Source organism: Coffea arabica, chromosome 7c, assembly GCF_036785885.1.
Source record: "Coffea arabica cultivar ET-39 chromosome 7c, Coffea Arabica ET-39 HiFi, whole genome shotgun sequence".
NCBI lineage: Eukaryota > Viridiplantae > Streptophyta > Magnoliopsida > Gentianales > Rubiaceae > Coffea > Coffea arabica.
The window spans coordinates 25,144,318-25,216,406 of record NC_092322.1 but is presented as its reverse complement, the minus strand read 5'-3'; the positions used below and the strand labels follow the sequence as shown (position 1 = coordinate 25,216,406).

Genomic DNA, 72,089 nt, shown 5'->3' with positions numbered 1-72,089 from the left:
AAGGGCGCTAGAAATCTCTGATATAGGGCTATAAGTTTGGTGTTTTGGTCGCAAGCCCAAAAAGCTTGTAACCCAGTCAAATGTGAAGCCAAAGTTCCAGTCATAAACTTTCCAAAAAACGTACCAGAATTTGACGGTCAAAACAGGTCTGAGTATTTCGTTTATAGCTCAGGATGTACTAATCCGTTTAACCTGAAAATTTACAGGAATATCCAGGACTTAAGGGGCTACAATGTTGAAGAAGGAAACTTTGTCCAATTTTGAATGTAACAAGGTCAAAAAGGCAAGACACTATACCAGAATCGTAAAACAGGATCACAAACCGTATTTGACCTCAATATGCGGTAATGGCACCAAATTCACTACGGTTATCGGATGGGGGTGTAAGACCCACCGTTTCGAAGCTAAGAAACATGGCTACAACAATGTACACGGTCACTCAGTCCCAATCCTAGCACAACTAGGTCAAATATGCAAAATACGAAACCAGAATTACCAAAACAGGTCTGCAAATCACATAATACTGTAATGAGTCCAACTCAGTCTATACAAGTCCAAATGCATTGATTCCAAAGGAATATGGTAGCTAAGACTGTAAGAGCCCGGTGCAACCCAATGAGTACAAACAAATTCACAATGATGCACAAACATATATCAAATTTAAGCACAATAAAGAAAACTTAATTAAAGAGAAAAGATAAGAAATGCAAACCAAATATCAAACCAATAGCCTCTTCAATTGATGGCGATGCTAACCAAGATGTACAAGTGAAGGCTCACTCCTTCCTCACCCCAAATACTCTTTGGTTGAGCCAAGGAGTTTTACAACTATTCTAGTTAACCCTCAACAACCTACACTTGAAAGATCACTCACCCAATTAAGAACTATTTTATACAAATGAGGCAACCTTCACCAAGGTTTTACCACTCCAAGTGATTGGTTCACCTTCACCAAGGTTTTACTACACCAAGAGAGTAACCTTCACTTGAGCAACCTCACAACCCAACTTCCCCAACCCCTTATACAACCAACAAAGAATCTTTCTACTCAAAAATCTCACTTGTAAGCTTATATTTTGTGTTGGCAAAAGTCTCTAGTCTTCTTGTGCTTTGGGGTTTTTATAGAAGGTGAGAAATGGCTCCAAAAGACTCTCCAACGGTCAAATATTAATTGCTGTCAAAACTAGCCGTTGGCCTGTCGGACGTCCGACAGGTGCCTGTCAGACGTCCGAACCACCTGTCGGACGTCCGAACCCTGCGTCCGAACGTAGGCAGAGAGTCATCAAATCTTTGCGAAATTTCTCGGACGTCCGATGCGATCGATGTGCGTCCGATCCTTCCGGACGTCCGATGCTTCCTCACGAGCGTCCGACAGAGTTTCCTTCTTGATGTTCTTCATCCTTTCGGACGTTCGATAGTTTCCTTTTGGCCGTCCGACATGAGTGACCTGATTTTGCTTCTTCATTTGGTTGGTTTTCTTTCCTTGACACCATTGAACCTGATTCTAACAAATTTCTCACATAAAAACATTAGACCAAATCTACATTTTGGTTTGTTAATCATCAAAACCAAGGATTGATCGACCAAGGTCAACAATCTCCCCCTTTTTGATGATGACAAACAAAATGAAGATTTCTTTTATCAAATAAGTTCAAATAAAGCTCCCCCTTAGAAAGTGCCAACATGCAAAGAAATTTCAATAAATCCTACTCCCCCTTTTGGCATCAATCAAAAAGCAAACTCCCCCTTTATTTTTCAAGTCAAGACCATAATAGGGTCCTTGGGAGTTATTACAACATGATCTAGCAATCCACATGGATTTCATACATTTTCTCATATTTTTCTTTACATAACAATCATTTTGCATGTGTCCAAATTGGCAACAAAAGTGACACATGATAGAAGTATTTTGCACATAAGTGGATTTAATGCAACTAATTTTCTTAGCAAACTTATTTGTGCCTTGAAAAGATTTGCTTTCTTTTGTTTGAGAAAACTTTTGTTTTTCATTTTGGAGAACCTCGTTCAAGTCATTAATTCTTTTCTTTAACAAATTTTGTTCCTCCAACATTTTTTCATAAAACTTTGTTTTCTCTTCCAACTTCCTTTTCAAATTATTTTTGCAATCAAAAACACCTTTTTGATTTTTTAAATCATCATTTTCCATTCTCAAACATTTGTTTTCTTGAAAAAGTTTGGAGTTTTCTTCCAACAAATCATTTATTTTTGTTTTCAAATCTTTATTTTTAGCATAAGATTTTTTCAAACTTTTATGCATTTTAATCATAAGAGTTTTCACATCATCATCTTCGTTATCTTCATCACAAGAAGAGTGATAAGAACTTACCTCATCTTCTCCAACGGCCATTAGTGTCATTTGGGCCAACTCTTCTTTTTCTCTTTTTGAATTGCATTCATCCCATGTAATTTTGCAATCTCCTCTTGAACATCTCTTGTTGAAGATCTTCTTGAAACTTTTGATGTGAGGAGTTATATCATTGTCCACTTCCATGATTTCATTACCCATGAAGGATGGGTTATCCCCCACTTGAGATGCTTTAAAAGCTATGCCTCTCTTATACATTCTTGCATTTTCTTCCTCTTGCACTTTGAATTCCAGCTTTAATTCATAAGAGGTTAGGGTATCCACAAGAGATTCAATGGACATAGAATTTAAATCCTTTGCCTCTTCTATAGCATTTATTTTGTTTTCCCATTCTTTTGGCAAGGCATTCAAAATCTTTCTATTTTTCTCACCCAAAGAATATTCTTTTCCAAGCAATTTAAGATCTTCAATAATGTCACAAAATCTACTACACATCTTATCAACATTTTCAAGAGGATGCATTTTGAAAAATTCATATTGAGAAACAAGTAAAGATTTCTTTTGTTCTTTAATATCTTGATTACCTTCATGAAATACACACAATTTATCCCAAATATCTTTAGCTGATTTACAACCTTTAATCCTACTAGATTCATTTACATCTAATGCATTGTACAATATACACATGGCCTTGGCATTCAAAGAAAGGTATCTCTTGTCTTTTTCATTCAATTCTTGTCTAGTCTTTAATCTACTCAAATTGGTGATAGAGTCAACTATTCTAGCTTCATAAGGACCATCTTCTACCACATACCATAATTCAATGTAAACAGATTGTAAGAAAATCATCATTCTTTGTTTCCACATGCTAAAATGAGAACCATTAAACATAGGTGGTCTATCAATAGATTGCCCTTCTAAAAAAGAAACTTTTATGGTTGCCATGATCTTTACTCTAAGCGGTTAAGCTTGATCAAAAGAGACCAAGCTCTGATACCAATTGTAAGAGCCCGGTGCAACCCAATGAGTACAAACAAATTCACAATGATGCACAAAGATATATCAAATTTAAGCACAATAAAGAAAACTTAATTAAAGAGAAAAGATAAGAAATGCAAACCAAATATCAAACCAATAGCCTCTTCAATTGATGGCGATGCTAACCAAGATGTACAAGTGAAGGCTCACTCCTTCCTCACCCCAAATACTCTTTGGTTGAGCCAAGAAGTTTTACAACTATTCTAGTTAACCCTCAACAACCTACACTTGAAAGATCACTCACCCAATTAAGAACTATTTTATACAAATGAGGCAACCTTCACCAAGGTTTTACCACTCCAAGTGATTGGTTCACCTTCACCAAGGTTTTACTACTCCAAGAGAGTAACCTTCACTTGAGCAACCTCACAACCCAACTTCCCCAACCCCTTATACAACCAACAAAGAATCTTTCTACTCAAAAATCTCACTTGTAAGCTTGTATTTTGTGTTGGCAAAAGTCTCTAGTCTTCTTGTGCTTTGGGGTTTTTATAGAAGGTGAGAAATGGCTCCAAAAGACTCTCCAACGGTCAAATATTAATTGCTGTCAAAACTAGCCGTTGGCCTGTCGGACGTCCGACAGGTGCCTGTCAGACGTCCGAACCACCTGTCGGACGTCCGAACCCTGCGTCCGAACGTAGGCAGAGAGTCATCAAATCTTTGCGAAATTTCTCGGACGTCCGATGCGATCGATGTGCGTCCGATCCTTCCGGACGTCCGATGCTTCCTCACGAGCGTCCGACAGAGTTTCCTTCTTGATGTTCTTCATCCTTTCGGACGTCCGATAGTTTCCTTTTGGCCGTCCGACATGAGTGACCTGATTTTGCTTCTTCATTTGGTTGGTTTTCTTTCCTTGACACCATTGAACCTGATTCTAACAAATTTCTCACATAAAAACATTAGACCAAATCTACATTTTGGTTTGTTAATCATCAAAACCAAGGATTGATCGACCAAGGTCAACAATCTCCCCCTTTTTGATGATGACAAACAAAATGAAGATTTCTTTTATCAAATAAGTTCAAATAAACCTCCCCCTTAAAAAGTGCCAACATGCAAAGAAATTTCAATAAATCCTACTCCCCCTTTTGGCATCAATCAAAAAGCAAACTCCCCCTTTATTTTTCAAGTCAAGACCATAATAGGGTCCTTGGGAGTTATTACAACATGATCTAGCAATTCACATGGATTTCATACCTTTTCTCATATTTTTCTTCACATAGCAATCATTTTGCATGTGTCCAAATTGGCAACAAAAGTGACACATGATAGAAGTATTTTGCACATAAGTGGATTTAATGCAACTAATTTTCTTAGCAAACTTATTTGTGCCTTGAAAAGATTTGCTTTCTTTTGTTTGAGAAAACTTTTGTTTTTCATTTTGGAGAACCTCGTTCAAGTCATTAATTCTTTTCTTTAACAAATTTTGTTCCTCCAACATTTTTTCATAAAACTTTGTTTTCTCTTCCAACTTCCTTTTCAAATTATTTTTGCAATCAAAAACACCTTTTTGATTTTTTAAATCATCATTTTCCATTCTCAAACATTTGTTTTCTTGAAAAAGTTTAGAGTTTTCTTCCAACAAATCATTTATTTTTGTTTTCAAATCTTTATTTTTAGCATAAGATTTTTTCAAACTTTTATGCATTTTAATCATAAGAGTTTTCACATCATCATTTTCATTATCTTCATCACAAGAAGAGTGATAAGAACTTACCTCATCTTCTCCAACGGCCATTAGTGCCATTTGGGCCAACTCTTCTTTTTCTCTTTTTGAATTGCATTCATCCCATGTAATTTTGCAATCTCCTCTTGAACATCTCTTGTTGAAGATCTTCTTGAAACTTTTAATGTGAGGAGTTATATCATTGTCCACTTCCATGATTTCATTACCCATGAAGGATGGGTTATCCCCCACTTGAGATGCTTTAAAAGCTATGCCTCTCTTATACATTCTTGCATTTTCTTCCTCTTGCACTTTGAATTCCAGCTTTAATTCATAAGAGGTTAGGGTATCCACAAGAGATTCAATGGACATAGAATTTAAATCCTTTGCCTCTTCTATAGCATTTATTTTGTTTTCCCATTCTTTTGGCAAGGCATTCAAAATCTTTCTATTTTTCTCACCCAAAGAATATTCTTTTCCAAGCAATTTAAGATCTTCAATAATGTCACAAAATCTACTACACATCTTATCAACATTTTCAAGAGGATGCATTTTGAAAAATTCATATTGAGAAACAAGTAAAGATTTCTTTTGTTCTTTAATATCTTGATTACCTTCATGAAATACACACAATTTATCCCAAATATCTTTAGCTGATTTACAACCTTTAATCCTACTAGATTCATTTACAGATATCTAATGCATTGTACAATATACACATGGCCTTGGCATTCAAAGAAAGGTATCTCTTGTCTTTTTCATTCAATTCTTGTCTAGTCTTTAATCTACTCAAATTGGTGATAGAGTCAACTATTCTAGCTTCATAAGGACCATCTTCTACCACATACCATAATTCAATGTAAACAGATTGTAAGAAAATCATCATTCTTTGTTTTCACATGCTAAAATGAGAACCATTAAACATAGGTGGTCTATCAATATATTGTCCTTCTAAAAAAAAAACTTTTATGGTTGCCATGATCTTTACTCTAAGCGGTTAAGCTTGATCAAAAGAGACCAAGCTCTGATACCAATTGTAAGAGCCCGGTGCAACCCAATGAGTACAAACAAATTCACAATGATGCACAAAGATATATCAAATTTAAGCACAATAAAGAAAACTTAATTAAAGAGAAAAGATAAGAAATGCAAACCAAATATCAAACCAATAGTCTCTTCAATTGATGGCGATGCTAACCAAGATGTACAAGTGAAGGCTCACTCCTTCCTCACCCCAAATACTCTTTGGTTGAGCCAAGGAGTTTTACAACTATTCTAGTTAACCCTCAACAACCTACACTTGAAAGATCACTCACCCAATTAAGAACTATTTTATACAAATGAGGCAACCTTCACCAAGGTTTTACCACTCCAAGTGATTGGTTCACCTTCACCAAGGTTTTACCACTCCAAGAGAGTAACCTTCACTTGAGCAACCTCACTACCCAACTTTCCCAACCCCTTATACAACCAACAAAAAATCTTTCTACTCAAAAATCTCACTTGTAAGCTTGTATTTTGTGTTGGCAAAAGTCTCTAGTCTTCTTGTGCTTTGGGATTTTTATAGAAGGTGAGAAATGGCTCCAAAAGACTCTCCAACGGTCAAATATTAATTGCTGTCAAAACTAGCCGTTGGCCTGTCGGACGTCCGACAGGTGCCTGTCAGACGTCCGAACCACCTGTCGGACGTCCGAACCCTGCGTCCGAACGTAGGCAGAGAGTCATCAAATCTTTGCGAAATTTCTCGGACGTCCGATGCGATCGATGTGCGTCCGATCCTTCCGGACGTCCGATGCTTCCTCACGAGCGTCCGACAGAGTTTCCTTCTTGATGTTCTTCATCCTTTCGGACGTTCGATAGTTTCCTTTTGGCCGTCCGACATGAGTGACCTGATTTTGCTTCTTCATTTGGTTGGTTTTCTTTCCTTGACACCATTGAACCTGATTCTAACAAATTTCTCACATAAAAACATTAGACCAAATCTACATTTTGGTTTGTTAATCATCAAAACCAAGGATTGATCGACCAAGGTCAACAATCTCCCCCTTTTTGATGATGACAAACAAAATGAAGATTTCTTTTATCAAATAAGTTCAAATAAAGCTCCCCTTTAGAAAGTGCCAACATGCAAAGAAATTTCAATAAATCCTACTCCCCCTTTTGGCATCAATCAAAAAGCAAACTCCCCCTTTATTTTTCAAGTCAAGACCATAATAGGGTCCTTGGGAGTTATTACAACATGATCTAGCAATCCACATGAATTTCATACATTTTCTCATATTTTTCTTTACATAGCAATCATTTTGCATGTGTCCAAATTGGCAACAAAAGTGACACATGATAGAAGTATTTTGCACATAAGTGGATTTAATGCAACTAATTTTCTTAGCAAACTTATTTGTGCCTTGAAAAGATTTGCTTTCTTTTGTTTGAGAAAACTTTTGTTTTTCATTTTGGAGAACCTCGTTCAAGTCATTAATTCTTTTCTTTAACAAATTTTGTTCCTCCAACATTTTTTCATAAAACTTTGTTTTCTCTTCCAACTTCCTTTTCAAATTATTTTTGCAATCAAAAACACCTTTTTGATTTTTTAAATCATCATTTTCCATTCTCAAACATTTGTTTTCTTGAAAAAGTTTGGAGTTTTCTTCCAACAAATCATTTATTTTTGTTTTCAAATCTTTATTTTTAGCATAAGATTTTTTCAAACTTTTATGCATTTTAATCATAAGAGTTTTCACATCATCATCTTCATTATCTTCATCACAAGAAGAGTGATAAGAACTTACCTCATCTTCTCCAACGGCCATTAGTGTCATTTGGGCCAACTCTTCTTTTTCTCTTTTTGAATTGCATTCATCCCATGTAATTTTGCAATCTCCTCTTGAACATCTCTTGTTGAAGATCTTCTTGAAACTTTTGATGTGAGGAGTTATATCATTGTCCACTTCCATGATTTCATTACCCATGAAGGATGGGTTATCCCCCACTTGAGATGCTTTAAAAGCTATGCCTCTCTTATACATTCTTGCATTTTCTTCCTCTTGCACTTTGAATTCCAGCTTTAATTCATAAGAGGTTAGGGTATCCACAAGAGATTCAATGGACATAGAATTTAAATCCTTTGCCTCTTCTATAGCATTTATTTTGTTTTCCCATTCTTTTGGCAAGACATTCAAAATCTTTCTATTTTTCTCACCCAAAGAATATTCTTTTCCAAGCAATTTAAGATCTTCAATAATGTCACAAAATCTACTACACATCTTATCAACATTTTCAAGAGGATGCATTTTGAAAAATTCATATTGAGAAACAAGTAAAGATTTCTTTTGTTCTTTAATATCTTGATTACCTTCATGAAATACACACAATTTATCCCAAATATCTTTAGCTGATTTACAACCTTTAATCCTACTAGATTCATTTACATCTAATGCATTGTACAATATACACATGGCCTTGGCATTCAAAGAAAGGTATCTCTTGTCTTTTTCATTCAATTCTTGTCTAGTCTTTAATCTACTCAAATTGGTGATAGAGTCAACTATTCTAGCTTCATAAGGACCATCTTCTACCACATACCATAATTCAATGTAAACAGATTGTAAGAAAATCATCATTCTTTGTTTCCACATGCTAAAATGAGAACCATTAAACATAGGTGGTCTATCAATAGATTGCCCTTCTAAAAAAGAAACTTTTATGGTTGCCATGATCTTTACTCTAAGCGGTTAAACTTGATCAAAAGAGACCAAGCTCTGATACCAATTGTAAGAGCCCGGTGCAACCCAATGAGTACAAACAAATTCACAATGATGCACAAAGATATATCAAATTTAAACACAATAAAGAAAACTTAATTAAAGAGAAAAGATAAGAAATGCAAACCAAATATCAAACCAATAGCCTCTTCAATTGATGGCGATGCTAACCAAGATGTACAAGTGAAGGCAGACTCCTTCCTCACCCCAAATACTCTTTGGTTGAGCCAAGGAGTTTTACAACTATTCTAGTTAACCCTCAACAACCTACACTTGAAAGATCACTCACCCAATTAAGAACTATTTTATACAAATGAGGCAACCTTCACCAAGGTTTTACCACTCCAAGTGATTGGTTCACCTTCACCAAGGTTTTACCACTCCAAGAGAGTAACCTTCACTTGAGCAACCTCACAACCCAACTTTCCCAACCCCTTATACAACCAACAAAGAATCTTTCTACTCAAAAATCTCACTTGTAAGCTTGTATTTTGTGTTGGCAAAAGTCTCTAGTCTTCTTGTGCTTTGGGATTTTTATAGAAGGTGAGAAATGGCTCCAAAAGACTCTCCAACGGTCAAATATTAATTGCTGTCAAAACTAGCCGTTGGCCTGTCGGACGTCCGACAGGTGCCTGTCAGACGTCCGAACCACCTGTCGGACGTCCGAACCCTGCGTCCGAACGTAGGCAGAGAGTCATCAAATCTTTGCGAAATTTCTCGGACGTCCGATGCGATCGATGTGCGTCCGATCCTTCCGGACGTCCGATGCTTCCTCACGAGCGTCCGACAGAGTTTCCTTCTTGATGTTCTTCATCCTTTCGGACGTCCGATAGTTTCCTTTTGGCCGTCCGATATGAGTGACCTGATTTTGCTTCTTCATTTGGTTGGTTTTCTTTCCTTGACACCATTCAACCTGATTCTAACAAATTTCTCACATAAAAACATTAGACCAAATCTACATTTTGGTTTGTTAATCATCAAAACCAAGGATTGATCGACCAAGGTCAACAATCTCCCCCTTTTTGATGATGACAAACAAAATGAAGATTTCTTTTATCAAATAAGTTCAAATAAAGCTCCCCCTTAAAAAGTGCCAACATGCAAAGAAATTTCAATAAATCCTACTCCCCCTTTTGGCATCAATCAAAAAGCAAACTCCCCCTTTATTTTTCAAGTCAAGACCATAATAGGGTCCTTGGGAGTTTTACAACATGATCTAGCAATTCACATGGATTTTATACCTTTTCTCATATTTTTCTTTACATAGCAATCATTTTGCATGTGTCCAAATTGGCAACAAAAGTGACACATGATAGAAGTATTTTGCACATAAGTGGATTTAATGCAACTAATTTTCTTAGCAAACTTATTTGTGCCTTGAAAAGATTTGCTTTCTTTTGTTTGAGAAAACTTTTGTTTTTCATTTTGGAGAACCTCGTTCAAGTCATTAATTCTTTTCTTTAACAAATTTTGTTCCTCCAACATTTTTTCATAAAACTTTGTTTTCTCTTCCAACTTCCTTTTCAAATTATTTTTGCAATCAAAAACACCTTTTTGATTTTTTAAATCATCATTTTCCATTCTCAACATTTGTTTTCTTGAAAAAGTTTGGAGTTTTCTTCCAACAAATCATTTATTTTTGTTTTCAAATCTTTATTTTTAGCATAAGATTTTTTCAAACTTTTATGCATTTTAATCATAAGAGTTTTCACATCATCATCTTCGTTATCTTCATCACAAGAAGAGTGATAAGAACTTACCTCATCTTCTCCAACGGCCATTAGTGCCATTTGGGCCAACTCTTCTTTTTCTCTTTTTGAATTGCATTCATCCCATGTAATTTTGCAATCTCCTCTTGAACATCTCTTGTTGAAGATCTTCTTGAAACTTTTGATGTGAGGAGTTATATCATTGTCCACTTCCATGATTTCATTACCCATGAAGGATGGGTTATCCCCCACTTGAGATGCTTTAAAAGCTATGCCTCTCTTATACATTCTTGCATTTTCTTTCTCTTGCACTTTGAATTCCAGCTTTAATTCATAAGAGGTTAGGGTATCCACAAGAGATTCAATGGACATAGAATTTAAATCCTTTGCCTCTTCTATAGCATTTATTTTGTTTTCCCATTCTTTTGGCAAGGCATTCAAAATCTTTCTATTTTTCTCACCCAAAGAATATTCTTTTCCAAGCAATTTAAGATCTTCAATAATGTCACAAAATCTACTACACATCTTATCAACATTTTCAAGAGGATGCATTTTGAAAAATTCATATTGAGAAACAAGTAAAGATTTCTTTTGTTCTTTAATATCTTGATTACCTTCATGAAATACACACAATTTATCCCAAATATCTTTAGCTGATTTACAACCTTTAATCCTACTAGATTCATTTACATCTAATGCATTGTACAATATACACATGGCCTTGGCATTCAAAGAAAGGTATCTCTTGTCTTTTTCATTCAATTCTTGTCTAGTCTTTAATCTACTCAAATTGGTGATAGAGTCAACTATTCTAGCTTCATAAGGACCATCTTCTACCACATACCATAATTCAATGTAAACAGATTGTAAGAAAATCATCATTCTTTGTTTCCACATGCTAAAATGAGAACCATTAAACATAGGTGGTCTATCAATAGATTGTCCTTCTAAAAAAAAAAATTTTATGGTTGCCATGATCTTTACTCTAAGCGGTTAAGCTTGATCAAAAGAGACCAAGCTCTGATACCAATTGTAAGAGCCCGGTGCAACCCAATGAGTACAAACAAATTCACAATGATGCACAAAGATATATCAAATTTAAGCACAATAAAGAAAACTTAATTAAAGAGAAAAGATGAGAAATGCAAACCAAATATCAAACCAATAGTCTCTTCAATTGATGGCGATGCTAACCAAGATGTACAAGTGAAGGCTCACTCCTTCCTCACCCCAAATACTCTTTGGTTGAGCCAAGGAGTTTTACAACTATTCTAGTTAACCCTCAACAACCTACACTTGAAAGATCACTCACCCAATTAAGAACTATTTTATACAAATGAGGCAACCTTCACCAAGGTTTTACCACTCCAAGTGATTGGTTCACCTTCACCAAGGTTTTACTACTCCAAGAGAGTAACCTTCACTTGAGCAACCTCACAACCCAACTTCCCCAACCCCTTATACAACCAACAAAGAATCTTTCTACTCAAAAATCTCACTTGTAAGCTTGTAGTTTGTGTTGGCAAAAGTCTCTAGTCTTCTTGTGCTTTGGGGTTTTTATAGAAGGTGAGAAATGGCTCCAAAAGACTCTCCAACGGTCAAATATTAATTGCTGTCAAAACTAGCCGTTGGCCTGTCGGACGTCCGACAGGTGCCTGTCAGACGTCCGAACCACCTGTCGGACGTCCGAACCCTGCGACCGAACGTAGGCAGAGAGTCATCAAATCTTTGCGAAATTTCTCGGACGTCCGATGCGATCGATGTGCGTCCGATCCTTCCGGACGTCCGATGCTTCCTCACGAGCGTCCGACAGAGTTTCCTTCTTGATGTTCTTCATTCTTTCGGACGTCCGATAGTTTCCTTTTGGCCGTCCGACATGAGCGACCTGATTTTGCTTCTTCATTTGGTTGGTTTTCTTTCCTTGACACCATTGAACCTGATTCTAACAAATTTCTCACATAAAAACATTAGACCAAATCTACATTTTGGTTTGTTAATCATCAAAACCAAGGATTGATCGACCAAGGTCAACAAAGACATTCCTCTATATTTCATCAGAAGACACCAACATCCAAATCCAAAGTAATTCCTGTCAAAATAGCCAAATACAAACGCAGTTCTGCCATCCTGATCAACCCAGAACAGCCACAGTAAAATCGACATATCTCACTCTACACTAATCCAAATGACCTGAAATTTTACAGGCACCTCTAACACATCAATACCTACAACTTTCATGTTTTAAGCCAAGGCCAATTCGGCCTCTAACTAGGACCTAAAATTTCGGACAGAATGTTCTTATCAAAAACCCTAATTTTCTGAAATGCTTCCAAACCAGAAATTGATTGCAATTAATCACTTTTTCCACCTCCTAGAGTCATTATATACCATTTCTGATCATCATAGATAGTCACACAATCATGCTTATATTAAAACAGAAAAATCCCCAAAATAATAAAAGTTCATCACTTCAATCATAAATCAAGAAATAATCCATAAACTTGCATCTTATACTACCACTAAGCATGATTTAAGCATCAATTAAAGGAGGAGGGTGATTCTTCACAACTTACCTTAAACACAAGAGGGAGAGAGCTATAAGTCTTCTTGGCTTCCCAAATACTTCCACACAACACCTCACAAGCACTAAACTAAGAGGTTTTATGGAAGGAAATCAAGATTAAATGGTTAGTTTGTGAGATTGGACAAGTTTGGAGCAAGAAACTTGGAAGCTTTTCTTTCTTTTCTTGGAGGAAGTGGTTCGGCCAAGCTTAGAGGAAAAATGGGGAATTTTTGGTGATTTTTATGATTTATTTAGTCAATGGTAAGACAATGAATAGTGGCCTTAAGGTTGGACCACTCAAATGGTGACACTTGTCCCTCATTTAATGACTTGCCTACCTTTCTTTTCTCTCTCCTCCACCTATCCACTTAATACCTATAAATATCTCTTCACACCCATAAATATCTCTTCACACCCGATAATTTAAATCCAATATCCAAAACTTAACCTAGTTGGCCGAATTTTTCCGAACTTTTCGCACTAGTGGGTCCCACGTCCGATATACGTTCTTAATTTCTCAAAAACTAACCGATACTAGAAAAATCATCTAAAACCTATATTTATTCATAAAATTTATCTGGGGAATTTTTCTAATAAAGAAAATGTGGGAAAAAAAAACGGCCGATAAATAAAACTCCACTTAAGCTTTCTAACATAGTAACACTAGAGGTTTGCTAATCCAGAGTTTACTAACCATTTTCAAACTTGTTAAACCTCTGTAAACTATAACGAATCCTATTTTTTTCTTGTGCCAAAACACACACGAGAATACCGCATAAACTAGGGTTTTATCGTAAGCAAAGTTAGGGTTTTCAATCTTAGCCGAGATTAGGGTTTCGATTAAAATTTAGGGTTTCCAGTCTTTTGGAACAAAATAAGGTTTTAGAACAAACCCAAAGAAATGCACTTTAGCATTTTCTGTACAAATAAACTCCTAATATTCGGGATGTCACATCAATCCCACTGGCCGACCAATCATCAAGGCAGGCTCGGGTGCTATCCCACCGACCGACCAATCATCAAGGCAGGCTCGGATTCAATCCCACTGATCGACCGATCATCAAGGCAGGCTCGGGTGCTATCCCACTGACCGATCGATTATCATGGCAGGCTCGGGTTTAATCCCACTGACCAATTTATCATATTGGGGCAAATCTTTGGATAACTTTTTAAGTGAGTTTTATACAGTTTCTTCATACATACCAGCATTTCATTTGCACTAGTGACTAACGGTGGGTCAATCCCACTAGTGAGCATTTCATTTATACCACCACTAGCCGTGGGTCAGTCCCATTAGTGAGCATTTCATTTTGTACTGCTACTAGCCGTGGGTCAGTCCCACTAGTACGCATTTCATTTACATTGCCACTAGCCATGGGTCAGTCCCACCAATGAGCATTTCATTTCCACTGCCACTGAACATGGATTAGTCCCACCAGTGAGCGTTTTATTTTCTTTGCTACTAGACATGGGTTAGTCCTACTAACACTTCATTTCACTTCACTTCATGCATGATTTAAATTCTTGTTCGGGTCAGTTCCATAATTTTATTTCCTGTTCGGGTCAGTCCTGTTTAAATTTTTTATTCGAGTCAGTCCCGTTTAAATTTCCTGTCTGGGATAGTCTCATTTTAAAATTTTTGTTAAAAGAGTCAGCCCTCGTTTCAAAAGCGTCGGTTGTTCGAGTAACGACAGTCGAATGACGCAGGTAAGTATTTGGTGTCTACGTCTTTGTCTCGAGTTTCTTCGAAACTCAGATAAAGAGGAGCAAACTGTAGACACCAAATTTTTGATTTTTTAACTTTATTTGGTTAATTAATTTTAGTTTTTTTTGTTTCAATTTTAGGGTTTTTATTTTTATTTTTATTTTATTTTGTTCTATTTTATTTTATTATTTATTTTGTCTTCATACTAAATGTCAGAAAAAAAAAGAAGAAAAAAAAAGTAAGTAAAAAATGACAAGTGAGGAGGCATGTATTAGGACAAGTGTCCCTTTGTATTTTGGACAACACAACACCTAAGGGATTAGGTGTCTGGATACTTGGGGGCTTAAGGAATTTTGAAAAGAAAATCAAGGAAAAAAGAAAAAGAAGGGCCGGCTGGAAGAGTAAAAGGGCAACAGAAAGAGCGAGCAAAAAGGAGGGAGAGGTGGAAGAAGAGGTAAGAATCTGGGGCGGCTAAAAAAGAAAAAACAGAGGAAGAAAAGGGCGGCTAGGGTTTCTGGGGGCAAGAGGAGCACCGAAAAAAAAAGGAAGAAAGGGAAGGGAGCGACGGAAAAGAAAATGGGAGAGGCTTCGGCAGTAAAAAAGATCAGAGGACAAGAAAGGGGGTAAGCTGGAAAAATCGAGAGGGTTTCATCTGGGTTTTTGGCTTGGGCTAGAGGGTTGAGGCCCATCTGTTTGTTTGGCTATTTTTGGGCCAAAATAATATACTAGCCCGCTCTTTTTGCCTGGGGCTTTCAGTCGGATTAGGAAGCCTTCGGCCCAAAGAATAAAAATGGCCCAATGGCCTGATCCATTAAGAAACTAGAAAATGAGTTTGTAAATCGGTCCCTGTACTTTTAATTAATTATGCTACGGCCCTAAAACTTTAGGCATCTTCCAATTGGGTCCCTAAATTAATTGCAAATAGGTCCTTAAACTTTATTTTTTTTAATTTTTGACCTCAAAACTTTGTTAATTTTTGCAATCAAGTCTTTTCTTCTTTTGATTTCTTAAATGTGGTTGTTTTATATGATTTAATTGATTCAATTTCATGATTCATTTTTGGGTTAATTACATTTACCTCCCAAGAGCTTTGACCATATTACCAATCTATCCCTGTAATTTGTCCAAATAACGGTTTCACCCTTTGAATGATCAAATATTTAACAAAAACCCCCTAAATGCCGAAAATGCCCTTATTGAGGCCATGTTGCATTAAAAAAAGAACATATTTTTATTTTATTAACCTTGAAGCAATCCAAAAAAATAGAAAAAAGTTTTTACTTATTATTTTATAAAAACCATATCTTTGCTTCCATAAATAGTTTCGAATCAATAATTATTTTAAATCTTAAAAAAGAATATTAAAAATTAGATAAATTGATAGAAAAATTAAAAAAAAGAAATTATTTTAATTCCTGAAGTATGGTTCAAATTGAAGAAAACATGCCTTGTGCTCTCCGCAACATGCCTTGAACCACAAATTCGAACCATACTTGAGGATTTAAAATAATTGCTTCTTTTTTATTTTTCTTTCAATTTATCTAATTTTTAATATTTATTTTTAAGATTTAAAATAATTATTGATTCAAAACTATTTATGGAAGTAAAGATATGATTTTTACAAAATAATAAGCAAAACTGTTTTCTATTTTTTTTGGATTGTTTCAGGGTTAATAAAATAAAAATATGTTCTTTTTTTAATGCAACATGGCCTCAATAAGGGCATTTTCGGCATTAAGGGGATTTTTGTTAAATGTTTGATCATTCAAAAGATGAAACCATTATTTGGATAATTTACAGGGATTGATTGGTAATATGGTCAAACCTCAGGGGAGGTAAATGTAATTAACCCTTCATTTTTTATCTTTTATGATTATTTGTTAATTAAAGTGGTGCCTTGACCCTTTCTTTGTTTTTTGGAGGGTAAATAAGAGAATAATTCCATTTCCTTAGGGCTCCAAATCGAAGGGAGGTATACTCTATCCTTTATCTTTTTTCATTTTTATTTGACCTTATGTGCATTATGTGTCTTATGTGTGCAATTGCATGATTTTGGATGCTTTATTTCATTTTTATTCGTTTATCTCTTTTAATTATTTAACTTTATTTCGTGCGTTCATTCTAATATTTGAAAGGCATTTAAATGCCAAAGTCTGTAATAGTTAGGGATTTAATTATTTTATTCCTTTTCCCCTTAGATTGTAGTAGGGCCTCCCAAGTGTAATAGTTAGGGTTTTATTCGCTTTATTTGTTTTGTATGTGCTTTGCATGCCTATGTGCTATGTGTTTAATTGCTTTCCCTAGGTTTTTGCATCTAGATAAGCATGCTTATGTGCTACGTGCTACGTGAACTATATGCTTTGCATGTCTATTTGCTTTAGCATTATGTCTGATCATGTGGATGAATGCACGTCACCGTGGCTAGTCCAATGCTAGTCATGGTCTTCCCCTCGAGCTCTTGCAAGTCCAATGCTTGTGAGAGAGCATTAGTAAAGGGCTAGGCCAATGCTAGACCCTTAGGGACCATTCACACATTAGAACATGATTGTGTGATAAAATCACTTCATCTCATGCATGTTTTTTTTCTTTTAGGGCTTTACCATGTTGTATGACACTTTCCTTATATACGTATATCCCCTACTCCGTATTTTTCCCTTATATATATTCCTTACCCCTTTGTTTGAAAATATAACATTAGACTTGCATTTCATTTAAGAAATAGAAACTATGTTAGATCATTTGCGTGCTAGATTAGGAAAACCCCTTGGATATGGGATATGGACGAGTTTGGCTTTCTAGTCTTAGCACGCTCGTATTCCCTCTATTAAAGGGAAAATTGAGTCACGAACATTAGTCCCCCGTACCTGACATGATGCATTCTTTTAGGTCACGTATATTTGTATAATTATTATTTTTTCTTTTCTTAGAGTCTCATATTATTGCATTATTCGTGACCTCTCCAAAGAGTCCGTATTGGGCATCACAATGAATGTGATTGGCACCAATTGAGTTTTGAAGAGAGATTTTGCCCCCCCGATACCCTCTTAGGTCTAGGGTTTGCATTCATATTGTACATCCAAATGTGATAAATCTTTAGGTTAAAATAAGAAAATCTTTGACTAAATCACGCAACTAGCCTTGGCTAGGTCGAAAGGGTGCCTTGGATTCTTATCCTTGCATTCCCTTTCTTCAAATGTGACTCCCGAATCTTTTTCTCTGATTTTCGTAGACTTGGAGTCGTTTAAAAAGGGTTTTCTACTTTTTCCTTTAAAATTCATTTTTAGGTGACTTGGTACACCTCAACTCAGTACCAAGTGGCGACTCCATTTTTCATTAAAAAAACCCTTTTTAAACTATATTTTGGGTCAAATTGTCGCATTTTCAAGTCCCATTTAGACCCATGTTTTTCATTTTCTTTTTAAATCAAAAATTCATTTTCCAATAAAAAAAATTGAATCAAAAGCCATTTTTCTAAACTCGTCTTTTATTTTTCTTATTAAAAATGGGGCACGACACCCAGTGAGGTTCCAAATAGCAAGTTGACCATTATTTAAAAGTACAAGTATTAACGTAGCAAAATAGCGAGTCTAACAAGTTCATAAAAGTGAGCAATAACACTTCAAGTAGCAAATCTCAAAATGAGCGAGTTTAAAAGCATGTTCAGGTGTAACTCCTTGGTCGGAATCCAAATCTGCGATACAATATCATTTAAAAGCTTGAAATCAACTAGGGTTTGAAACATAGGAGTTTCGCTTCAAGAAGATCAAGTAAATGAAACTCATTTAGATAGGGTTCATGTCATGTATCAAATTCTAGAAAATTCATGCTCGCTCGTTTAGTGTTGCTAAAGAAGTAACTAAAATTTTGGAACTCACATTTGAGTCTAAAAGGCGAGAAAAGCATATTTCGAGTGGTCACTACTTTCATTTTTTCAAGGGTACGAGTTTTGGCCAAATTTCAGCTTATATACCTCTACGAAAGAAGACTCGAATACCCTAGACAATTCAATTTCAATTCATCCTTAAACCTTCGCTCAAGTCGCAAGTACACCCGCCTAGCCTTCAATTGAAATTTTGGGCAGCATGCCCTTTGTTTATGACTATTTTCCAGCCATTTATGGCTTCAATATTTTCCTCAACTCAGCCCAAATTCACACATAAACAATCTTAACACAATAGCCCTTCAATAGGCTCAATGTCATCCCAATACAAGGCAATTCTAGCAATGCAACCGGAAACTAGTTTTCAAGACAAATAACGAAACAACAGGTTTGACGTCTCCTGGCATTTCGGCCACAACCGAAGCTATGCTTATCGGATTGGGGTACACCTTATACCGTTTCAAAGCTAAGCAGAGAAGTACAAGTCTTATGAAGACATTGATTGCCAAATTGTTCATTTTCAAGGTCAAAATGTGAAATCTCAGAGAAAACAGAAAACTATCCGTGAAACAGTGCATTTGGCATTCAGGGGTAATTTTGTCATTTCACATGCTACAGTACTCCGATTGAGCTGAAATTTTACAGAGAGCTATATAACTCCATTTCCTAAAACTTTTATGTTTTGATCTAGACCTAATTTGGCCTCTAACATGGACAAATCATACAGGTCAAAAACAGGGCAGATTCCACTATCAATGTTGGAAATTTTTCTACTAAAGCTGGAATTTTAGAACTAAAGCTGGAAATTTCAACCAAAGCTGGAAAACCAGTTACCGCTTGCATGATACTCTTCCTTTTCCATGTTGATCTGGCTGTCAATGTTTGGATTGGGGTTGAAAATTTGGAGCCCATTTGAGTGTTGTAAACCCAAAATTTCTGAACCCGTATGATTACCAGTAGGGAAAGGGAAAGTGAATTCCGTATTTGGTGTTCATTTTGTTTGTTGTTCGCTTTATGGTTTGGGTCTGATGTTTGATGGTTTGAGTGAGGCTGTTAAAAATTTTCTTTGGGACCTGATGATACCACCGCTAGTTTCATCAGAAGCCAGCTGCATTTTTTCGTGTGTCTTTCATGTTTTTTTTCTGTTGCTTGGGTTCTCAATGGCTGCTTCATGTTCGGATCTTCCTTGCTTGTTGATGAGCTGGTTACTAATGGATCTTAATTGATGAGCTTGTTGTTTTGGTTTGAGGATTAATATAAAAATCTGGCCGCCAAAGGATTGTTGAATGCTCAAAGCAACGGAAGTTGCAGAAACTAAAATGTATGACGGGTTTTGCATGAAAGTTTCCATGATTTTGCATCATTTCTTTCTGTGTTTTATTGGTTTGAATGTCAAAGTTGTATGTTGTGTTGTCTAATTCAAAGTTTGGACATTGGTTTGAGAGAGTTTGATCAAAGTTTGTGTTAGTTTCTGAAATCTATGGTCGAAGATGAAAATGCAACATACGATTTTGTTGTAAAAAGCTTCAGTTGCAGAAATTGTTCTTCTACGTAAGTTTGCATGCAAATAAAAATGAAAAATTGCCCTTTAACCCCTCAAGTCCCCCTTTGTTTTACTATGACCCAACCAATTGAATAATGTCCTCAATTTGGTCCTTGGTAGCTTCAATTTTTCAACTCAATTGCTTGTTTGCTTCAATTAACCACCATGTTTGGTTTAAATGGCACTTAATTCATAATTTTAAGGGCTTTATAACCAAGTGAGCTTGTGTCTTGCATATTTTCTCTAATTTTTCCAAATAAATTGGTACCTTGATCTTTTCTTTTATTTTTGAGGGTTAAATAAGTGGTTTCACTCCATTAGGGCATCCACTCAAGGGAGGTAACCTCTATTTTCTTGAATTTATTTCTCCTACGTGCTCCTACGTGTTATGTACGAATATGCATGCTTTAATTTGCTTTTCATTTTTATGTTTAATTGCCTATTTTTCCTTCTTTTCATTTCGCCTTTTAATTGGCAAGTCATTTGAAAGGCACTTGAATGCCAAATTTGTAATAGTTAGGTATTTATTTTAATTATTATTTATTTCCCCTTTTTAGATTGTAGTAGGGCTCCCTTAATGTAATAGATAGGGCTTTCTTTGCTTTATTTGCCCTATGTGATTTGCATGCTTACATGCTACGTGTTACTTGCTTTCTTAGGGCCTTGCATCTAGATACCATGCTTATGTGTTATGTGCTACATGTGATATATGGGTTTATTTGCTTTATTAGCCTTTACATGATTTATTTGATTTGTAATGAAGATGTAACGTCACCACACTAGTCCAAACGCTAGTTGTGGTTCTTTTCCCGTCACCACACTAGTCCAATGCTAGTTGTGGTTCTTTTCCCGTCACCACACTAGTCCAATGCTAGTTGTGGCCCTTTTGTTCCGATTTCCCACTAGTCCAATGCTAGTGAGGATCCATAGTGAAGGGCTAGTCCAATGCTAGACCCATTCGGCCCGTCCTTTTCGCTAGTGCATTTTTTGTATGTTTCACTACATTCCATGCATTTTTCTTAGTTTTCTAGCATTTGGCATGCTCCTCCAACCCTTTTCCCTTCATTTTAGGTTTTTGCATTTTCATGCTAGTTGCAGGGTACATTTGCTTGAGAGTCCCCTTTCGGTAAGGAAAACGAGCGAGTGTTGCTACAAAATAGCCTTAGCACGCTAGTCTTTCCTTCTAATCAAAGGGAAAATTAAAGTCGTGAAGTTAGGAGTCATTCCCGTACCCGACTTGATGTATTCCTCTAGGTTCATACATTTTCATTTCTATCATATCATCTCCTCACTTTTTATCCACATTTTCTCACTACTTACATTTTTCGCAATCCACATGCCATGTTTGCACATTCTTTTTCTGTGACGCCCCACATCTCCCTAAGGCGGACCAAAGGGTATCCGCGGACGCCTGCCCACCTCTCGCCAGGACTCAAGCAATTCCATTCAATTTAAAACCGAACTAAACACTTCGATGAGAGCAACATGAATACAATAATGCGGAAGCGTTCAAGCTTAACAAGTCACTTAATGTATAACCAGTACATCGGGTAATCATAAAACGACTTAAATTCAAAGTACACGTCAGGGGCCAAACTTTTCAAGTTTACAATTTCCAAAAGTACAATCCAAACCAGGGCCTAGTCAAAATATATAACAGGAGTCTTAACAAAAGTACAACGGATGGTTTCTCCATATTTCTCCACGATTCGGTCCTGTTAAGGAAAACAAAACTATAGGGTGAGCTAAACGCTCGTGAGGCCAATAACACACATGCAAGCACTTTGTCAAATATCAATCCCAAATTCAATAAATAAAATCACGTCTTTTCAACAATCAATCATTCAAATAGGAAAAGTAATCAGAAACAATTCAAGGATATAGTAGCTCTCAGGAGCTAAATTCCACTCGCTCTGCCGATGACATTCGTATACCTTCCCGCGTTGACCCTCCTGTCAACCAGGTCGATATTTCCATTTCCGTAGATCACCACTTACTTCCCGCCGACCACCGTACACCCCAAGGGCCCACAAGTCTATTATAAGGTGATACTCCACGAGTATGCCAAGCAAGACCTCTCATTAGGTCGAGCTTATATATATCTCATGGCTCGCCCAAGTCCCCGACCAAGCCCATTGCTGGCTCGAGTCTAAGGACGGCCTATGAGTTTGGGCGTCCCCCATTCATTTGAAAGTCGAGGAGGTTTACTCCAACGACACAAGCATTCATGACATAACATTGCATTTTATTCATTCATTACATTTCATTCGTTCATTTGAAATTAGAACGAGTGCGATAAAGTACGCACCGCCCTTATTTTTAAAACTTCCAACAAATACCACAAATAAGCAAGTATCAAAATTCACACACTTGACACTCACCGAGCAATTCGATAAGAATTATTTTCTGGAGCTCAAGTGTCCACTGTGAGATCCTCTTGAAGGTCTCCTTGTGCGCCTGGCAATTAACAGTGGATAATCACACAATTAACCCACTTATCAAGAAGGTTGTACACTAGTACAATCTAAGGATTATTTCGCAAAAAGGAACCTCAATTACACGTAAATCGAGGTTCAACTTGTCTTGTATTATGTACAATATTATTTGAGTTTTTATCATGAAAATCGTGAGCAAAACGTTTAAGAATATTAAAAGAATAAAGAGTTCTTGAAAAACTCTATTTCTTTGAAATTGGAAAATTTTCAGTTTTATTATGAATCTTTGAAAAATCGTAACTCGCTCGGTATAAGTCGAGAATTGGAAAACTTTATACCGTTGGAAACCTCTTAGAAAGTACTATAAGTTCCTAGAAGACGCTTTTCTATGAATCGAAGTGAAAAGTGTTCAAAAATGAGCTTGAAGGTGCAGGATTGGTTTACATGGTAGAATTAAGTTGGATTTCGGCCAACTTTGGAAATTCGGCACGATTCACACGTTGCAAACCGGCCTCTGAAATTTGCAGCTCAATTAGTGTTACAAGTGAGGTTTGTAACAAAACAAGTGGATCAAGGATCGGAGTTTCGAGTACCGAGATACGGTAGCCCGAAGTTTGGAAAATTCAAGACTGGAGAAGAATTTCCAGATTTGAACCTCCAACATGAGGAATTTAATTGGGTATCGAAACGAACTTGGATTGGTACCAAAATTGGCAGTATTTTACTCCCATATGAAAGGTACCGGTCTATCAAATTTCAGGGAAAAATACATTCGGAAAGATAGCTAATTAGTCAACCAAAGTTCAGGAAAATTATAAGGCAATCTGCCTTGAGACTTTCATTATCCAATTCAAAACGTTTGATCAAGCAAACTATCCAATCATGGTTCATTTGTGAAATAAAGGCCCAAGAAACATCCATAATGCCTTTGGTAAGTGTTTAGTGTCAAGAACATCAATTAACAAGTTCACTCCAAGATCCTGTTCCAAACCAGTCCAACATTAGGGTTTTTTCCAAAACAGAGCAGTCCACTTGTTTCAGTCACAACTCAGTCAATATAACTCGAAATCAAGCATGGCTTATGCCGTTGGAAAATACATTTATAGGGTTAAAATATCACAGAAGAAATCGTTCCCAAATTCGGCACCCATCTGGTTCAAAATCGGGCATCAAGTTGCTGCCTGATCACTTCATTCCAGATGAACAGAGCAACAGGACAGCGAACTTAAAACATTTGGTTCGGCTTGCTCACAAAGAATCAGAACGTACATTATATACCAAATTAAAGCCAGGAATGTCTAGTTTCCAACGCTACCAACGGCACATGATTTCGACATCCGAGGACAGAGTTATAGCCGAAATACTACCACTGGTCAGAATCATACGCGAACAGTTTTCCAGATTTGCTAGTTTCTCAAGAAAAATTCATTTGCTCAATCAAACCTCAATATTTTCCAATGAAATTTTTCACACATCAAATACATCCTATAAACATCCAATTCAAGCTGTTAGACCATTAAAATTTGGCCTCAAAATGGCCGAACATGGCAGGGGCAAAATCGGAAGTTTTTGCTTCTTACCCCCAATGAAGTTTCTACTAATTACCCACCACTAATGCATCATTATAACCACTAAACCAACAATATAATCACCATCAATCATCAAATCAGCAACAACAACCCAAGTGTGGGAATTCAAAGAGCCCACAATCACATTTTTACACCATACACAAGCTAACCAAATGCATGCATGAACTTAACAAGGTAAGATAGCTTCCAAACTTCAAGTTTCCAAGAGTGGATCATCACTTACTTTGGGTTGGTGTTCAGCAGAATTTTCGGCCCTCTATTACCCCAGAAAAACCGTGATTTCCAGCCCTTGTTTGCAGCTCAAAATGATCCTCAAGTGTCAAGCTAGGTGTGGTGCAAGTTTGGTTGAATTTGGAGATGATTTGGGGTGGTTTTGAGTGAATTTTGTGAGCAGAAATTTTGAAGCAAATGAGTTGGAGAGAGGAGGGTGTTGGTCGGCAATGAGGAGAGAGAAGATGGTGAGAAATCTGATTTCCTTTAGCTTCCAAGAGAAGGTGAAATTAGTGGTGGAAATTCACCCAAAAGTCAACTCTCATTAGGGGCCGTTTGGTGCGATTACGGCTCGATTTTCTCGCGCGTTTGGTTCACTAGTGCACTAAACCTCCAATGCGTTAATATTCATGTAAGTATTATTCACTCTTAATTGTCCCAAAATAAGGGTCTAAAGTCCCTCAATAAAGTCGCGCGTGTGAAAACGCGTACCGTCAAATTTAACGTTATAACGCGAAACTTCCGAGAAATTCTTATAACGATTGCACTACTAACTATCACTTGAGTATTTATTCATAAGATTACCTATTTTAGGTCCATTGTATAAGTTTCCAATATTCCAAGCTTATTGTGCTACTACGCGGATAAAATCTCCAAGTACTATTCACTATTTTTACTAAACACGCTCTAGGAAATTAATTTTCGAAACGAATCATTTTAAAAATATAACGAAGTTATATTACCATGTATTTAAGTCTAATAAGACTAGAAAATATTCCTTGGAATAAAAAATCCAATTAAATAATTTATTAAGCCATAAATTAGGCATAAAATAATAGTTTTTGCGAGTCCTCACATTTTCTTTTATTTATTTTCTACCTCACAAATTGCACCCAAATTGCACTTATATGCACTTACTACCATTATACCATATTTTCATCCACTTGCACACAAACACCTTTATTTTCTCAATGGGCACACATGCACTTTTCTTACATTTGCACACATGCACTTTTCTTACATTTGCACACTTATACTTACATTTTTATTTCTATTTTATTTTGCATTCTTTTTATATTTTCACACTTGCACTCATATTTGAGTCTTCATTTGCATTACCCGTGACCTCTATGAGAGTTTTCCTTCTTGGCCATCACGACTCATGTGGTTGGGACCAAAAAGCCTCATAAGAGACATTTTAGATTTATGATTGCATTTTTTTTCATATCCATTAGTCACATCCAACATGCAACACATATTTTGGGTAGAAGAAATAGGAAAAGTGGGGCTAAGTCACGCAACTAGCTTTGGCTAGGGTAAGGGAGTGCCTTAAGCTTTGCCTTTGCCTTCTCCCTTATCAAATGTGACCCACGATCCCTTTCTTTGGTTACGTAGACCTAAAATTCTTTAAAAAAAGGTTTGTTTACTTTTCTTTCCAAAAACAAAAATCACTTTTTTGGATGACTTGGTACACCCTAACTCTATACCAAGTGGCGACTCCTTTTCTATCTAAAACTCTTTGTTTGGTCAAACCGTCGCATTTCACAATCCCACGGCCTTTTATTTTCACTTTCACACACGTTCATATACATCTCCTACACACTACTCTCACACCCGTCAAAAGTGGGGCGCGACAATGCTTATGTGATTGAAATGTTATTTGTACAAGTGCTATACATGATACATGAACTTACCGAGGCGAGGGTATACTTTATCACCCTCGTTCTCTCTCTCTTCTAATTACATGATACTTGTTACATGAATATATATGACTTGTGCTTGTACATGAACATGTTTAACTCATGAGCTCTCAGCAGAAGTATGTACCACACCCTATTTGGGGTGGAAGGTGTCTCTCATACCGACTCAATGCTATAATCGATTCTCTGAGCGGAAGTATGTACCACACCAATTCGAGTAGGAGGTGCCTCTCATATCGATTCAAAACCATAAACAATTCTAAGTCGATTGAAGTGATGTCTCATCGACCACTTATACTTTTGGAGGGCACCCCAACCCATTGGCTAACCTCGTAACTCAAGTCAGCAAGGGCTTGGTCGAGAAGCTTGGTGAACCTTGGAAAATATTATAGCTTGATTTTTTGAGATCTCGCTAGGCATACTCGAATAGTATCGTCTCTTTATACGTGTTTGGTTCCGGATCTGAGTGGGTGTAAGTTGAATGGAGGAAGTAAGTGAAGCACTACGGTCATGTTACTATTTGGGTTGACGGAGGGTCGAACCCCGATGGTTCAACTTGATCGGGATGTGGAAATAGCTCATAAGAGCTCCTGTATCCTTATTGTATGTTAATTCCTACTTGTGCACTCAAATGAAATGTCATGTTTAAAAGTTATTTAAAGCATATTATTTGATTTATTGTGGTACTTGCTTGCCTGTTTATTTTCTTGGTCTCACTGAGTGTTCACTCATCCCTTTAAGTTGTTTTCCTTAACAGGCTTTGAAGGTGGATTGGAGGTTCTACACTAGCGACTGGGTGGGTGCTAGTATACCTTTTGTATGAACGTTTGTTGCCTCTTTAAGTGTAATTTTGTTATTGTTGGTTGGTGGATTGTAATCGTAACTTTTAGCTTTGAAATTATGGCTTATATATTTGAAGTACTTTTATTAAGTCGATGGTTGTTTTGTGGCTCTATATTAAATTTGAACGAGTGCATGAGTCTCAACGAGAGTTGGGCAGGCGTCCCGCTGATACCTTAGGGTTCGTCCTAGGGAGAGGTAGGTGCATCACAGTTTACAATTCCATAGCAAAGCTATAAATACTCAACAAAAGCTGGAAATAACCCATAATAGCTGGAAATAATAGCTCACAACTTAAAACCACAAAATCAGCCACAAAATCTACTATAAACAAGCCAAAACTCCAACCAAATGCAAGATTAAGGAGATAAAGTAACTCTCAACCATGAATACCTTCAATCCTCAAGATGAGCAGTAAAATACAGCTTGCTTTCTCCCAAAATAACTCCACTCTGGCCCACCTTTCTTCCTTGTAACAACTTCCTATGAATTGGTTTTGGATTGGAGATTGATTTCCTACAATTTTTGGCTAAGAATCAAAGTGAAAATGAAGAAAGTTTTCTCCCTTTTTCTCTTCTCTCTCTCGGCCCTCTTGAATGGTAAAAGTCTGGTGAGCTTTGGTGAGAAATAAGTATAAGTAAGGAAGAAAAGTTGGGTCAAAGATAGCTTGGATGATCAACACTTGTTACCTTCCATTTTTTCCTTTTCTTTTCTTTTCTTTTCTTCTCTTTTTGGTCAAACTTTTCAGCCAACACTAGGATAATATTAGGGGAAGGAAAATGAAAAAAAAAAAGAAGATTAAGGAAAGAAAGTATTGGTCAACTGATGTCCTCCACCAGTAACAAACGGCGCATGTCGGTTCAAGTCTATTTTCCTAACTCTCTTGTACTTTTGTTTTAACTTATGATTCACAACCTTACTCTTAACACTTTTAATCACATCCTTCCTCTTACTTAATATCCACTTTTATCCACTAAATTTAGTACACACACCTTACCAATTGTTCACACTACCCCGATGCACCAAAATCCTAGCGTACACTAACTATAAAAGTAAAAGTAAAACTCTTGACTCTATTATTTATTATAACTATTAAGGGAGTAAATTAGTAGTAAAGGAATTATAAATTAATTTATTCAAAATAAAAGAGAATTTTAAGAAAATATAAATGAATTTTTCAAGTCCTCACATTCTCTCCCCCTTAAAAGCATTTCGTTCTCGAAATTCTCGCTTTTGCTCGCACAAAACTTGATGCTACCGAATTTTCCTCCAATTCTCAAGTGGCTTTCTCTTAGTCATAGTACTACCACAAACTTACCTAGAGGGAAAATCTTATCACGTAAAAGCTATGCTAATATGATAAGGAAGTTTAACAAAGATGTCAAAATGTGCAGGGTAATATAGGCTTAAGAACCCGATGAAAAGAGAAAACGATAACTACGAAACTTGGTTACTACTTCTGCTAGATCTTGATATCAAACACAGTACACTAGCAACATACTATCTTCTCTAATCGAGCTGCCTTCCTTCATTATTAACCACAAAAATAAATCTTGTTCAAATCCAAGAACAAGCTGTAGAAATTGAATCACGGATAGGGGGTTTAATTCCAACCAAACGCAGATGTTTAATATCACTAATAAAAACATCAGGCACCAAGTTCACTATTTCTAATAAATACAGCTATTTCAAATAAAATATCACTAATTGCTAACTTTAACTATTATAGCAACTTCACTTTTGCGAAATTCATTTATCTTGAGTACTTCTTCACTTGATGTCCAAGTTGACTGCATTTGAAACATGCACCAATTTTTAAATAACAAAATCCCGTATGAATTTTATTACAGGTTTCACACTTAGCAGCTATGCATCTCTTCTTGAAGCGTTCGTTCTTTCTTTTCTCCTTCTCTTTATACTTCATAGCGAGTTCATCTTCACTAATCGCTTTATGTTTCCCTTTAGTATCGTGGGAACTTCCTTTACCCCTTTTAACTTGATTACTAAGAAGGTCTTGAGATGCTACTTGACTAGGCGAATGTACTAATTCAAACTTATTCATCACCTCTTCCGGAATCCCTTTATATTTCTTTTCCAGTTTTATGTTCTTATGTAGCAACTCAATTTTCTCTACATATTCTTGTTCCATCGTCCTTCCCAGTAGTCAGCTAATTTCTTTTGGAATTCTACCTCCATTCGAAGGATGTCTACTTCCTTATGCATATCTTCCAAATTTGTCATACCACTGATTCCCTTAAGGTTAAACGATAGCCTGCCAGGAAAATCAAAGGATCGGAATGAATAACTAATCACAATTGAAAACTCATGCCATATTACTCTTCCGTTCTTTTACTTACAGGTTACCCAAGAAATATAAATCTTATCTATTCTCTACTTGAGACAGACAAGTTTTTGGATCTTCCTACAAAGTTTACTATCATTGCTGCTTATACACATAATAAAATACGGAATCATATTCCTTAAAATAAAAGTTTCGTACCCTAACTCACTTTCCATTACTCACTTACAAAGTTGTTCAAGAAGAAATCATAACCTCTTACTCTCACTAGTGCTTTTTACCATCCTCCATCAAGACGTTCACCCTAATTCTGCCAAAATTCGTATATAAGTATAGAACTCAAGTCTTCGTCCCCAAAATCCCATACATAATCCAAAACTTATAAAGAAATATGAATCAAAGCTAGGTTCCTATAGGGCATCATAGAAGGGTAGGAAATAGAAAATGGTAGTCAAGTAAGAAATTAAAAGAAAATACATAGGTAACTATAATCAAATTGCAACAAAATTAAGGAAACACGGAACAAGGATACATAGGTACAGGAGAAATGAAACAAGCTGCAGTACTAGCACCTTAAACATTCACGATGACTACAAAGCTAGCCATCATCTATAGAAACCCTAACCAGACATGCACGAGAATAGTCTATGACGACACTCATTGATCCACTCTCCTTGATCAATTCAATCTCAAGTCCAATACTAGAATCTTTCACGTCTTGACTTTTAGCATCTAAATTTATCTCAAGTGCAATCGAGATATCGACTTATATTCTAGTACTCTCCACTTTTGGTACTCGGGTACAAGAATCGGAAACCAAGAGAATTCACGTTTCAGGTCGTACACTCCCAAGGGCAAATCAACCAAGTTTAAGATTCCTGCCTGACGCACATATCTATCTTCTTCAACTATCATGATAAAGGTTTTATGCCTATAACTTTCATTATTCACAATTTACGCTCAAAAAGAGCACTTAATTCTTTATACTTATTCACATAATTGGAACCATAACACCACTTGGTCCAAGCTCACCTCACGCAGAGACCACGCGGAGTTGCTCTAATACCACCTGTAACGATCCCACCTCCTCCTAGGGCAAACCAAAGGGTTTGGCAGACCACCTGCCCAACTCTCGCCAGGACTCACTCTCACAATATCAAAATTATAAATTATAACTTCATAAGTACATGAAACAGTAGTTTCCAAACTTAGAATATACATCCATATACATGTTTATCTCAAAAGTTCATACATATCCAGATCTAATAAAAATTCAAGTTCTAGATGAACTTCTAACCCTGGATGAGCACTAGCACAAGCATAATTACAAAAGTCAAAATACTAAATGACACCAGCCTGTCCCAGCCTCACGTCTACGCTCGCACCTTCTGTAAGGAAAACAAAACTAATAGGGTGAGCCAAATCTCAATGAGGTTCCAAACATCATGCAAAAATTAAGTAGCAAGTTGACCATTCTATAAAAACTTGAAATATCAAAGTAGTGAGCATAAAAGTTCATAAAAGTGAGTAATAACACATCAAGTAGCAAATTAAGTAGATATCCAACATTTCCAAGTATAAGGATACAGTCGCTTTTACGAGCCAACTCAGCCATGGCTTGCTAGGAAGTAGTTGACACTCCGTCAACTTTCAAAATAATATAACCAGTCCAGTAGAGCACCACTTAACTCCAACCTCCATCCACCATCCAATTCCCCTACCGGGCCCGAACTCCAATATAAACAGTAGTGGTAATATTTGAGCACACCAATTAGTCGAGAAGATAACACTCCACCCGACAAAATAGTAGATCCTAGGTTCATTATCTAATCGACCAGACCTTTGCCGACTCGACTCGATTAACTAGCCAATAGGGTTTTGGAATTTCAGATAGTATTCAATTCATACACATAGATATATCAAGCCAATTGTAACTAGTGTACCGTAATAAGTCACAGTAGGGCAAGTGCGATAAAGTACACTCTTGCCGGATCAAACAAGTCAAGTACTGTCCAATCACATTAACAAAACATTTCATTCAAATATCAAGTTCGGTCATGCACTTGGAAACACTCACCAATGATTTACTGCTTTTCAAAACCAGGCTCAGTTTCAGTTCCCTGGCTAGAGTCAAAATCTGCGATAAAATATCATATAACAATTTGCAATCAATTAGGGTTTCAAAATATGTGAGCTTCGCTTAAAGAAAACTAAGTAAATACAACTCATTTAAGTAGTAATCATAATACTTAATAAATCCTAGAATATACGTGCTCGCTCTTTTGGTTTCAATAAAGAAGCGATTAAAACTTTTAAGTTTACAACACGGTATAAGCAACTAGAAAATCTTGTTTAAAGTGGTCGTTGCTTTATCTTTGAGAAATGTACACTTTTAGTAAAATTTCAGCTTATACGACACCCGCAAGGTCTACTTAAGCATCCCTAAGTAAATTAAATCCAAATCGATTACAAGTCACACCTCTACTTCCACTTTCACTCACTTATCCCACAAGAGCAAGAACGGGCAGCACTTCCCCTATTTCCCTTAACTTTTCCTCCTATTTTCCAAGCTAAGTTTCATGTCAAATCAGTCCAAATCAATACCACAAATTATAAGGTATAATCGGTTCTTATACTAGGCCACCAAACCATCTAATTTAACCTTTTTTCTAGCATATAAACACCACATATCAAAGTTGGAAAATTCTCTAATAAAGCTAAAATTTTAGAACTAAAGCCGGAAATTCCTATTTGGAAGCTAAAAGGTCACAATAAAGCTATAAATCTTCATACATGTCCATATCAAGACTAGATACCATCATATCATGGCTGAAAAATGCAACCCAAAGCTGGAAAATTCCTATTCTAAGCTGGAAATTCACCAACAAGGCTAGAAGTCCCTCAAGTAACGCCAAAATTGCATATATGTGCTGGAAAATCTTTATGGCAGGTCTACAATTCCATAGCAAAGCTATAAATACTCAACAAAAGCTGAAAATAACCAATAAAAATAATAGCTCACAACTTAAAACCACAAAAGCAGCCACAAAACCTACTATAAACAAGCCAAAACTCCAACCAAATGCAAGATTAAGGAGATAAAGTAACTCTCAAACAAGAATACCTTCAATCCTCAAGATGAGCAGCAAAATGCAGCTTGCTTTCTCCCAAAATAACTCCACTCCAGCCCACCTTTCTTCCTTGTAGCAACTTCCTATGAATTGGTTTTGGATTGGAGGTTGATTTCCTACAATTTTTGGCTAAGAATCAAAGTGAAAATGAAGAAAGTTTTCTCCCTTTTTCTCTTCTCTCTCTCGGCCCTCTTGAGTGGTAAAAATCTGGTGAGCTTTGGTGAGAAATAAAGTATAAGTAAGGAAGAAAAGTTGGGTCAAAGATAGCTTGGATGATCAACACTTGTCACTTTCCATTTTTTGCCTTTTCTTTGTTTTCTTTTCTTCTCTTTTTGGTCAAAATTTTCAGCCAACCCTAGGATAATATTAGGGGAAGGAAAATGAAAGAAAAATAAGAAGATTAAGGAAAGAAAGTATTGGCCAAGTGGTGTCCTCCACCGGTAACAAACGGCACACGTCGGTTCAAGCCTATTTTCCTAATTCTCTTGTACTTTGTTTTAAATTATGATTCACTAACTTACTCTAAACACTTTTAATCACATCCTTCCTCTTACTTGATACCCGCTATTATCCACCAAATTTTGTACACACATCTCACCAATTGATCACACTATCTCGACGCACCAATACCCTAACGTACACTAACTATAAAAAAAAAAGTGAAACTCTCAACTCTATTTTTTATTACAACTATTAAGGGAGTAAATTAGTAGTAAAGGAATTATAAATTAGCTTATTCAAAATAAAAGAGAATTTTAAGAAAATATAAATGAATTTTTCAAGTCCTCACATCAATAATGGCAAATGTTAAGAATTTAACTAAAATAATTAACCAATACTCTTTCACAAAATCCTAGCACTAGAAACAAATTAGTTTCAACATAAACATGATATAAATCAAGAATTCAGGAAACAAATACAATATTGGAGAATAATGTAAAAAAAACTTCTCAATCTTTCATGCTCTAATCCACATGTTGATCACTCCTTGATTCTTGCTTGTGTCCTCTTCATCTAGATCTCTCAAGAAGAGGATTTGAAAACTGATGAACTAAAACTAGCCTAATGCTTTTTCTCATAAAAATGTTCTAGATAATCCCTATTCATAGTTTTCTAAAATTCTAACCCAAATATAGTAGAATTATGCTTTTTGGAGTGAAAAAAGTCGTGACCAAGCCAATTTCCCCTGAAGACTGGCCTATATCCAGTGTTGGTCATTGGGTGAAGCTCAAAACTCAAACGAATCAAAAGAAGTCCAAACTGATGACTAGTGCTAGATGTAACAGCCCCACCTCTCCCTAGGGCATACCCAAGGGTTTGGCGGACCGCCTGCTCAACTCTCGCCCGAACTCAGTTATAATTCATGAAAACTTACAAATGAAACCCCTCAAAAAAAATGATAGTTACTACAGCCTTTAACATATACACTCATGGTCCTCTAACATCCACATGACCTATAAATACAATCAAAGAATCAGACTTACAAAATCGAACCAAACAAGCTGGCTAGATATCTAAGAAGTACACACTTGAGCAACTAACAATCTTAGAAGAAATCGAGACTTTCCTCAATTTAACTTCTCATAGTCTCATCCTTGTAAGGAAAACAAATGGCGTGGAATGAGTTAAAAGCCCAGTGAGGTTCCAAGTAACCAAACAGGTAAAGTACGAGACAAGATAGCATACTCAGACATCAAGAACAAGTCAAACTCAAATAAATCACAATCCAATATATAGTTAAGCAATTAGCCAGATTAATCATGCAAAAGGGTACAGGAAAAAAGAACACATTCAGGGCAAAAGATATAGGTTGCTCTTAGGAGCAAGTTCCACAGTAGCTTGATCGAGGTCTGTTGACTCTCCGTCAACCACAAAAGTATAACGTCCATAGATCTCCACTTTACACTAGTTTCCGTCCACCGATCAATCCCTTACCAGGCCTGAACGTCTAAGAAGTACCCAAGGTTCGTCGATCTCCTCGACCAAGGCCTTGCTGGCTCGATTTAACCACCTAACTCTATGTTGGACTTATAGTCCCAAATATTCAGTAATTCAGGATATGGCTTATAGCCTCAAGTATTCAAATAATCAAGATTGGAGTTATTGGCTGTTATCCAACGCTTACACAGTAAAGCTTGGAGACGTTAGTTGTCACTTAACGCTCCGTATTTAGAAATAAATAATGGTGGTAATATTCGAGCATACCAATTAGTCGAGGAAATAATACTCCACTCGACAAAATAGGATAGAGGTACTAAGACGGGATGAGAGGTATCTCCCACTCGGATGGAGTGTGGTATATGCTACCGCTCAGCACTAGTATCAACGAGATAACTCTCCAATCGACTTAATCAGGATAAAAGTATTGAGACAGGATGAGAGGCACCTCCCACTCAGATAGAGTGTGATACATGCTACCGTTCAGGACTTACAGGTCAAGCACAAGCACAAACACAAGTACAAGTCAATAAAGTACAAGCGAGTGCGTGATCATTCAAGAAGGAGAGAACGAACACGATAAGGACACACTCGCCTAGCCAGAATCAAGTCACAAGTAATGTCCAGTAATTCACATTCTCAAGTATTCCAAGTATTTCAAATCAATATACGTGTCATATACAAATCAAGTTGCTTGTTCATGCGTGAAGGAGATATCAAGTGTTTTGTCAAGTCGGGTCAATTGAGTGCACATAAGAGCACACTCTCCTAAACAGATTCAAGTCACAAATAAGTTCAACATATCATGTTTCAAGCATTTCAAGTATTTCAAGTCCAAACAGTTGAAAATCAGGTGGTTAAGAATCTTAATCAAACAAGAAAACTGGAAGAAAGCTACAGAAATCAGAAATTTTCTCAGCAAATCCGACCACAAATCCGTCTGACAATCTGGCCGAAAATCTGGCCAGAAAGTGGCTGGATTCTGGCCACTTTTCAGTGGTAATAAAACGGCTAACACATGTTTTAACAAAATCTCACAAATTTAGTCAAATTAGGTCAAGTGCGATAAAGTACACACTTGCCTATGAGACAAAAAATCAAGTACCTAGCATTGTCTAACAACAATGAACATGTAACACGTAAGTCGGTGGGATAACCACCCGAGAGACCAACAAGTCAAGTGCAAGCAAAGCATTTCATTTCATATCAATATCACAAAATGAACAACAAATAATCGAGTATGATAAAGTACATTCTCGTCCCAGAGGTTATCAATTCAAGAGCAATTACTTTAACCAAGCAAGTATGTTATTCAAGTAAGGAGACATTCCATGTAAAAAATTTTCATGTACTTGGAACACTCACCAATCAATTGCCACCCTTCACTTTAACCTTGGTTCGTCCTCTTGAACTCTCTCGAGTCCTGTGGTCACATATTATATAACAAGCCTAGCAATACAAAGCCAAAATACATGAAGAAATTAAGGTTTCTAAGACTTCATTTTCTTTCACTTAAGCCTCAATTTCACGCATAAACCATACCCAAAATGATTTACCAACTCCAACCATAAAGTGGGAATGAAAGTAAGAACGGTTCTAAGAGAACAGAATTTTCTGATTTTTGCGCAACATTATTTGAAAACTCATATCTCAAGTTCTTAAATCCAAAATTTATAAAATTTATGCCATCGGAAAATAGACTCAAAGGGTTACAATTTCCCAAAAGACACATTTGTAAGATTCAGTCCACAAGTTTGTCAAATTTCAGCCTCAAGTTGCTGCATCATCTAGTCAAAAGACAGATCAGGTATGGCAAATCAGTCAACTCTGAAAAATCACAGATATTCATAGTAATTGAGCAAAGTTATGAAATTTGCATGGTAGAAAATACTCTGAATCTAGTTTCGAAAAAAAATAAACGAAACTCAATTCTGACTTTTCTACACCAAGATATAACAGATTTCGTAAGACTGCCCAAGGTTCCCTACGGACAAATTTTCAGCAGCACTTCCTTTGTGTTTATCAATTTTTTTCTAGCCAATTCAAGGCTTCATTTTTACCACAAAACAGCCTCAACTCAAGCATATACATACCAGGCCAACAACTCACTAAATCAAGCATATATATAGCAAATAACCATCACCTCCGTTTCCCAAATCCTAGGGCAATGAGCGAAAGTCGTTAACATTCTTGGTTCATTTTTCAACCCAAATGTAAGTTCATTAGGTGACCAAGTGAGTGGTTAGATCTACTCAATTCACCTTGCACGTTAGGCCCAAAATGCAGTAAAAGGTCATACGAAAACAAGTTTGACAAGTGCAAGAAAGCTCCGCAAAAGGAAAATCTCATTTAAGTTCAAAGTAGTCTTCGCGGGTAAAACAGTCGCGCCCGCACAATTTCGGAAAAATGGTCATATCTCTTTGTAGGAAGGTCAGAATCAGGTGCCATTAGCGGCGTTGGAAACTAGACTCGAAGGGCTTTCCAACGGTACCAAATGCACACTCTAGTTACTCTCCTATCAATACCAGTTATCCGGGGAAGTTGGCTGATTTTTTTGTTCTGATCAGCTCAATACCAAGACAAAGTTGCCCTATTTCTTCTTTCTAACTTCACTTGTTTTGGCTCAAATTCACCCAATTCAAACTCCTAGAGTTCACATACAGGGGATCAAGTTATCTAGCACCATTGGAGCTTAAATATAACATACATAATGATTAAGTGAACCAAAACAATCTAGCCAACAAAGGAAAACCAAAACAGTCCACTAGTTGCCCAAAACAACCACTTTGCTTGCTTCATTTACATCTCAACTCACACATAAGCTTAACCAATGTTTAGCCAAGTTTCCTAGGTTTAATTAAGGTGCAAATGAGTCACAAAAATCAAGGAAAACTCTCCACTCTATGGCTGGACAGCAAAGAGAAACCAAAACAGTCCACAAGTTCCCTTGCAGCACCAACCTTCATCCCTTCATTATAATTAACTTAAGCATCATTCCAAGAGTTGTCCTTAGCTCAAAAGGGTCCAAAACATGTTAATACATCAAGTAAAATCATAAACAAAGCTTGGACAAAACATCAAACACGTATGCAAAACAATCAACCCTACTTCCACTTGTTTAGTTCAAGAAGTTTCACCAAAAATATCATCCATTCAACTCCTAGTTTGCCATTAAAACTTTAAACACTTGATATAACACCATAAAGCTAAGATTCAAAAATCATTTACCTTCCTTAGGTGAAGCTTGAATCACCCAAAAGCCACCAAAATCAAAGCTCCAAACTTGAAACACACACTCGGCTTGAAGGTAGTTAACTCAACTAAGTTAGGTTCCTTCACTTTTGATTTTTGCTCAAGGATCAAGCTAGGGTTTAAAAGTAAGAAAAATGGAGTTTTCTCTCTTCTCTTGGAAGCTTCAAGTGGCCGGCCATATGGAGGAGATAATGGAGCTAAGTTGGTTTAAATTTTGCTAATTCCTTTGGTCAAACAAAATGAATGATTAGGGTTTTGCCACATGGTTCAATCTTGGCGATTTCTTCCTTTAATCTTTGACTAATGAAGTTTTTACCCTCCAAATGTTCCAATACCTAATTAACACCCTTAAACCATTAAATAAAGTCTTACACATAATAAAAGAAATATTTGGTCATAATGCATGTGGTGAAATAAAATAATGGCAACTCAAGGAAATGTTACAATTCAAGTAAAAGGTAATGAAATGCAATGCAAGGAAATGTCATAAGTGATTTAGTCTTAGGGAAATGCAAGTGATTTAGGAGGATTTACATTTTTAAGTGAGGGTTCTCACACTTAACATGTACTAACTTATACCAAGAAAATGAATTAAAACTTGACTCACTTATAAAAATATCTAGGAAATTAAGATAATAAAGTAAAGTAAAGAAAATGTACTCAAAGAAATAAGATAAAATAAAGATAATTTTCGGGGTTCTCACACTAGAACAGCAAATCCATGTAAATTTTGCAGCCCTTGTTTCTTCTTGTTTCGTCTTGCTCCATTTTTTCTTCGATTAGCCTTGTCCCAAACTTCTATGATTGGTCCATTTTCTCTCAAATGAGCTCTCCATCTATTAGAACAACATAAGATAAAAATTAAATAGTTTATATCCAAATTAGAGTTCAAATATCATGATTAACTAACAATTTACACGTGAAAATGTTACTACTATTCAACTCGATCCAGAATTCAAAACAACAACTAGAAAGACAAGAAGGCGGGTGAGGGGAGAGTCAAAGGAGGAAGAAAAAAGGTGGAGGAACGAGGAGTTGAATAGCAAGAAATATATTAAAGGGCTTTGCATGACTTTGCATTGCTTAGTGCTTTGGGTGTGCAAACTAGAATCACAAGATCCACGGTCAATGCAAATGACTCTGAAATCAAGCCATCCTTGATCCAAATGATTCAACAAGATTAATGTGAAACTAACTCTATTCAAGTTACTAATGCACACTTGGCTAATTTTGTGATACAATTAAGTCTAATGGAGTTAGCAGAAAAACTTCAAATTTTAAATTGTTTCAATATTTACTCTATAATAAAGCCAAGGTATTGTTGAATTCTCATTCCCCCAATACTTTTAGCACTTGGAATGAATTGTCTAGATATTTTCATTTGGCAAAACCGCTAAATTAAGGAAAGACATTGCAAGTTTTTGTCAATATAACGGTGAATTCTTATATAAATCATAGGAGAGGCACAAGAATCTCCAAAGAAATTATTTATATTATACCCACCACATCGACAATTTTTGTGCATTCTCGTCCTGGACTTGAATTATACCAACCCTACCAAACAACTCCAGAGATTCGAGCCGCTTTAATACACACTCCTATCTTCTATAGAATTATTTTCTCACATTCACTTCCATATAATTAGTTCATTACCATAGAAAGAGCATCTATACTCTACGAAGTTGCTTGTTCACGTGCTCTAGAAGACCATTAGAGTCGCAATATAAATCGGTGCATCAAATATCATTTAATATAAACAGAAATGCCAATAAATACTTCATAGAAAAATTCTGCAATGGCAAACCCTGGCGTTACGATTAGTTAACAAACAACTTGGTTCCTATAAAAGAACAAGAAAGGAAAATTTAACATTGGAGTAATTATCCTAAGGAACTAATCTATCGCGGAAAATTCAGCTGCTCCATGCAGTCAGACAAAAGCATGCTACACGCCTTTGGAAAACAACCAATAAAGACCACCATGAAAGCATGCGTCTTCCAGGCCACGAAATACATCCTCAAAGTCCAAAAGTTGGGAAGTACAAGATCAATGACAGTTGTCATCACTAAAATCCATACTGCCACTGCGAGAACTAGTACTTGCATTTCGACTGTGCAAAGAAAGACCCCTAACATGAGTAGCAAGAGCAGTACCATCCACCTTGTTATCCTGAAAAAATTTCTCCCTCTCGATATGTTTTGCGGGAGGTGGTGGAATTGCAACTGCCGGTCTGCTTCCATTAGAATCTTGCTTTGGTCCCAGAGTCAGCGGCCGTATAAGCGGGCGATTAAGTATTTCTGCTCGTGCTGAAGATCCAAGCTGACAAAGTGTCCTATCAATTTGAGGGCCTTCATCTTCATGCTGAAGACAGGCTTTTCCTTTTCTAATCCTACCAATGATTGTATTGTACATTAATCAAACTAGCAAAACTACGTTACCAGGACTTTTTAAGCTCCAGTATAAAAGCAGATTTTGTATTCAACCAAGAGATCATACCTGCGGAAAAGCTGTTCAGCCTCCTCTTCTTCCTCTGTTTCTTCATGGTAAACATGAATTGATGTGGATGTTGGCCTTCCAGAGATAAGTGCATCATGCCTTTTGAGAACTCTGTCAAGCTGGTCATTCAGCTCAATTGATTGAGAAACCACTTTATCATCCCTATAGACAAACAACACAAATCAAAACATGAAATTTCCCCGTAAAACACACAGACTCTAACAGTCCATTATAATAAATATTTTTCTGAAGTTTTCAACATTTTGCCACCTCTTATTTCCATTTCCACTCTCGTCTTTGCACCCACAAAATACGTCAGTCTCCCAATCAAAAAGACATAACTAGATGCTAGTTTACCCCTTGCCATGAGTAATCACCACGGAAATATGTCTCAAGTCCAAGACCAAATAAGCATGCCAAAAATGCAAAATAAATGAAAGGAAGTTTATCCTATGAGAACTCGATTTCTTGATGAACGAGAGTTCTCCACAAGCAGCTTCAGCATTATATGCTTATTAAGCATAGCTCAATAAAATGAGAAATTTCCTAGGCAAGGCAAGTGACTACAATCTACTCCAGGCAGATTAACTTTTGTAAGAATTATCTCAGCACTATAACCGCACACAATGAAGCACAAGTTAAAATTAAAGTATCAAGATTAAATGATTTTCAGAGTCCCAACCAGGGGCATCTACATATATACATGGAAGATCTACCATTGACTTAAAAAAGAAAAAAATCACAAACATGTAAAAATAAGGAGAAGAATAAATGATTGAAAGTTGAAACAGCAAGGAGACGGCAAGTACTGCCTCCTACCCTCTTTTCTAAGTTCTTAGCTTTCTTCAGGAGTATATTTGCAAATAATTTGGCCCAAAAAAAATATTTGCACGTAATTTGAGGGGAAGCCAGAGGAAGAAATCCAAGCACCACTTCAACGTCTGTTCGGATAGACTTCTAGCACAAGATGCAGGGAGGTTTCTTGTCCATACACAGGATCAAAGATACAAGGAGGTATCTTAATAGCCAAGCATGATCACCTATCTCTGTGGTCTCATATTAGCATACGGATGAAAAGTGTAATCAAGAGGAAACCAAGTACTACCATTAGTCATTTCTTAAATCCAAAGTCAAACCTTACTTTCACTTGTCAAGCTTAGACTAATAAATATTTTCTTAACAAGATGTGAAGTCAAGCTCAACATTTCAAAATGTGCATGATATGAGGCATAAGACTATCATAAGAAATTACAACATTACACCAATACATTTGTACAACAGAGTGAAAAAATTCCTTTCCTATCTACTTGTTTGCTTGCATTCAGGACTTCACTGTCCATTTTATTAAACTAGCAAGGCCACTCAAACAAGATGATAGGTTGATGACAACACCAACTGGACTCCTCAATTTCAGTAACCTACCCCCCTCCTTCCTCCAATTTTTTGACCAACATATATTCTGATTAATCAGTTGTCTTTCAAGCATATGTATAGTAAATTAAGTCAACTGCAGATTTTACTGACTACATTTCTATTTCTTCGTATGTGTGGGATAACTCGTACCAGTACGCTGCACATTTATGGAGTGTTCTGTCAGGCATCTACATATCTGTCAGATGTCTCAACAAGTATCCGCAGACATCTAAAATTTCAGCCTCGGTGTCAAGAAGATGTTCAAGAACTGCCTCTAGGCATCAACTCCATGTAGGTGCATACAACATGATTCAATGGCTGAATTGTCTAAGTAGGTTTTGTAATATAGCTCATCCCTTACTACCAGTCATGTTGCATCCAGTGTCTCAAGATATATGTACTCATTTTTAAGGCTCGTATATGACTAGTGGATTTCTAAATCTGTCACTTACAAGGAGCAAAACAAGTCGGTGCAAGTCCAACTCTAGCTAACTGTGCTTAAGCAATGCACTCCTCAAAACATCAAAATGTTACACATGGAAAAACCTCCAGGGAGAACATATACAAATTCTGCAGGCACAAAAATAGGTGGAACTCATTCTCAGAACTTCACTGAAAATTTAATTATTCTAGACCACCAAATTTTCATTCTTCCATAGATCTAGAACATTTATTTTTCTTGTCATCTCTGAACAGACAATGCCAGAAAAATGTGATAAACTACTTGATTTTGTTGTGTGCTTCTGCGTGCAAGAGAGAGAGAGGAAAGGGCAGTAGAGGAAACAAAGGCAACTCCTATGACTCATATTAGGTTTAGCTGAACAAGTAAATTATTGCCAACCCAGGCATCCTTACTGAGAAGTCATGGCTAGATGCATGACACGTTGCTTCTGAAAAGAACATTGTTCCACAAGATCAAGAGTGAACTCATCCTTTGCTCCCTGGAAGATGAAAAAATACAAATAACTGAACTGACTTACTGCAATGGGAAACCACATAAAGTCCAAAAACAGCGCGGCTAATGAAGGAACATAATCAGGTCCTTTATCAGGAAATTTAAGTTAAAAGAAGAAAGAAATGGATCAGCTAACTTTGACTAGTTTAAAACTTTATCATGCCATTGTAGAAGAAATGACAGGTCCAATTAAAACTTTAAACACTAAGGTGAAACAACTATAGATGCAAGCAACAAACCTCAGGATGTCTAGTATCAACAGCATCAAGTACTTCTCTTAAAACCTCCAGTGCAGCTCCAGCCTTCTGAAGAATACTGGAGAAGAAAGGGGCAGTGAAGCATCAAAAAATGAGCATGCCATACAATAGAGAAACATATCACAGTCTTGTCTAGAAACAGAATAAAATAGCCAGGAAAGTTTTTCTGAAACACCGAACAAAATAGTTGTTTTTAAACACATTGAACATAGTTACAACCAATTTTGCATGTGTTTGAGATATCCAAAAGCACACATGCATCCACACACGCACAAATATGCATGCGCGCACACACACACACACTCTCTCTCTCTCCCCCAGCTCCCCTTCTCCCTCCTTCTTTGAGGTTAATTTTTTCCAATAATTTCAACTTTTCATCAACTTATTGGTTTAGTCAACAAAAAAAAATTGCTAAAGCTTGCAAAGTTGTTAATCAATATGTGACCATGGATCAAAGAATGCTGTAGACATAATATAAGACAAGCATCCAGTCTCAAAACAACAAAGATAAGATGACAAGAAACTACAGAGCAAAAGAAGGCACAACTAGCAGCATATTTAATGTTGCCAAAATTACTGGGGTAACAAAAACTGTGTCGGTGAACAGAGCATGTGATAAATGAATTTCTATTCCTCTAAACATACTTAACATAGGGAAGACAATACAAAAATCAGGAATTGCGGAATTTGCTCCACAGACAGTGTAGGAGCACAATGGCCCTATTGAGGTTATCAAATGGCATCTTGACAAAGATGTAGATATGGTCATATAGCTTTTTTTTTTCTTTTTGGTATGTAGGATTTCACGAAGTGTTGATCTCCCTTTTCTTTGCATCTCGCTTTTACCTTAGACACATTTTTCCATCTTTCAACAAATTCAATATGCTTTTACTGTTAGCAATTAAGACACATATTTACATGATTTTAAATAGACATATTTTTACATCCAGTATGCTTTTACTGTTAGCAATTAAGACACATATTACAGGATTTTAAAGCTTAATGAACTTTAATTTATCCACAAAAGGTATAACAAGAGCATATTTCCACCTCATATGTAAGGTTAAAGTGTCATATATTAAATTCACTAAACTTGGCACTAAAGTTTTTGTAAAATTGAGTCCTATAACATGGGAAATTTCTTTTTCTTAATACAATTTTATTTTTTTGGTGGGATTTTTCTTATTAAGGAGCTTATAATGAAAAACATTGCTCCAGGAAAAACGGCCCCAAATTGGAATATACAATTAGCAAGTAATCAAACATGGTATTCAACAGGAACAATGTACACAAGCAGCAAAGTGGAAACCACAAAACAGTACCATTTTGTGTTCCTAGAGGATCAATTGGATTTCTATCCTTTACACAAAAGCAGAACCTTATGGTACTAGCAATGAAGTCTATGCATTTAAATCCATCAAAATACTGGGCCCAAGGAAGATTCCCATGCTCTAAGCAGGGGCAGGTTGAAGTTGTAACAAGCCAAGCTCAACCATCTAAAGTCAAGCACACCTGGTTTTCAAACAAAAAGTCCAGGAATCAAGATTAGTAATTAGGCAGTCAAACATATTACTTTTTGTAAACACAAAAACTAGGCTGCCTAAATCAAATCCTTGACTCCTCTGAAGCTGAACATTTCAGCCCAAATAGTTGAACCAACATATCTCATCCAGAAGCACTTTTCAAAGTAAATAACTACTCCTAGATATAAACCTAGAGCGATCTGCACTACCATCTTCAAGTCTCATATCCATAACCTCCTTACATTTTACTTTATCCTGTTATTTCTTAATTAGTTTTTTTTTTTTCTCGACCCTCTTAACTAGAGAGGGTTGCCAGGGCCAATAAATTTATACCTGTCAGCACCATAAAATCAAACCGGCGGATAATAATTGGCTAAACCTGACAGTCCAAGGAATTGATATTAAATTCTAAACGCCAATACATCACAATAGATGCAACACCCTGAGGAATGAACTAATGCATAATATTTAGGAATTCCTCCTCTTCAATCCAAGAAATTTCTCATGCATCCGAATGGAAGTAGAGAACAAAAGTAACCCACGTATAAAACTTCTTCAGGAGATGAGGAGAGTGACAAAGAAATGAGCTTTTAACACCTTAGTAGCATTGGCAAACAATGCAAGTCTAAGAAAATAAAAGGCATGCAAAAGTTTCTTCTGTTCTCAATGCCATACACAGATGCCAAGAGAGAAGAAAAAGGGAGACAGAGAGAGATATATACATATGTATACATACATACATACATACACACGCATTTACATGTATATGTGTGTGTGATAAATAAACAAATACACACGAAGGCCAGTGCGTCTATTTTTCAATTTATACTTGAAAATGAGCATTACCTAGAATCAGATATCTTTTGAGGCTCATCCTTTGCTACATTCTTTTCTAATGGAGCAGCAGCATGTACTATGTCAGGTGTATTGTTGTTATTTGCACAAGTTGCAGGTTCACTTTTTTGAACATTAGGCCTCTGAGGAAACTGCACTCCTGCACTCTGGAAAGTTAATTACAACTGTTAATGTGATTAAGACTTATCTTACCCCAAAGTTCTCAATAACATTTTATAAAATCCACATCATTAGATAAAGAAAACTCATCAGTACAAAACTTTCACTGAGGCAAATAATCATAAAGAAGAAATTTAGCTAATCATACCATTAGATATCATTCAGGAAATTAAGAGTGTATGAAAAGAAACATATAGCTAAAGAAAATTGCTTATCCATCACTATATCCAAGGTTAGATAAAAGTTAGACGCCAGTTTTACCTAAAGATTCCCGTTTTCAACATAATTTAAACTAGTAATCAAGCTCTTAACTGTATAACGTTGATATAAGCAATTCAGAAAATGTTCAACAAGCTTACCACCTTTTGATTATGTAATCAGCCAGGGGTCAGCAAACAGGTCAAGAAACAGCTGCGCAAACATGTGGCCCATTTTATGTACCTTCTAAAGGGTCCCTAGGAGGTCATCTGCTAACTGGTTGTACCGTACCTAAATACGACTTATGCCCTTTTGCCACAGCCCCAACATGAGGAAAAATATCAGTTTCCTTTCTCAGTAGTCCTTAAATGATACCATTTAGCATTATCTTCTCTCTAATTGTTTTTTCTTTCTGTACCATTGGAGATCTTCAAATTCACATCCTTTCTCTCCAAATACATTGTCCTTTGCTTCATCCTATGTAAGATGATGTCTAATTTCTCCAAGTAGAAACTCCAATATATATTAAATAAGCTTCACAGAAAATTGGTAAACCATATACACTCCTTATGACGTCTGCTTTTCATTACTCAAAAGTCTGAAAAGTTGCTTCTCCTTTCATATATATTTCACTTCACTTCCCTATGCATTTTCAGCTGTTTTTACTTATCGTGACAAGTCAAAGGTGACAAAAACTTGCAAAATTTGAAGAATACTTTTTCAGAATGCATGGCAAGGAAATTGAAAAAATCAAAGACCAATCATTTTCCAACAAAAACATGTCATGATTTCATTTTTTTTTTTACCTTCATTTTCAGTTGCTTTCCTTTCATTCACTTTGTTCTTTCCTTTTTTACTTTAAACTCCCACCCATTCCCACCCTTGAGATTTGAATTCTGAACCTGGCAGTGGGGAGAGAGTCCTTCCCTGGCCACTTGGCCAAACCCAGTGGTTTCTTTCCCTCCACTTATTCTTTCTGATTCCAACAGTTAGGTTATGGTGTGGAAGTGGTTGAGAAAGCAACAGATTTTGATTTGTATAGCGCAACAAATTCTGCAATTTTAAGTTGTACTCCTCTCTACCCTACATTTACATTATTTCTTGCTCCATTTCCAACATATACACTGTCTGTACACTAGCATTTATCATCATAAAAGGTAAAGAACTAATCGGGGCATTAACAGAGTAAACAATGTTCAAACTCCAGTAGAGCAGGGAATCGTCTAAGAATGCATCTATACTTATTCTATGGCAAACAGATTTTATCCTAAAATTGTTAAAAAAGGATTCGAGCGTTCAAAAAATTGTAACAAGTCTGAACCCCATGCAAGCAATTATCTGTCCCAGATGATTAAAATGATCCAGATTAAATCAAATGCTTAGAAGGGAAATTGGAACCTAGGAAAGCTCTCTCAAACATCTTGAAGCTTTATACTGGTGCATCAGAAATCGAAATTAATTATACATAAAATCAACAATTATTTAAGATACTAAAGAGGATTTTGTAAAACAGATTTGCAAAAGTGGCAATAGAAGAGAATCAGATTAAAGCCAAGTTAATTAACCAGCATGTGATTTTCATTGACGAGGATAACTACTAAAGAGATAATCAGACAGATTTGACTATACAAAACAACTTGATGTGTACCCACCACCAATTCATAGTATGCAGAATAATACTGAGGAAATCTCCCAGAAGCACCACCAACAGATGTCTGCGCAGCATCTAACAAAAGAAATATTTTCTCTCGTGCTGGCAGGTCCGACTGTAGAACATCAAGGACACAAAATTAACTTAAGCAAAAACTGAATAAACAAGAAATTGGGTTTTGGCTCAGAGAAAGGACAAACCTTTTTCTTTACTATTTTTACAAGTACAGGAAGGACTCCTGCATCTATAACCTGCTTATGGACTGGTTCTCCAATATTGTTCATCAGCATCTCCAGCAACTGAAATACTAAAAATTATTAATCGTTCTGTCTATTTAAAAAAGATATAGTACCTGATCATTTGAAGTACAAAATTCCAAGAAAGGATAGCAGAAAAAGGACTAGAGATCAATCAAAGACGTAAACTTTAGACTGTAAACTGTATGATCAATAAGTCATGCAGAAACCAACTCGTTTTGACAGTGCAATACTAATATTCCAATATCAGATTAATAATAGTTCTTTGAAATAATGCCGACAAAAGATTAAAGCCATGAAAATTCCCACATTCATCATTCGTATAGGGAGGGGGGCCAGGAAACAGCCCGGGTAATAGATGCCCTCAAACTAGCTTCATGCAATTAAAAATTCGTTTTTGCAGGCAGAAACTTAAATCTAATGGAGTAGTTGTGTATGAAATAGTTTCAACCCATTAAATAGGAAGCATTACGTTAGATAGAAGAACAACACGGAGATGAAGCATGCACTTATTCCTGTTGTATAAATATCTGCTTGTCTTTCAGTTGAGGAGCACCATGTTTTCCAAATGTTGAACAAGTACCAAATGAATCATGGTTCGATCACCATAAACAAATCAATGTGTGTCCACAATGGAAAATAATTATAGCATGTTAAAGTAGATCAGTCTTGTATAGCTCAAACACATCAATTTGTACATTGGTATCCAGTAAAATATTAAAACTAACAAAAAGAAGAAGACATCTCAATAGTTATAAAATCACTATTTCCCGTTCTTCATTACATATATCCATATGAAATTCTACTACAGCGTCCAGTGAGTAAAAAATTTTGCTTGGTGTACCACCTAATTTGAAAGCTTATCAATTTATAATAAGAGAAAACATGTAGTTTTGTTACATGATTTTGAACCTAGAAGATGCTCACCATTACAGCTAGTAGTTGGGTGTTGTCATTTTTGCTTCCCAAGCGTTTCTTAACAGCTTTGATTACATCTCTAGCTTTTCTGTGAAACAGGAATACAAAAATAAATCTTGGATGAGATAAAAATTTCAATAAATGCACAAGCAACAAAGAAGCACAAGAGTTAATTAAGCCATTCACTGTATGCAACCTGTGCTATCTTTCCAGCAATCGAGACTAGGAACAAAATTTTACTGAAACCAATCTTAGAACCATACAAGTTCTTTGTTAACATGCATAGAGAGACAGAGAGACCAAAAAATGTTAATTATCTGCTATATAAAGGTATCTGAAAATGGTTATACCTGTGGTCACATGCAACTAACTCGCAAATTTCAATGTTTTTCATCCAATCCATCTCAGAGAGTTTCTCACTTGTTGCAGCGTTGACAAGGTCAGTAGCCATTTTTCTTTCCAAGGGCTGATAGTAATGTGGAAAAAGTAGTAAGAATCTACATTCAATTCTAGAACACAATTAAGCAGATTATGCTAGAAGGTTGCACAGAACAAATTCTCTAAAAGCCAGTTAAAGAAATCACTGAAATTCAATAAAAAGAAGCATAAAGTGGCTTCATCCCATTAAACTATTATGGAAATAAGTCACAGGAACCCCAGCAGCACAGCTCAATTAGTTGAGCATCCAAAATGATTGTTTGACATAATAGAAAGGGCTCAAGGAATAAAAACAACTGGTGGCTAGTAACATGAAATTGCTGTAATAAACCCATTCCTCCAGTTTAATCAGCTCAAAAATATATCAGCTAAGCCATCAAAAAAACAAAAATGCCCCTTCTTATTTCCATCACTGAGTCGTTTGCACATTGGGTTGAGTCTCCTATCAGGAAAATGTTAAACTAGTCCATCGAAATGTGATAAAGTAATGCTAGTTTTTCTTTGGGTGGAAACGTGAAGTACACTTTGAAATCTCAGAAGGGGTCTAATAAGCTTGAAAATCATCTTGAAATTAACTCTTTTGACGCCATCAAGTAGTGTATTTGCAAGTTGCAACAGACTTTAAGCTCAATCAGCATCACTATTTGCTAACTGCCAACAACATACAAGCATGGTCCCAAAAAGTTGAGGCAATAGTCATTTTTCTGTCAAAGAAGCTAGAGTTTTAGAATTTGCATGTGTAGCTTATATTTTCCAATTAATTGAACATGTATGTACACGGGGTAGTGCACAAGTAATTATCCAAATTACTGGGGTAATGTAAACCCAACTCCATCAACACTCTTCTTCTGGTCAGTATGCTTAGATTTTTATCCTTTACCCCTACAGAAAAAGCAGAAAGCACATGACGAGATAAATGGAAATAATAGAACATAAAAGCTCAACGGAAAGCAAATTATAAACATAAGCTAACATAAATGATTTACAATGCAATGTAACAATGGGCATTCAAGGAATCCAAAATTGAAGGAGCGGAAGGGGTGGAGAGTCTGAGCTTAAATGTTCCCTGTTCAATTAAACCATATGGTGGAACAATCATTCACAATACTAGGCAAATTTAAAATAACCTAACGTCCACGGTGACGCAATGTGAAAAAAGATACATTCCACAGAATACAAACAGCAATTATCAAAACAAAAGTGACCACCAAATACATCAACAATATATACCTGCAGGAGAAGTTTGTCCAAATTAAAAATGGCCAACAACCCCTAATGCAACGACGTCATCAATGGTAATATTGGCTATAACCCTCCAAGCTGCATTATTCAAAAGGTTATTTGATTGAAAACAGAATCCCAAAACACAACCAGAAAGAAATCACGTTTGGTGAATAGGACATTACACATTATCTGTTAGCTTACCACAAGAACGAACAAAAACTTCTAAATGTTCTTAAAAAAAATCGAGATAAAACAAACAAAGGAACAGCGAGAAGGACACATCCTTAAAAGCACTGAACTTGGGAATGAAGTGATAATGCATATAGCTCATAGAAGTGAAAGACCTCCAGAAAAGCTGGGAAAATTACAGCATTTAATATCAGAAAGAACGCAGAACTCCGAGGCCAATAAACTTAAATTCTGTTTCACAAATGCTACTCCATGAGCTATCGTCATACTCCAAACCCAGTTTCAAGAAGGCAATCTAAGATACTATGTTGTAAAATTTGATCGAACCCTTTATCCGACGTTAAACAAAATGCTGATCGGCAGTCTCAAAAACTAGGAACAAATATGAAATTTACTACCCCTTGCTCAGCTATTTTGTACACCATCATCTCCAATTAAACCCAAAAATTAATTCAAAAAGCCACACTTATTCTGGTTACACAGGAACAAATTTGACATTTACTACATAAAATTCACTACCAAAATGATCGGAACATAAACATTTCCAAATACTAGTCTATTTTCTCAATTCACACAACTTAACAAATTCATAACATTCCGTTATATATCCTTTGCCTAGTCAATCATTACGACAATCTTAATAAACAAAAGAGAGAAAATCATGAACTAAAAAGGAAGAAGAAGAAGAAGAAGAGCAGCCAAACTTAAACCTGAACTGCAAAAATACCAAAAAATAAATAAATCAGCAAAATCAATAACAATATATTCCAAAATATATCAGTTTCAAAAGAAAAATACATCAGGAATGTAAACTAATCAAAGTCCAAAGTCCAAGCAACCAAAAAATTAATTCAGAACAAGTTCAAGCAACACAAAAGGGAAAAAAAACTACATACCAGCGAAACCACCAGCAGGAGCAGCAATCACGAAGAAGAAATCGGTTTACTGTTCTCTTTTATGTGTGTGTGTATATATATTATCCTCTGAACAACTCAATTGCGATAAGCATGTGCATGCATTGGTAATAATTGGGGACATACAGCTACAACGACAACTGCGATTATTTATATATAATTATGAAAAAATGAAAAGAGAGAGAGAGAGAGAGAGAGAGACAGCAATTAGCAATCAATTGAAGTAGAAGAATAGAGAAGAATCTCGGACTCTTCGTCTTTAGGTGGGGCTAGCTACTCTCTCTCTCTCTCTCTCTCTATCAATAAAACATCTGAATTTTTTAACTTTTCCCCTTTAAATACTTACTAGCAGGAAAAACTAATTAAATAACTACAACTATAGCTCAGCTAATAAAGTATGAGTTTGTCTGTACTTTTGTTTGGAAAGCTATTTTGCTCTAAAAAAAATTTTAATTTTTTTTAATACATTTTTCAATCATTTTTTTACATCACATATTAAATCGTCACTATATATATATATATATATATATATATATATATATATTTCAAAAAATTTTTACTTCATAAATACTCGAGTATAATTATGAGTCCGATGTCCTCCATAAAAGATCGAGTTTGAGTCATGATCACTAATTTTTCTAGTAAAAGTTTAGGATTGGATTTCGATAATCTTTCTCGATCAAGTTCTTTTGAATTTAGAAGCTCAAGTTTGAATCTTTTCCTCAGTACATTAGTGGAATATTTTACTCAATATTAAATTAAATAAATATAACTACACTTAAATTGGCTCAACTTGTAAAGTACGAGTTTATTCATATTTACTTAACAATTGATCAGGTTTTGAGTCTCATGCTTGCAATCTTTCCTCAATAGAAGGTCAAATTGGAGACGTGATCACTAATTTTCGTGAGTAAAAATTTGGATTTGAATTTCAATAATCTTTCTCAATAAAAGTTTGGGTTTGAGTTATTGTACTGATAAGAAGCTCGATTTTAAATTTAGAAGTTAGGGTTTGAATCTTATCCTCAATAATCTCTCCTCGAAAGTTAGAAATTGTCGAAAAATGATTCCAACAAGGTGACTTTCTAACTTCGTAAACATTTTTTCCCAAAAAATAACAAAAATAAATTTAGTTGATTAATAGTAGTATTAATTTAGTTTTTTTTCCAACAAACATCAACATAGTATTAATATAGTTGAATATTTTATTAGTGCTATCTAACTCAGGGTGTGTTGTGTGTGTTATTTAGTTGCCGTAGAAAATGAAAGTAGTGACAATTCTTAGTTTTAAGGAGCAACTGCAGCACCGCCACGAGGGTTGTCGTCTGAGGAATTAATAATCTTACGTGTCTGTGACTAGAGGTGGCAAATCAACCCAATTAACTAGATTTACCTATACCCGTCCATGAATAGATGGGTATGGGTATCTTAAATTTTTGTATATGGGTATAAATGGGTTACCCAATAATACCCATTTATTAAATGGGTATTATTGGGTAACCCATCAAACCCAATTAACCCATTTAAAATTCTCTTCCCCCAAGTCTCTTCTTTTCCCCTACCTTTTTTTTTCTTCAAATTTTTCATTTTGTCATTATGTTAACATTATTATTATTATTATTATTATTATTTGTTGGTTTTATCTTATTATTTTATTTTTTCTTAGTTTGTTAACTTGCTCATTTTTTAGCATTACCAATTTATGATAAATTTTAGCCTATTTTCTTATCTTTATAAAATGAAATTTTAAATTTATATATGAAAAAAATGTTAGGGGTTCAAAATTTTTGGATTAAGTTTTTATATTAATTTTTATAGTACTTAATTCAAATTTTTATATTCATATTATTCAATTATTAAATAATAGGTAATTTTGTGACATAGAGTATAAATGAAAAAAATTAGTAATTAAGTTTATTGAACATTATAAGTAAATATTTAAAACTAATGATGGGTACAAAAAGTGGTATAAATTGATAATTTAGTTTGCAAAAATGAATTTAAATGAGTTTGCAAAAAGTTAAAATAAATGAGTTATAAATGGGTAATTGGGTTATCCAATTCATTTTTTGACTTACCCATTTATACCCATCTAATTAAATGGGTATAAATGAGTTGACTCACTTATACCCATTACCCATTTTACCCAACCCAAACCCGCCCAAGTCACCCATTTTGACACCTCTATATGTGACATAGGGAAGTCCAATGACCCAATGAAGGGGAGATGCGTGGAGGGAGCGTAGGTAGGGAGTAAGTGAAAGATGTGGAGTTTTGGGGGTGAAAAAATAAAAATAAAAAATGGCAAACGAAACGGTTTGTCCTGACAGCTGAGCAAATGTTCAAGTGATGGTGATGTGCTCGATTAGATTCTTTCCCTTGCACGGATAAAGAGGAAAAGATTGCTTCGTCCTCCAGGCCGAAAAAGGAATAATAGTAGTAGTAGTAATAATAATAATACCTTTTCTTCTAATATTTCTTTTAAATTTTAGATTAATTTTTCTACTTTGTCAATATATACATGTGTGTATACACTGAAAGATTTCAATACATAATATATCATTTCAATTTATATTTAAATACCAAATTTTGCATATATAACATGTATATAGATCCGCAAGTGTATATACTTAGGGAAGGCAACGGGACAGATTTGGAACAGGGGATCTGTGATGACCCAGAAAATTATTTTCTCACCTCCCAACTATTTGCATTTTTATTTAAATTATATTTTTATAAAGTTTGCATTCATTTAGTGATTTACTTGTTAATTGTTAAACGAGTTTATCTTACTTGTTTATTTTAACTTTCGAGCAATTAATTTCTTGAAAATTGTTGATTTTGCGATTTATTAGTGAATTTGGCCAAAACCCTAGAAGAATGTAAGTTGAGATATTAGTGGAGTTAAGAAAGATTTTGGGAGTTAAAAAAAGGTTAGAAAAGTTAAGGGTGGATGGTAAGAAAGTTTAAGTGGAAGACACTATTTGGACACTATTCAAAGTTGACCTTGAGAACCTTTCTTGTGGCTTGAATATTAACTTCAAAAAACAACCAAAAGCCTTCATTTTTTCTCCTTGGCTGCCGAACCATAGAGAGAGGAAGAGAGAGTGAGGGACTTCAAAATTTCTTAAGATTCTTGAAGATCCAAGCTACCCTTTCATCAATCTACTTTAAACCTTGAAAGATCTTGAGAGAAGAGGGCTTCTAGGAGTGGATCTTGCTATATTCTTGGTCTAATCCTGCTATCTTCTTAAAGAGGTAAGTGACTAATCTACTTCATTCTTTAACTTTTCAAGCAATTTTGGGCTAGATCTTGGTGGATTATATAATATTTATGGAAAACCTATGGTGGATTTGTAAGTTTTATGGAAGTTTAGTATTAGATACTTTAATGATCTTGGTTCACTTAAATCTTGGTATATTTGGCTAGAAATTGGTGAAATCTTGTCTCTTGATATCCCAGGGTTAATGATTGATGAAACCCTTAAGAATTTGAGTGTGATTTATGGTTATTGTTGGTGAAAATTGAAGAGTATGTATGCTGAAATTTCTAGTTTAGATGGCTAATTATCATGGGTAAAATTTTTAGCTTTACCTTCCTTGAATTTGAGGCTTGTTTGCACACTTGACCTGGATTTTTTTAGGAGAATTGATGCTACTTGATTCTATGTATATTGGGTGAAGTATGTTCAAAATTTTGTAGGAAAAATGAAGTGGTAATGTTGGTTATCTTGTTGGAACAAGTAAGGTTGTGAAAGCTGGAAAAATGGCCTAAGAATTGTGAGCTAAAACCCCAACTTTAATTTTGTTATTATAAAAAACTGTTTTGGATGAATTTTAACTCAAAAGGTTCTATTGGAACTTGATCTTGGTATGTATAATGATTTTGGATCAAAATCTTGAATTTAAAAAGGGGGAAAAGTAAGATTTCCTCCAAAGTTTAGTGGTTGACAATTTCATGGATTGATTTGACTTTGGATCCTTGTTTTCATGAAATTTTGGTCGGTTTAGTTCAAGAAACCCTATTAAACTGTGATTCTTATTTATAAGATGATTTTGGGAAAAAACTACAAATGTAAGGATTTGAAAAAAAATGGACTTTTGTTATGATTTGCTTGCTAGAAAATTTGTAGGAGTGGAAAGTCTTGTCTGAACTTTCGAAATGCAATTGCGCTATTGGAAAGTTGTGTTTTCATTTGAATTGTCGATTTTAAAGCCTAAATGGGTTGAAGTGTCTAGAACACTAAAGTCGACTAATTTGAAAACAAAGTTTTCGTACTTAAGTGAGTTGATTTGGTGAACAATAAGGGTTCACTTATATGTTGTAATTGTTTGCCAGGGTTGCAATCTGATCGTGCAGGAGATCCTTCTGTAGACGCTTAAGTCCTATTTGGTGAGTGTTCTAAGTGCATATTGCACTTCATACTTTCTTGACATGCGTGTGCCTTGTGAAATTGCCTGTTATTGAATTATTTGATATTTGACTTGGGTAAGTATGTACTTTATCTTGCTCAACCCTTTTCTTGCTCATACTTGTCCTGTTAGTCATTTGGGCTGTTGTCCCATCAACTCTTTATTGTGAATTATTATTCTATGACTATTTGATTGGTTGGTTGGACTATTATCCCACCAACATAACTGTATGTTGGGAATTTCAAAACCCTATTGGCTAGTTAATTGAGTCGAGCCGGCAAGGGCCTGGTCGATTAGATAATGAACCCTGGGTCTACTGTATTGTCGAGTGGAGTGTTATCTTCTCGACTAATTAGTATACTCGAGTATTATCACCACTGTTTATTGTGCGCGTGCGGAGGCCCGGTATAGGGGGTGAAACGGTGAACAGGAATTCAAGTAAATCGGTGTTCTACGGTTATTGGTTTGATAAACGTTGACGGAGTATCAACCACCTGCAAGATGTCTGAGCTACGTGGATCTGGTTTTTGGAAGCCCTTGTATCCTTGAATTGGATTGTTACTTCTTAACTTGCGTTTCAAGTATTTGTCTTATTCTTTCTTGAATTAGTTTTGAATTAAATGTTCTTGTTGATTTGACTGCATGATTTTCTTAGAACCTCATTGGGCGAAAGCTCACTGTATGTTTGTTTTCCTTAACACGGGGAAAAGTGTTAGCACCCTGAGAGTCGTGAGCGTGCCAGCACTTGGTATATTTTGTATTTTGTACTTTTGAATTATAAGCCAAACCTTGAATTATGTATTAAGACATTTTGGAGATGATTGCTTCAGCTTGTAATAGTTACTAGTTATTGGCGGTATTGAACGAGTTATTCATACTTCTTATCTTGAGATATTAGTGAGTTTTGGTGAGAGTTGGGCAGGCGGTCCGCCGACCCCTCTGGTTTGCCTTAGGGAAAAGTGCCATCATAGAATCCCTTCCCCGTCCCTCGTCCCATTGCTCAAAACTCCCCCTCCCCTTTTGCCCCGCTCCATGGGGCGCCCATGAGTGATAATTTGATTTTTTTAAAAGAAACCTCTATTTAATAGATCAAAGCTAAATGCAAAGAATAAAATAAAACTATGGAGTAGAAAAAGTGAAAAAGGAAAAATGAAACAAAAAAAGTGTTGAAATAAAATGCCAAGAAAATTAAGAACCTCAATTAAATTGTATAAATAAAACCTGAGAATACTCATAGAGCGCATAGCATACCTGTGCCAAATATCAACTACGAATTTTGTATTTCCAAATCAATGTCTTAACACTTTTGTTTCATAATTTGACTAGCGAGATGCTTATAAAGAAGTTGGAGTCTAGGAATTTTATGCCTTTAGGGTATGGGAATTCTAGACTTGTTAACCAAGCAAGGAAGGTTTTTGATAAAATGTTAGTGATGAGTGTTGTTTTCTTGGAATGCATTGATCACCAAATAGGCTAATTTTGTTAGGTATAATGAAGTTTTGGAGTTTTTTGATGATATGCAAAGAGCAATAGTGAAACTTGATAATCGTGCAATGATGACTTTATTATTTGCTTGTGTTGGTATTGGAGCTTTGGAACAGAGCAAGTGGGCTCACGCTTGAAAAAAATGGGATAAAGGTTATGTTTAGTTGTCAAATATTCTAAATTTATTATTATTAGATTATTTAATATATTACATTTATTTATATTAATAAATTGAAGCAAAGGAAGGGGCGGGCTATTGTCCCCCGCTCTCGTCTTGCCCCATTACTCTCCCTACGGGACATGCACTCGCGAGCATCCACTCCCATTGCCATCACTATATACATTAATAGTGCATAAAAAAATTTACTAATTTCATTCTGTTTCTCACTTTTTTGTTTGAACAAATTGATATGGAAATTGAGGAAATATTCTATACACTATTTCGAGTTAAGCAAATAGTTAGATACGTTTCCTTTCTATTTTCAGTATACTTTTTAAATGGTTATTATTAAATGGTCAAAAGAAAATGTTACATTATGTGACATTAATACGGAGATAGACACATATTTTGAGAGACACAAATGTAAATATTGCAAATGAATCAGATATCTTTTATGCCCATGGAACTTATGATGAGAATGAGACATGATCAATTTACAATTACAAACATGTATAATTTTGGATAAGGAAAAAAATCTTACAGATCACTAATTCTTTTTTTTAATCACAAAACTATTCAACTATTTTTTTTCGTTCTAATATAGTCATTAAACTCACGAAATTTGTAAATGTGATGCCCTCACCTCTCCTTAGGGCGAACCCTAGGGTATCAGCGGGACGCCTGCCTAACTCTCGTCAGGACTCACGCACTCGTTTAAGCTTAATAAAGGCTCAAAAATCAACCATCGACTTAATTAAGAAATACTTTAAATATATAAGTCACAACTCCTAAAGCTAGCATTTACAATTACAATTCAGAATCCCCAAGTACAACAAATTGTACACTTCGAATGTCTCCCATAACATACAAAAAGATATACTAGTTTCTACCAAAGTTGCTAGTCTAGAACCACCAACTTCTACCTCCAAACCCTGTTAAGGAAAACAAACTTAAAGGGATGAGCTAACCCTCAGTGAGGCCAAGAAAATCAAGCAAGCAAGCAAGTAACACTAATTAATCAAATAATATATTTGAAAACAACGTTCACATGAAATTTCATTTGAGTGCACAAGTAGAAATTAAACACACATGGAAGGATATAGGAGGCCTCAAGAGTTATTTCCACGTCTCGACTGATTCACGCCATTTGGGGTTAACTCTCCGTCAACTCAAGAAGTAACATGACCGTAGCGCTCCACTTACTTCCTTCATCCAAATAACACCCACTCGGATCCAGAACCAAACATTCATTTAGTGGCGATACTATTCGAGTATGCCAAGCGAGATCTCAAAAGATCAATCTATAATATTTTTCAAGGTTCACCAAGTTTCTCGATCAAGCTCTTGTTGGCTCAAGTTACAAGGTTGCCCAATGGGTTGAGGTATCTCCACAAGCATGATTGGTCGATGAGACAATGCTCCAATCGATTTGGAATCGTTCATAGCTCTGAGTCGGTATGAGAGGCACTCCCACCCGAATAGGTGTGGTACATGCTGCTGCTCAGAAAATCGATCATAGCACTGAATCGGTATAAGAGGCACCTCCCACACCGAATAGGGTATGGTACATGCTACCGTTCAATGCTCATGAGTTAAAACATGTTCGAGTGCAAGTGTAAGTCATACACATTTATTTAACAAGTATCATTTAATCAAGAGCGACAGAGGATGAGGGCGGTAAAGTACATTCTCGCCTCAGTAAACTCACGTATCATGTAGCACTTGTACAAATATTATTTTAATCATATTAACATTGAACATGCACTTGATACTCACCAAAGTCAAGGGCAAAACAAGAGCAAAGCGAGAGATCAGACAAGCTCCTCGGCGTCCACGTGACTACCCGAGACATGTACAATCACGATTATCTAGGTATTCGACCAAGGCTAATAAGAAAACATTTTCTTGTTACCTACTCTTAAGGTCACAAGTTCGAGTCAAGTTAAAGGAGCCTTTCTCGCTAAATCATTGAAATAATATTCAAAGGAAAGTCAAAAGTCATTTTCGAGTCAAGTCCTGTCCAGAACCCTCAGTTCCAAAAAAAAGTACTATATTTACTTTTGGCACGAAAAACGAAAAAAGAAAAAAATAGTTTTCATCTCTCCAAACTTCTAGTCCTATGCCCAAGTTATAGAATATAAGGATAGTTCACATTTTTTAAACTAATGGAGTCAGAATTCATCAAAACTTCACTCATTTTCATAGTAAATGTTAAAGCTAAAGGTTCCAAGTTTCGAGTATAAAACTAATGAAATTCTCCAAAAATTACTCTAGACAAAACGCTCTATTTTTAGAGTTCAATCTCATGGAAATCAAGGGCATAAGACTAGGGGTTGAAATTCATTTCTCAAGTATGGTGCAATTAACCAAGATGTAGACACCAAATTTTGAGTGTTTTTAGTTTTTTTAGTTTTTATTTTATTTTATTATTTTATTTTTAAGCTTTAGCATAGAATTTCTCGGGAAAAAGAAAAAGCATTCAAAAAATATGCTTTAGTTGTTTTGATTTAAATTCCATGTTTTCTTGAAGAAAAAAGAAAAAAGGAAAAAGAGAAAAACGAGAAAAACGATGAAAATGGAAAATGAAAAAAAAGGAAAATTGGATTTGCATTTTGTTGTTTCTAATGTTAATTAAATTTTTTTTTGTTTTTAATGTTTATTATTTTCAATTTTCTTATTTAAGTTTTAAAAAAAAAAGAGCGAAGAATGATACGCGACTTGCAAGCTGCGTTTTTTGCAGCTTGCAAGGAAGGGCTTCGGGCAGCCCTTGGCTGCAAATACAGAAGAAGTGGCTGGGTGTTTAGGGTTGGTTTTGCTCCCATATAAAAGGAAAGAGAAGGGGAAAGCATTGGAAGGAGGCGACGGCCGCAACTCTGAAAAATAGCGACAGAGTAGAGAGTTTTTGGGGAGAGAGGGGAGGACGGCTGGGAAAATCTGAAAAGGCCGAGAGAAAGAGTTGGCATAGGGAGAATCTGGAAAACAAAAGGAAAGCAAGAGAGACTGAGAAAAAGATTACGGACGGCTGAGAAAAGGGGAGAAAATGGGCGGATGAAGAAAAAACAATAGAGGGCTAGAGAAAGGTAGAGTGACGGGCCGCAAAAATCTGGAAAAGAAAAGAAAAAATGAAAACTGAGCAGAGGGGCTTCATCTGAAAGTTTGACGGCTAAGGTTGGAAAGAGAAACGAAGCAAGAAAGGGGCGGCTGTCTAGCAAAATCAAAAACAACGAAAACAAGACGGCAAAGGATAGAGGCAGCGGGCTGAAAGAAAATAGAAAGAAGAGATCCAAGGCTGGACATTTAAGCTCTTGTTTCTTCATTGGAGCCGAACCAAAGCTGAAATTTCAGGCTCAAAATGGTGAACAGGTAGCCTTCAACCTTTTGTTTTTGTTCCTTGTCTTTTATCACTTCATATGAAATCTGATCCGCGTGTCTAGAGATTCTGGAATCTTGCACTGAGTTTTGATGGCTGAAGTAAGTTTAGTGTTTGGGATGATTTTGGCGAGGCAGTATGCCATTTCCCTTGCGTTCACTTGGGTTTGCAAGTCAAAGTTGTGCCTTTTCTTTGCTGTTTTTCTGTGTTTTTTGAATATAGCCAGGCCCGATGTCGTTTTACTTTCTTATCATTTTATTTTCAAAGTCTCAAGCCAACTCCGTCTGCTTTCTTTTGCATTTTATCTAAAACTTTTTCGTTTCATGGCTGGGTTTGATATTTAAGGAAGGTTGGGTTTTATTTTGGTTTTGGCTGAGGATTTTGTGGGTTTGGGGACAGGAGTTTGGGTTTTCTTTTGTCTATGGGGGTTTATCAGAGGAGCCGCGGGTTGTTTTTGCTGAACAAAGCAAACCCAGGAGATTTCATTGTGGTGACTGAATTCCTTGCATATTGGAATGATTGAGTTGCTACGATGTTTGGTTGTTCAAAATCCAAGTCTTGATGTTTGTTTTGTTTGGCCAAAAGAAATGGCGAAAACCCAGAAGAATTGCAGAAACTAGCGAAGAAGGAAAGAAAGTCTGCTACGATGCTTGCATGGAAATATTAAAAAATTTTCACTTTAACCCCCCGAGTTTCCCCTTATGTCTCTATGACCCAGGAATTTGAAAAAACTAATCAATTTGGTCCCTGTGATTTTGAAGCAATGCTACAAAGGTCCAATTCCATTTTAATTTCTTGCAATTAGATCCTAAATTAATTTGCAACTTGAACCATTACTTGACCTTTTTTTTTGCCTTTGGGACATTTGGAGTTCTTGAATGTTTTAATTGAATTCGAATGGTTGATTAATGTTGACAATTGGGTCCTTGGTTTGCAATTAGGTCCTAAGGTGGGTGCAAGTTGAGTCGTTATTTGGCTTTTTATTATTTTGGGACCTTTGAAGCTCTTGAATGATTCATTTGGCCTTGATTGTGATTGATTAGTGGTTGCTTTCGGGTCTTAAAGATGCGAGTTGAACCACTCTTTGACCCTTGTTTACTCTTGGACCCTTGAAATTCCATAACGTTTGATTGAACATGAGGGATTATTTATGTTTGCAAATGAGTCATGTAGGGGTGTTTACTTTAGGACTTGGTTGATTATCTCTTTTTCTTGGTAACCGTGCATTACTTGATTGCATTTTGAGATGATTTTGATGATCAATTGGTCTAATTTGTTTTATTTGATCATTTCTAAGTTGCAAAGTGAGGAAGGATTCAATGTTTGATGGATTTCGATTGTCCTATTTACATTCTATCATTAAATTGGTGCATTAATCCTTTGCTTTGAATGGTTTTAACCCAAGCTATCCCGTTAATTGGTGACTTTAGCCCAATTTAAGTCTTGTCCACTTTATTAGCACCACAAAGGGGGGAGGTATAATCTCTTTTATCTTTTTGTCTCTCCTATGTGATCCAACGTGCTAAGTGAGAATTGCATGTCTACTTTGCTTTCCTAGCCTTTCCTTAATTCCTTTTATTTATGTCATTTACTTTTGTTTTCATTAAGTTGTTCTTTATGGGGTATGTGTACACCTCTTGGCTTGTAATAGATAGGGCTTGGAGAGCATTTGATGAAGACCTACTGAAGACGTGTGCCTAGCTAGCAAATGTAATAGGTTCATCAGTTTGGTTGCGTGCCTATGTGTTATGTGTTACTTGCTTTATTAGGTTCTTGCATCTAGTCGAGCATGCTAAGTGTTATGTGCTATGTGTTTATGAGTGTTTGGCATGTCTACTTGCTTTCTATAGTTGTAGATGAATGTGATGGATGAATGTATGTCACCACACTGGTCCAATGCTAGTTGTGGCTCATTATTCCGTTAGGAATTCATAGAAAGGGCTAGTCCAACGCTAGACCCAATAGGCCGTCCCTCTTTCATTAGTGCATACTTGCATGTTCACTACATTTCATGCATTTTTCTTAGTTTTATCATTTGGCATGATCCTCGAACCCCTTCTCTCCTCATTTTTAGGTTTTTGCATCTCATGCTAGTTATAGGGTACATTTGCTTGAGAGTCCCCTTTCGATAAGGGAAACAAGCGAGTGTGGCTACAAAATAGCCTTAGCACGCTAGTTATCCTTTCTAATCAAAGGGAAAATTAAAGTCACAAAGTTAGGAGTCCCCGTACCCAACTTGATGCATCCCCTTAGGGTCATACACTTGCATTCTTTTTATATCACCTCTTCACCTTTTAACCACATTTTCTCACTTTTCTCAATCCACACTTTCCCAACATCTTTTTATCACTTATTTATTTCTCATCTCACAAATGGTACTCCAAATTGCATTGATATGTATCTACTATTCTATTTTTTCATCCATTTACACACGAACACCTTTATTTTATCACATTTGCACACTTGCACTTACCTTGTTTTTACATTTCGCATCCTTCATACATTTTCACACTTGCACATATTTGAGTCTTCATTTGCATTTTCCTATGACCTCTATGAGATTCTTCCTATTGGCCTTCACAAACCCATGTGATTGGGACCAAAAATCTCATAAGAGACATTTTAGATTTAGGTTTGCATTTTTTTTTCCATTTTGCATCCATTAGTCATATCCAACATGCGATACATACCTTGGGTAGAAAAATTAGAAACGTGGGGCTAAGTCACGCAACTAGCTCTTGCTAGGGTAGGGGAGTGACTTAGGTTCCACCGTTGCCTTCTCCCTTATCAAATGTGACCTCCGATCCCTTCTTTTGGTTACGTAGACCTAAAAGTTTTCAAAAAAGGTTTGTCTACTTTTTTTCATTCAAAAACAAAAAATCATTTTTGGGTGACTTGGTACACCCTAATTCTATACCAAGTGACGACTCCATTTTTCATACAAAAAACCCTTTTTGAACTTTATTTGGCCAAACCGTCGCATTTCACAATCCCACGGCCTTTATTTTCACTTTCACACGTTCACATACATATCTCACACACACTACACTTCCACCACCATTTCAAAAAGTGGGGCGCGACAACTTGGCGACTCCACTGGGGACTTCCTAAGTGGGTCCAAGCATTCGATTTAGCTATTCTTTTCCCTTTTTTACCCCTTTTATGCATTGCATTTTGGATATTAGGATTGCATTTTTCCTTTTTTAGGACTCTTTGCCTCACTCACATCTCAAACTACTCCATCGCTTCCGAATGTATGATTGGTTGATTGGATGTATTTTTACTTATTTTATCTCGCGCTTTGCATTGCATTTGGGGGGGTGTGTGTCACCTTTTAGAGACTCGTGTGGTTCTCAACCCTTTCCCTCAAAATAGGGAACACTTCATACGTGCACGTTTACTTATTGTTATCCCACTTTATTTTATTTTCGTGGGCGCTACCCCACACCGCCTTGTAGGATTAGGATTGATTGCCTTGGGTAGGCGGATGGTGTGCACTGCGCCCATAGCGCTACCTGAGGGATCACTTGAGCCACCGATCGAAGGCCTTAGGAGTGATGACCCATTCCCTTAGGTCTGAAGGCTTGGGGACCTTTTTAAACCTTATCGAGTCTAGTTGCATTAGTGAACCCCAACCTCATGCATCCATGTTAGAATTTTCCTAGGTTAGAGTCAGCCTCACCCTATTTTAAGCACATTAGACACGAGGGAAGGGGTTCCACCCCTTTTACTTGCTTTATTGTATTTCTTTTTCTCAATTGCTCCCAATATGTTATGTGTATTATCAATTGCACTAACCATTCTTTTGTTTGCTTGGCTTGTATTCATGTACCTTAGCAATAAGAGGCCTCTTTGGCACTCTTTTAGTGACTTACCCACTAGATAGCTCACATGTTTAAATTTCAGTCATTACACTTAAGTTTCAATAAATACATTTCATTTTAGACCTTTTCCCCCCCGATGCATTATTCATGTCCTTTAGGCCATATTTGTCACATATTTACATCGCTTTAATAAATGGCATCATGCATTAAATCCTAAAAAGGGAATGCCATTTAGGGGATCCCGTGTTAGGAATAAGCCACCTTGTGTCTCGGATACTTAATCCAAAGAGACTTGCACGTTTACATTTTATACCATCCAAAGGGGTAGTGCACAAGGTAAGGTAGGATCCGATCGTCTTCATAAGAGCGATCTTTGGAATATGAGCGTCTAATAATCACTTTTTGGCCATTTTATCAAGTTGGTAAAAATCCCTTGCGTAAAAGGACATTAATTTGAAGAAATTCACAAATGAATTTTCCTATTGAGATGATAAATAAATTGAGGCCAAAATTTGATTTTAGAAGACTCATAAGCTAATGCATCGTAATAAATTTTTGAAACTACCAGTGGATAGCTTGATTTTTTTTTAGCTCCCAATTCCATTCAATCCATTGGACCATTTCATTCATCAATTTCATTCAGTCTATTTTATCAATTTACCCTTTTTAGGGTCATCCGGTCGATTTTTGAATAAATCATCAACTCATTTGACCAATTTACACTTTTTAGGGTCATCCGGTCGATTTTTGAATAAATCTTCATTTCATTTGGCCAATTCACTCATTTTTAGGGCAATCTAGTCGATTTTTGAATAAATCACCAACTTCATTCAATTCATTTGATTAGTTAGGGCAATTTTGGCGATTTTTGATAAATCATTCATTTCGTCCGATTCATTGGACCAGTTTACCCTTTTTGAGCGATCTGGTCAATTTTGAATAAATTCTCGATTTCATTCTATTCATTTAACCAATTTCATTTTTAGGATGATCCGGTCCATTTTGAATAAAATTATCAATTTCATTCGATCAAGTTCCTTTTTTAGGATGATTTGGTCAATTTTGAGTAAGTTTTTAAATTTCACTCAATTCATTTGACCCGTTTCCCTTTTTAGGTTAATCTGGCTGATTTTAAATAAATGGTCAATTTCATTCAACCCATTTGACCAATTAGGGTTTCAATGTCGAATTTCAAAACCATCCATTGCATTCAGCCATTTGATCAGTTGGGATTTTGACCCGTGCTTCACTGAGAAAATTTGGTCAATGAATTCCGATCTCTTCGATAAGAAGTTCATCAAGGTCAAACCAATGCGTTTTTGCATCGATCAAAAGTGATCAATCTATTCGGACGTTGACCTCATTTTGACAAAGAGTCTCTCGTCATTGACCAAAATTTTCAAAATTATTTTTCACTCAATGAGTTGATCAGATCCATCAGGTATGGTATAGTGCCTGCTCTGGAGGATTGCATTTTCATGCTAGGCCTACCCTTGGCACAAAAAGGGCTCCCCCATATGACATGCATCCGAATTTTTTTTTTCAATATTTACTAACTCTTGTCTTTTTCTTTTTCTTTTCTTTATTTCATTGGAATAACTAAGTGAGGGTTCAATCTAAAGGCAATCTTTCAAAAATTCTCAGGTAATATTTAAACATAGCTTCTCGTCGAAGCCCCATCATAACGCGATCCTATAGCAAAGCCCAAAGGAATCGTGTAGACATGAGTACTCGGCCAGAATCGTCTGATAAGACCGCTGCAACTACCCAGCCGGAAGCCACAAGTCCCGGGGTTCAGTTGACTGAATTACTCACCAAATTTGGGGAAATGACATCTGAAATGGCCGAGCAAAAGAAGTTGATCGACGAGCTCATTAGTAGCGGAGTGCAGCCCGAGCTTGCGCCCATCAAACAACCGGAATCCGAGCCATTTGTCATTCCTCCAATTCAAACCACTTTTGAGGGAGTTTACAACCCGCAGTATACCTATGCTCAAAATCCTCCATTCTATCCTCCCTATGGGCAGGGATTTCAGCCTCAAAGTGATCCAAACATGCCTCTGAATCCACAAGCCTTTTATCACGCTGCTGCTGAGCCTTTCTTGCCAAACCATACCATTCAAAACAAGCCAGAGATGGGAGAATCTTCTGCTCCTATTGATATAAAGCTTCTCAAACGCCTTGACCGTTTCGATGAGTTTATGAGGAAAAGTCAGAGGTTGAACAAACAAGGGGTCCTGGATTACGATGAGCTTTGCCTTTTCCCGAATGTGCAGTTGCCTGAGGGGTTCAAAACCCCTAAGTTTAGCAAATACGATGGCACGGGTAATCCCAAAACATATCTCCGACTGTTTGCCAACAAGTTGGGAAAGCCAATAGGTGATGAAAATCTGCCTTTGAGGCTATTCCCAGAAAGTTTGGAGGGGGATGCACTCGACTGGTACTCCAACCTGAAGCCCGAAGAAGTGAAAACTTGGATTGACTTGTCCAATGCTTTTGTGAGGCAGTATGAGTACAACTGCGAGCTGGCTCCGACACGAACCACGTTGGAAGGAACAAAAAGAAAACCCTCTGAGGACCACAAAACTTATGCCAAGAGGTGGAGGAAAATAGCTGCAAAGGTTGAGCCACCAATGACTGAAGATGAAATCATTCGCACCTTTATTAAAGCACATGATCCCCCACATTTTGAGGAAATCTTTCGCATGACTGGATGCTCATTTGCTGCTATTGTCAATAAGCTTGAAGAATATGATGATTTTGTGAAGGCTGAAAAGATTGTCAATGTGTCTGCCTTGAAAACTCAAGTGGAAGCTTTGCAAGGCCAAAGTAATAATGGAAAGAAGCAACAACTTCAAAAGAAAGAGGGGGAAATCGCTTTTGCCTGGGATCGAAACCCTATCCCAAAGCCCAAATTTCGACAATACCCTACCTACTCCAACCCTTACCCTTACTATTCAAACTATCATCCTGTTTATCACGCCAATACCAATCACCCTCGACCTCGGCAGAACTGTGCAAGCCACCTACAATACCTTTCCCAATGTCTCACAACAATCCTCAAATTCAACCTTGTCTACCCTATAATCCCAGACCTATTCCATCAAACCAACAGACTTACAACCCTCCTCAAACCAATAAAATACAAAAACCTGGTCGATTTCGAACTTTTACCAACTTAGGCCGACCCATTGACCAACTATACGAACAGCTCAAGGCCACCGGTGAAATTGTTGACATACCTCCTCCAAACTACTCTCGTCGAGGTCTCTCTTCTGGGTATGACCCCCAAGCCGCGTGTGCCTATCATTCTGGAGCTCCTGGACATTCTACTGTCAATTGTTGGGTACTTAAACATAAAATCCAAGACATGATTGAGGCCGGAGACATAATTTTGAGAAGGAGAAATGAACAAGGACCAAGTGTCAGCGAAAACCCTTTTCCTGCGCACAAGGATACTATAGCGGCCATCGTCACTGAAGAGGAGTTTGAGCAGCCTGCCAAATACATTGTGGGGAAGAATGAAGTAATCAAAATAGTCCAGAAGCCTTTTGTGCTTGACATAGCCATCTAAAACTGGATTGCAAATCACATTCCCTCCCGAAGGGAATTTTGGTAAATCTAGGGGATTGCCTTTGATTATGAATTATGGGAGAAATCATCTTCATTGTTCATCTTTTCCATTTTCGTTTTGTAAATAGTTTTAACTCAAATGTCTTTTCAATACAAATCTTATGTTAAATAGCGTGTTTTTTGTTAAATAGTGTATTATGACATTTTGTCCTTCCTTTGAAATTTAAAATATACAGTTTTATATATACTATGTTACTTACCCATTCTTTTCAGATGGCTAAGAATAAAATCCTCTGATCCTTTGGATATCACTGTTCCGAAACTTGATATTTCATGAATGTGAATTTGGATTTCAAAATGAGGGGAATAGCGAAGAGACATCAGATAATGTTTCAAAGGAACACATGAAGAGAAACTCAAGCTGGAGTGGGATCACGATTTCAGTGGTCACTTGATAAGAAGCATCTGAATGCCATTCGTCATTGTCAGTGCTATCAAAAGAGAATGGCCCAAAGAAATAATGCATTGAGGTAGCTTTTGTCGGTATGAGATAACGCCAAAAGAAGAGTCCACTGCGAATGGGCAAGGTTCTTTTATTATCAAGAAGGTGTTGCATGGCAGAGTACTAGTTCTCGCAGAAGTGGAGTGGACAAATTTTTCCTCAACCGATCAATTCGAATATGTGTGTAAGAAATTCTTCATCTGATAAATGAAAGTTTCCTTTCAAGGGTTAATGCAAAGAATGGAATGAAAGTCAGGCCTTCTTCCTTTCCCATTGAGACATTTTATCCTTAGTCATTCCTTTTGAGCCTTCAGAATAGATCATTTCGTTTGGCAACCTCTGAGAATCGCAAACCCCACACTGGGGCAAATTTAGTTTTTGAAAGAAAAGAAAAGAGAGAAAACCCCACACTGGGGTAAACTCAATTTTTTTTAGGAAAGTCGAAAGAAAAGGAAATGAACAAAAGAAAGCCTCAATTAAAAATAAACTGGGGCAAATTTTCAAAATTTTGAAAGCTGAAAAAAAAAAGAAAAAAAGAAAAAGAGAAAAAAAGAAAAAAGAAAGAAAAGAAAATAAAAGAAAAGAGAACCTCAGTTGAGAATAAACTGGGGTAAATTTTGATTTAACCCTAAAATAGGGTTAGCATGAAAATGCGATCTCAGATCATTTAAACCACTTTTTCAAGTCTGCTTTCAAGCCTTAACCTTTCCTAGCACCTCACCCGACCCCATTACAAAAGCCAAAAAGTCCTGACTTCCATTCTTGGCATCACCTCTTTTAAGGAAATTTTCTAAGTCACATGGCAAATGATGTCAATACGCCTTCACTCATGTTATAAGGGAAGGGGTTGTCGCACTGATGCCATTATTTCTTGAAATACATTTTTTTGAGTTGATAAAGGCTATTGGCAAGATTTGTTCATCAGGTGAAAATCCGAAAAGGGCAACTTTGAAGTGAAAAAAAAAGAGCAAAAAGGGGGAGTAGCCTTAGTGAAAACTTGAAAGGGCGCTAAGGTAGAGTTTCATGAGGAAAAGTGAAGTTGAAATTAGAAAGTTGGTGATTCGATTCATTTGGGATTCCTCCTCGCATTGTGGTTCTTCTGGTGCCGACATTGAACTCAGGGTGGATGATATCTAAAGGGTCAAGCGTGGCATTTTGTTTGAAGTCGGAATACTTTGGTTTTTCAAGCGTAAATTGTCGAATTTATAGATTCATTTCTTTAAAATTAATTTTCTTTCAAAAAAAATAAATGTTTGTTTTCATGTTACAGAAGTTTTCATCATCTGTGTGTAAATAGAATATTCTTTCATTAGTTTCATGATCTTATTTATCTCTTTGAGTTCATCAGATGGCAATCCCCCTGATTTATTGAAAATCCCTGAATACCAAGGGCCTTTTTAGCATTGGAAGTCAATGAAATTTGATCAGATCACAGATCAAAGTCGAAGTTTTCATAACATCGAGGGGAAATCATCAAAAGTACTCATGTTTACACATTTCTTGAAGGAGGAATTAATCGAATGGTGGCGGCATTATTTGTTCTTTTGCAGGTTCATACACGTTTCAAAGGACGAAACTGTGGCAACTTTTTGAACTGAGGAATGTAGCCCAAGAATTTTTATATGACTGAGGGGTTCGGACCAAAGAAGAGGTGAATCAAAGTTTTAAGGAGGAGCAGACCTGCCATATTGCAAATCAAAAGATCGGTCGCACAATAAGTGGTGGAGTCTGGGGCAAAAAAATTATTTCTTGAAAAGTGTCTCCCAAACGAAAAGGAAAAAACAGGAATAATAAAAGTCATTTTCAATATCAGATTTTAATTTCTTGTTGGCGAGTCTCAACGTCCGCCGCACACCCTTCTACCTCCTTTCTTGACAACCACTTTTAATTCACTAACTTTAACCACCGTTAGCATCGAGTCTATCTCACTAACGTATGCATTTCTATTTCACCACCGTTAGCATTGAGTCTATCTCACTAACATGTTCGTTTCATTCTACCACCGTTAGCATCGAGTCTATCTCACTAACGCGTGTGTTTTCTCTACCACCGTTAGCATCGAGTCTATCTCACTAACGCGTGCGTTTTCTCTACCACCGTTAGTATCGAGTCTATCTCACTAACGCGTGCGTTTTCATTCTACCACCGTTAGCATCGAATCTATCTCACTAACGCGTGCGTTTTCATTCTACCGCCGTTAGCATCGAGTCTATCTCACTAACGCGTGCGTTTTCTCTACCACCGTTAGCATCAAGTCTATCTCATTAACGCGTGCGTTTTCATTCTACCACCGTTAGCATCGAGTCTATCTCACTAACGCGTGCGTTTTCATTCTACCGCCGTTAGCATCGAGTCTATATCGAATCTATCTCACTAACGCGTGCGTTTTCATTCTACTGCCGTTAGCATCGAGTCTATCTCACTAACGTGTGCGTTTTTACCTCAACCGCCGTTAGCATCGAGTCTATCTCACTAACGCGTGCGTTTTCTCTACCACCGTTAGCATCGAGTCTATCTCACTAACGCGTGCGTTTTCATTCTACTACCACCGTTAGCATCGAGTCTATCTCACTAACGCGTGCGTTTTCATTCTACCGCCGTTAGCATCGAGTCTATCTCACTAACGTGTACGTTTTTACCTCAACCGCCGTTAGCATCGAGTCTACCTCATTAACGCGTGCGTTTTCTCTACCACCGTTAGCATCGAGTCTATCACTAACGCGTGCGTTTTCATTCTACCACCGTTAGCATCGAGTCTATCTCACTAACGCGTGCGTTTTCATTCTACCGCCGTTAGCATCGAGTCTATCTCACTAACGCGTGCGCTGTCATTCTACCGCCGTTAGCATCGAGCCTATCTCACTAACGTGTGCGTTTTTACCTTAACCGCCGTTAGCATCGAGTCTATCTCACTAACGCGTGCGTTTTCTCTACCACCGTTAGCATCGAGTCTATCTCACTAACGCGTGTGTTGTTTTTAGTTCATCCCACTAACGTGCCTTTCTATGTCCGATTCTCAAGGCAGGTTCGGATTTAATCCCACTGACCAATTCATCACACTGGGGCAAATTTTTAGATATTTTTTCAAACAAGTCTTATACAGTTCTTCATTTTACATTTTCTTTTCATCGTACTGGAGCGTGGGTTTGTTCCGCCAGTAAGCACTTCATTTAAATTTCTGTCTCGGGTCAGTCCCGATTTTAAATTTCTGTCTCGGGTCAGTCCCGATTTTAAATTTCTCGTCCGAGCCAGTCTCATCAAAGGGGGCCAGTCCTCATTTCAACAAATGAACAGTCGTCGACAAGTTTGCAGGTAAGTATTTGGTGTCTACTTCTTTGTCTCAAGTTTTTTCAAAACTCAGACAAAGAGGGGCAAACTGTAGATACCAAATTTTGAGTGTTTTTAGTTTTTTTAGTTTTTATTTTATTTTATTATTTTATTTTTAAGCTTTAGCATAGAATTTCTCAGAAAAAAGAAAAAGCATTCAAAAAATATGCTTTAGTTGTTTTGATTTAAATTCCATGTTTTCTTGAAGAAAAAAGAAAAAAGGAAAAAGAGAAAAACGAGAAAAACGATGAAAATGGAAAATGAAAAAAAAAAGGAAAATTGGATTTGCATTTTATTATTTCTAATGTTAATTAATTTTTTTTGTTTTTAATGTTTATTATTTTCAATTTTCTTATTTAAGTTTAAAAAAAAAAGAAAAAAAAAGAGAGAAGAATGATACGCGA

At 36.3% G+C, this 72,089-nt stretch overlaps 1 protein-coding gene and 1 long non-coding RNA gene across 2 annotated transcripts; one reads left to right on the top strand and one right to left on the bottom strand.

Moving 5' to 3' along the window:
- Positions 1-39,348: 39,348 nt before the first annotated feature.
- On the bottom strand, positions 39,349-51,233 carry LOC113697901 (TOM1-like protein 5). The gene is made up of 11 exons (XM_027217504.2): positions 51,015-51,233; positions 49,936-50,025; positions 48,618-48,733; positions 48,277-48,355; positions 47,293-47,391; positions 47,094-47,207; positions 45,076-45,230; positions 42,689-42,764; positions 42,350-42,435; positions 40,082-40,243; positions 39,349-39,974 (listed from the first exon to the last, which is right to left on the bottom strand). Exons 3-11 carry the CDS (start codon positions 48,716-48,718, stop codon positions 39,632-39,634), a joined length of 1,215 nt encoding a protein of 404 aa, XP_027073305.1. The 5' UTR covers positions 48,719-48,733; positions 49,936-50,025; positions 51,015-51,233; the 3' UTR covers positions 39,349-39,631.
- A 2,856-nt stretch (positions 51,234-54,089) lies between these two features.
- On the top strand, positions 54,090-56,320 carry LOC140010159 (uncharacterized). The gene is made up of 2 exons (XR_011817424.1): positions 54,090-54,290; positions 55,372-56,320. It is a non-coding gene; the product is annotated as an uncharacterized lncRNA (long non-coding RNA).
- The last annotated feature ends 15,769 nt before the right edge of the window (positions 56,321-72,089 follow it).

Coding starts and splice junctions, on each gene's coding strand:
- LOC113697901 (XM_027217504.2), bottom strand. CDS start 48,718: ATGGCTACTGACCTTGTCAACGCTGCAACAAGTGAGAAACTCTCTGAG. Junction 48,356..48,617: donor TTAGTTGCATGTGACCACAG/GTATAACCATTT, acceptor CCTGTTTCACAG/AAAAGCTAGAGATGTAATCA. Junction 42,436..42,688: donor TTGATACTAGACATCCTGAG/GTTTGTTGCTTG, acceptor TTCATCTTCCAG/GGAGCAAAGGATGAGTTCAC.